The sequence below is a fragment of the Notolabrus celidotus genome, chromosome 8, assembly GCF_009762535.1.
Source record: "Notolabrus celidotus isolate fNotCel1 chromosome 8, fNotCel1.pri, whole genome shotgun sequence".
Classification (NCBI taxonomy): domain Eukaryota; kingdom Metazoa; phylum Chordata; class Actinopteri; order Labriformes; family Labridae; genus Notolabrus; species Notolabrus celidotus.
In genome coordinates, this window is record NC_048279.1 from 35153363 (window position 1) to 35212154 (window position 58792).

Genomic DNA, 58792 nt, shown 5'->3' on the forward strand with positions numbered 1-58792 from the left:
GTTAGTGAACAGTTAATTATCTAAAGCATCAGTAGCAGCAGGTTAATTCATAAAGGCACAGGAAACACAGACACATGCTCACATAGGTAGGGTCATTTTCTGCAGACCAGCTAAATGAAGCCACATTAAATCACTTTGAGGGACAGTGGGGGTCACGAGTCTTTGGCACCTATATTTTGGGGGTCATGGGCTGAAAAGTTTGGGAGCCCCTGATTTAATAGAAGGTACTAAACTTAGGCAACGGTTCAGATTGTGAGGTTAAACGTGTGGTGGAATAAACCCAGGAGGAGACCGCAGGCAGCTTGTTCAAAGTCACGTGAGAGTTACGTGAGAGGGACCCAGATTGGTGAATCTCCTCAGAAGAGCATCCCTCTCTGTTCTTTGTTACTGAGGATTGTTTTGGTCTCTTTCCAACTCTCTGGGTCAGATTTGGGGTCCAGAACATTTGGCCTAATTTCATGATTAATCAGGACTGTAGCATTGCAACAGTGGAGGAAGCTTCCAGAGAGCTGGGAGGGGCTTAAAGAGACAGTAGCTGAAATGAGAGTTTTCAAAGACATCAATCTGAGATAAGTGAAGAATATCACGCTAATATAAAGCTATCAGAAGGACAATGTAAGCCTGAAATCAGGTCCCTGAACTGTTCAGTAAGTTACTAAAATCGGGGTTTTCATCCTCATCCAATCTATCAACAGGCTGCCATCAATTAACCAATCAATCAACAGGCTGCTGTTGCTTGTGTGTCTAAGACTTTTGAAGGATAAGTTTATCCGTCTCAATCCACGAGGAAGAACAAACCAGAGATTTCAGACTGGCATGATTAATCTAATTGATTCTCCTGAGGCAGGAGGAGATATAATTCTCTTGGGCATCATTTATTATTCCTCTAATCTATCCGTTTGATCAGTTAACATGTTAACGTGTCTTTCACTCACTACAACTATCTGCTATGGGACTAATGTCGAGTGCTTCAGCCTTGTGAAACAGTGCTGGCACCTCAACAGTTCTGGTAAATATGGTTGGTTGGTTTGTTGGTCCAGCAAATGGCTGGTCTACATCATCATAGTCATCTTGAACTTGGTCTTCTTCTTGTACTTCATGTCTGTTCAGTCTCTCAAGGTCCTCCTGGATCTTCTCATCTTCCTTTTCTGTCTCTTCTTCTGGATCAATGTTCACAAAGTCCTCCTCATCATTATTACGATGGTACTCAACCCTGGCAGTCACTGAAACAGAAGTGTTGTAGCTGCATGTAAGAACTTGTGATTTTTAGAGAAAGTGAGTATTTAAAATTGTGAAACTGTGCTGTGATGAGTAGGATGAGTTTGTACCAAGGTGCTTGGCTTGTCGTCTTGTCTTGCAGGCTACACAGAGCACCACCAACACCAGTATCAGGAACAGCAGGATCCGGGCTACAGGTGCTAGAAGGGCTACAAACATACTCAGACTCAGCCGTGTGTCTTTTGGCCCAGCAGGTTTTCATACAGACAATTAAAAACAAATTTAATAAAAGCATAGATTATATAAGAAGCTCAAAACATTTCTTACCTGAACAGATCACACCAGCATCCTCTCTGTGGTCACAGTTATTTATCCCAAACCCTCTGTGCTCACACGCAGTTAAAGACCTTTCACTTCCTGAACAGGCCACATCACTCAGCCAGATTGGACCCTGTCCTTGACCAAAATAGGATCTTCCTGGAGCATGCAGTGCCTCCCCACAGCTCAACTGTCTGCACACCACCCCAGCATCCTGCAAGTCCCATCCATCATCACAGACTGTTCCCCAGGCACCCCTGTAGAGGATTTCAACTCTTCCAGAGCAACTAGCCTCAGATCCAGTCAGTCTGACCTCATAACCTGAACAAAGAAAACAGCAGAAGGAGACTTGCTTGATAGAACATACTTAATCTAAAGGTTCAACCCTGAGTTGGGGGGCCGACCATACATGACACAGAGTTCTTGAAAAAGGAACAGAGGCCGATCTGGTGGCTCAGAACCTGGATGGCAGGACTTTTCAGGAGAGCTGCCAAGGGGCCGTGGAACTGGTGTCGGCAGGGCCTCCCAGCAAGGAATTAGTTGCAGATGGTGCTCTACTGGGAATGGTGGCAGATATAGTTCAGGGGGACGGCCAGTCGGCTGGGTAACTGCCTTCTGGGTGAAGGCACGGACCTGGCAGACAAGACCTCTTGTAGGTCTTGAGAGCACTGCACAGATGAAGGTCTAGGAGCCGACTGTGGATCTGGGGGAGGTGTGGGCCTCAGAGATGACCGTGGAGACGGGACGGGGGCAGAGGCAGGGGCAGAGGCAGGGGCAGGGGCAGGGGCAGGGGCAGGGGCAGGGGCAGGGGCAGGGGCAGGGGCAGGGGCAGGGGCAGGGGCAGGGGCAGCAGAGAGAGCTGACATTTTCGGGTGCCTGGATTACAATGTCTCCTTCTGTGTCCAATTGCTCCCATCTTCAACAAAAGGCATTCACCAAGACGTCTTGTATAAACCTCATTTTCAATGAAAGTCTAATCTCTTAAACTGGATTAGACTCTAAACTGCTGGGTCCATGTTTGGTCAGTTCATTCCATCATGAATTAGACTTCAACAAAAGGAGAAGGACCCAAAATGTAGACAACAACATTTAACATTCAATTAACCCCCAAAAAACTAGAGACAAACAAATCCTACTTTCTTTAAAGTCCAGGGGTACCACTGAAAAAATCAACAAAAACCCACAAGACAAAAGAACAAGAATGACTGGAAGAACAAGTAATGAAAACTACAATACAACAGGAAATGACTAGAAACATAAAACTAAGAAATACAAATCTAAACAGAGAATTCAAAATATCATTGTAATTTAGGAATCACACGAGATCATGGACTGACCTGCAACAGGCGAAGAAAAGGTCAAGAGCAGACAGGCTAGAGGAGAGAAGAACGAGATGAGTCTCATTAGAGTCACCACTTTGAAAAATGCAGAAATAGAATTTGACCTGTTTGTTCTGTTATTTTTTACGTTTAAATGAACTTTCTCTCTGTAGAGAGTGATAAAACAGCTGAACTTCTCTATAAAACTGCAAAAATATTACATTTTTGAATATCTGCCTTACCCAGAATTAAGACACGGTCTTTCTCTTGTATGCTCTTCATGGCTGACTGCTCGTATGATCATCAGTTAAGGCAATCAACGCGGAAAACCAACTTAAAGAACCCTCAGAAACACCACCAGCTGATCTAAACCACTTCTTCTTAACACCTCTTGTACTTTCTCCCTAAACGAACAGAGGGGAAGAACTCAGAAGTTTAAAATACAACAGCTGAATTTGTCTTAAACATTTTTTACACTCTGGTGAGGAAACTTGAGCAGCTTAACGATAAAATGAGACATAAAGTTAAAGTGACATATGTTGTCCTGTTTGTGATCCACATCATTGTTTGTGTTGAGAAGCCAAACATCCTCTGCAGTATAATAGTCTTATTTTATTCCTTTCTGTAATGAAGTCACAAATTCTTCAGTGTTCAAGTCCAAGCAGAGTCCAAGTTGAGTCCCCATTACCTGAGTCAGAGCCTGAATTGAATCCTCATTAACATCCTCTTAAGCACTTGGGTACAACCCAGTCTGAGTCTGAGAACGTCTTTAACCTGAGGTCAAAAGACAAAACCACATGGTGTGCAAACATGCAAAGTTTTCTCCCTTCTTCTTTATCCTTCCTCTTTACTACCTCAGTGCCTACACTCAATAAGAGTCCTTTCACTTCCTGAACAGGCCACATCATCCAGCCAGATTGGACCCTGTCCTCGGCCATAAAGGGATCCTACTGTAAGAGCCTGCAGTGCCTCCCCACAGTTCAACTGTCTGCACACCACCTCAGCATCCTGCAAGTCCCATCCATCACCACAGACTGTTCCCCAGGTACCATTTGAGAGGATTTCAACTCTTCCAGAGCAACTAGACTCAGATCCATTCAGTCTGACCTCAACACCTGAACAAAGAACACAGTTTGTCTTTCTGTAATAGGTACTATAAGTGTTTTTCTTTTAGATAAAAACAGTTTCAAAACAGCTGTTAACTGATTACAGTGACTTTACATACTTCATGGATATCTAATCAGACTCAGACGTGTGTGTTTTGACCGAGCAGGTTCCCATACAGACAATTAAAAACAAATGATCCACAAACATAGATTATAAAAGAAGTTCAAAACATTTCTTACCTGAACAGATCACACCAGCATCCTTTCCGTGGTTACAGTTATGTATTCCAAACCCTCTGTGCTCACACTCAGTTAAAGACCGTTCACTTCCTGAACAAGTCACATTATCCAGCCAGATTGGACCCTGTCCTGGACCAAAAAAGGATTCTCCTGTAGCATTCACTGCCTCCCCACAATTCAACTGTCTGCACACCACCTCAGCATCCTTCAAGTCCCATCAATCATCACAGACTGTTCCCCAGGCACCCCTGTAGAGGATTTCAACTCTTCCAGAGCAACTAGACTCAGATCCAGTCAGTCTGACCTCATAACCTGAACAAAGAAAACAGCAGAAGGACACTTGCTTGATAGAACATACTTAATCTAAAGGTTCAACCCTGAGTTGGGGGGCCGACCATACATGACATAGAGTTCTTGAAAAAGGAACAGAGGCAGATCTTGCGGCTCAGAACTTTTTGGGAGCGTGGCCAGGGGGCCGGGGAACTTGTGTCAGCAGGGCCTCCCAGCAAGGAATTAGTTGCAGATGGTGCTCTACTGGGACTGGTGGCAGATATAGTTCAGGGAGACGGCCAGTCGGCTGGATAACTGCCTTCTGGGTGAAGGCACAGACCTGGCAGACAAGACCTCTTGTAGGTCTTGAGAGCCCTGCACAGGTGAAGGTCTAGGAGCCGACTGTGGATCTGGGGGAGGTGTCGGCCTCTGAGATGACCGTGGAGACGGGACGGGGGCAGGGGCGGGGGCGGGGGCGGGGCAGGGGCAGGGGCAGGGGCAGGGGCAGGGGCAGGGGCAGGGGCAGGGGCAGGGGCAGGGCCTCAGAGTGAGGAAATGGAGCTGGTGTCAGACGGCTCTCTGTGGTACTGGGCAGCAGAGAGCTGACATTTTTAGGGGCCTGGATTACAACGTCTCCTTCTGTGTCCAATTGCTCCCATCTTCAACAAAAAGCATTCACCAAGATGTCTTGTATATACCTAATTTTCAAAAAAGTGTAATCTCTTAAACTGGATTAGACTTTAAACTGCTTGGTCCATGTTTGGTCAGTTCATTCTGTCATGAATTAGACTTCGACAAAAGGAGAAGGACCCAAAATGTAGACAAAAACATTTAACATTCAATTAACCCCCAAAAAACTAGAGACAAACAAATCCTACTTTCTTTTAAGTCCAGGGGTACCACTGAAAAAATCAACAAAAACCCACAAGACAAAAGAACAAGAATGACTGGAAGGAACAAGTAATGAAAACTTAAACAAATCAGGAAATGACTAGAAACACAAAACTAAGAAATACAAATCTAAACACATTAGGGAATTTAAAATATCATTGTAATTTAGGAATCACACGAGATCATGGACTGACCTGCAACAGGCGAAGAAAAGGTCAAGAGCAGACAGGCTAGAGGAGAGAAGAACGAGATGAGTCTCATTAGAGTCACCACTTTGAAAAATGCAGAAATAGAATTTGACCTGTTTGTTCTGTTGTTACTTTTTACATTTAAATGAACTTTCTCTCTGTAGAGAGTGATAAAACAGCTGAACTTCTATAAAACTGCAAAAATATTACATTTTGGAATATCTGCCTTACCCAGAATTAAGACACGGTCTTTCCGTTGCATGCTCTTCATGGCTGACTGCTCGTATGATCATCAGTTAAGGCAATCAACGTGGAAAACCAACTTAAAGCACCCTCAGAAACACCACCAGCTGATCTAAACCACTTCTTCTTAACACCTCTTGTACTTCTCACTAAACGAACAGAGGGGAAGAACTCAGAAGTTTAAAATACAACAGCTGAATTTGTCTTAAATATTTTTTACACTCTGGTGAGGAAACTTGAGCAGCTTAAGGATTAAAATGAGACATAAAGTTAAAGTGACATATGTTGTCCTGTTTGTGATCCACATCATTGTTTGTGTTGAGAAGCCAAACATCCTCTGCAGTATAATAGTCTTATTTTATTCCATTCTTAGTTTTGTAATAAAGTCACAAATTCTTCAGTGTTCAAGTCCAAGCAGAGTCCAAGTTGAGTCCCCATTACCTGAGTCAGAGCCTGAATTGAATCCTCATTAACATCCTCTTAAGCACTTGGGTACAACCCAGTCTGAGTCTGAGAACGTCTTTAACCTGAGGTCAAAAGACAAAACCACATGGTGTGCAAACATGCAAAGTTTTCTCCCTTCTTCTTTATCCTTCCTCTTTACTACCTCAGTGTGAAAAAAGATGTGAAGTTCTCATGGGAGATTTATTTTGTGTATTTTTTATGTATTCTATTTTATTACCACATCATTATCTTTATGTACAGCACTTTGTGTTACAGAATTATTGTATGAAAAGTGCTTCACAAAAAAGTCTGACCTCCATAAAATAATATTATTGTGATGGTAAATAAAAAACCTACAGGACGTCAGCCATTTTTAATGGATTTTCTAGTTCTGGTGTATTTTTTAAAATGTAGTGGCTTTAAACTTCAACTCCTTCTCAGGATTTCATCCAATCAACTTCAAAGTTGGTCAGTGTATTGAAGACATATTGACAATTAAAATATATTAAAGGTGACATATCACGCTTTTTTCATCAACATATATTGGTCTAAGAGGTCCCCAAAACATGTCTTTAAAGTTTATGCTCAAAAAAACACTTTGAAATCAGATTTTGGTCTGCCTGTAAACCCCTCTTCTTCAGTCCTCCTCAGAACACTCTGTTTTCTCTCTGACCACGCCCCCTCAGGAAGTGGATGTGCGTCGGCTCTCCAGCACGTTGATCTAATGTTTACATGTTGGCTGAATATACACGGCTGCTCAGAGATCACGTTACTTCAACCCTCTGAATCTGATCCAGAATCTGATCCTGACGGAGAGGCGCCTGTAGCAGGACCTTTCTGAACCATTGGTCACAGATTTAGTGTTTCTTGTTGTTTTATTTGTCAGTATGTCGACGTGTGTCTTGGTACACAGCTACGAACATGTAGCTATGTGGCTATGCTAACTAGCGCTAGCACTTATCCATGATAAATAAAAATCATCCACTAGATCTTCAAATCTGCAGACGTGGGGAGTAAAACCGACCTCTGCCAGAAAGGCAGCGTGACCTTTTCTGAAGGATTGGTCACAGATTTAGTGTTTCTTGTTGTTTTATTTATCAGTATGTAGACGTGTGTCTTGGTACACAGCTACAGCTCCGACATGTAGCTATGTAGCTATGCTAACTAGCGCTAGCACTTACCCATGATAAATAAAAATCATCCACTAGATCTTCAAATCTGCAGACGTGGGGAGTAAAACCGACCTTTGTGTTTATTAAGACAGCCTACGACTAGCATGCCTCCCTCCTAAGCTCCTTGTTAGCACACATGTGTGCAGGTAATGAAAAACGGAGGAGGGGTTGAGTTGTATTTTATACAGTCTATGGGCTGAACAAGCTCCGAGCTCTGACTCTGTTACAGACCGGATATTGTTGTGACGTATGAAAAACACCGAAAACTGAAACGGCTGGTAGACAGGGACACATATTTCAGGTAGAGAACCATTAAAAAGTCCATTTTGCATGATATGTCACCTTTAAAAGCTTGAATTAACATGGAAGAGCTTGGCTGTAGCTGGGGGTTAAAGATTGTTTTTTTTTTAGCAATTTGACAAGATTTGACACAACAGGTTGATAGAACAGAAAACACTGGGATGATACATTTCCTCATTACGTGAATTATTAGTGAATGTGTGGACGTATTTCCGCCCCCTACAGGACGATGAAGTTTCACCAAACAGAGAAGAAGTCCACAGCAAAGACTCCCAGAGAGACGTGAAGCTGCATTGATAAATAGTGTGACTAGTGCAGGGTGGTAGGATAAGTCGAATCGCTGTGGAGAGTCTGGTAAGAACTCTGGCTTTGCTTTGTCAGAGGTAAATCCACTGACCAGGCCTAGCTGTGGTTAAGTGTCCTTCATTGAAATCTTGAGTGTGGTTTCTGGAAAAAACAAACAAAACATGTCAAACTTACTATTCTATCTTTAAATAACTGTAACATCTCACAGTATGGTATCTCACAGTATCAAGGCACTCTCATGAGCACGTTTTCTCACTGCATTTTTGCTACTCTGCTTTCTTTACCTCCACACTTCAGCGCCTGCACCACCGTTTGAAAAGCTCTGTTTTAAAGACCCCTCTTCAGTCACCTTGTGTTTTTTGTAGTAAGTCCCCTTTACCACCTTCAGCCTGTCTGTGTCTTGCTCTTGGATCCACATGAGCATTAAAGCTTTTAAACTGCCGGGTCATCCCCCTCCTTTTTCAGAGTCCATGTTTTCAAAAAAGGATGTCAAAGTCAGACCACTTGACAGTTTTCCACTTTGACTCAGACAATTAAATAATACATGCAGGAGTCCAGTCAACCCATATAGTCCTCTTTCCACCACATGCTTAACTCTTGGCATGCTTCCTCTCTCGATGCAAATTAGAGGCATGAAACAGAACGTGTTGCATTATAACTCAACCCTTCAACCACCAGGAGGCACTGTCAGATCAAGCAGTCTGCTTCTTGAGAGTTCTCATGTGCCTCCTTGAGTAGATATGTGTGTCCTGAAGACCTCAAAAAGCAGGTATTAAGTGGGACATAAGTGAAGGAAGTGAATCAGCTGATAGGAGTCGTGAAAATAATTAATGTTTCCGGTCAAATCAGGCAGGCAGGTGTCTCTCTCCTGAGACAGGTGTGCAACAAATGGCCTTAGTATTTCCTGAAGAGGGTGTTTCAGGTGTATTTTACGACATGCAAGGACAAATTGAAAGATAGTTCATTGATTTAGTGTTACAGTAGAACGACCAAAATACCAGAAAGGTAAAAAAGGTTGAGATCCATGTGCAATAACTTATTTTACCTCACTATCCATTCATAAGATAGAAGTGTACACAGTGTGTATATATCTGTAATATGTGCTTTATTTAATTTGATTCTATTTTATTTTATTTCAGTTTTACCTATATTATTATTCTTCTCCTTCTTCTCCTTCTTCTTCTTCTTCTTCTTCTTCTTCTCCTTCTTCTTCTTCTTATTTTTTAATATGTAAGTATAATTGTTGTATTCCCCTGTCCCGTGTTGTAAGCTGCTGGAACAAAATAATTTCCCCCAATTTGGGATCAATAAAGTATATCTTATCTTTTCTTATCTTTTCTTATTGTTAGCAGTTTCCTCATATTCCTTTCAAATGAAAACATAAGGCATGTTCCTGAATCTGAATCTGAATCTGAGTCTGTGATTTGGGAAAGAAGGAAACAGGGATTTTGTTCACTTAAGGTTGTTTTTTATTAAAAGGCAGGTTAATATACAGTATAGCACATTTCAGCATCAAGGCAATTCAAAGTGCCTCACAGAAAACACCAAAAGCATCATGACTAAGGAGGGAAACTGTGGTTAACCAGGTGTAAGACAGGCTGGTAAGAGTCTGAGAGGATCACAGTTAGCTGTCAGTCTTTAAAAACCCAAATAATCAACCTTCTGACAAATACAAAAAAAAAAAAAATTAAACACCAATTTTCATATGAGTATTAATTTGTATCATATTTGATACATTGGGTATTTTGGTGCAATTTATGGCTCAAAGTTTCTTCTTTTTTAAACAACCAAAAACATATTAAATCAACATTTTAAACCGATTAAACTTTGAGTTTTCTTAAATTTTTCCCCAGGTAATTTCAAACACAAATTACAATTTTTTCCCTTTTGCACAACATCATACAAATTCTGTATCTGCTACAATTAAGCTATCAAAAAAACACGTTAATTTAATATTTCCTCCCTGAATTGTTCAGTTTTCAGTGGAATTCAATAAACAAAATATAATTATTAACTAGGGAGTCATTGTAACATTCAACCAGTCATCAATCATCATGATACAGCAGGTTGCATATATAAAAATACAATATAGGCTAAGAATATTTCAATTTCTACTCTAAATATACATCATTTAATGTCATTCAAACATTTTCTTGAATAATAAAAAGACTGCATGTTGCTTTTTGAATGCATAATGTACGAAAAGTAAAAAAATGATGATTGACACATTTGTGAATGAATGACCTTAAATACCTCCTGTATGTATTCTGACACAGATTTTCAACACAATCTGACTGTGAATAAAGTTATGAAATATTAATTAGTTTCACATTGCATCAATCCAGTAACTATTCCTCTTGAAGTTTCAGGAACAATTTGAATGTTTTTTTTCCCCCAAACTTTTTCTAAATTTGCAAAACTATGCCTGAAAAACCTCGAGTGGGTCTCTGATCCACAGCTGACATTCTGGATGTCTCAAGTGACGTCCTTCTGGTGCATGAATTACTCACACCTGGTGGATTATCCATGCACTGCATGTATCTGAGAGGTAGAGGTCTCAAAAACTGAGGTATCAAATATGATACGCTTGGCGTTACAGAGGTGGTATTAAAGGTATGTAAAGGTAAATGTTGGATGTCAATACTATAATGATATAATGATACAGTTTATTTATATAGCACTTATCAAAACAGACGTTACAAAGTGCTTTACATCAGAAAAAAAACACAATAATAAACAAAGCATGGAGGGGGGGGGGGCATATAGAGGAAGCCAATATAAGAGGAACAGCTGAATAAAAGAGTAAGAGAGAAACTACTAAAAGCAATTAAAACTGTAAAATGTATGGGGTGCTGGTGGCCTAGCGGTCTAAGCACCCCACATACAGAGGCTACAGTCCTTGTCGCAGGGGTCCCCGGTCCAATTCCCGGTCGGTTGACCATTTCCTGCATGTCTCCCCCCGCTCTCTACTCCCCATATTTCATGCCTCTCTTCAGCTGTCCTAACAAATAAAGGCAAAAAGGCCCAAAAAATATATATACATTAAAAAAAACAACAACTGTAAAATGTAAATCTCTTTTAACCCCTATGCACTACTGTACATATATAGTCTAGTCCAGGGGTGTCAAACATGCGGCCCGCGGGCTAAAACCGGCCCGCCAATGGTTCAAATCCGGCCCGTGGAACCACTTTGCAAAGAAGAAGAACTTACAGAGAACACATTAACTGGAATCTTTCAATGAAAGTAACTACTATTTCAGATTTGTCCTCTGGGGGGTCACATAAAATCATAGGAGTAAACCAAAACCTGAACAATGTTTTTTTTCTTAAAGTGAGAAGATAGATTACTTGCTATTTGCAAAAGTCAGTTGAGATCAGGCGGCAACCTCTGGTCTATAAAATATGAGTCCAATGTGGAAGTGCTAAAAACTGCAGTTCATTGAGGATCCGCTTGAGGCTGGCTCAAGACGATCTTTACAGTAGAAATAAACATGTTTACAGCCTGGTACAAAAGACCAGTGTAGTCTGGATAGCTCATTTCTCTATCGGCACACACTGTAGGGGTTGAGTTTTTTTCTAATGCAGCAATTTGGAAGATATTGAGATTATGAGTCTTCCAATGAGAGGCACAGCTGACTTGACTGACAGGCGGGAACACTGTAGTTGTTGACTAGTCAGCCAGCCTCTTTACATCACAATAGCTCGACAGCAGTCCAGCAGCATATTGTATACAGTCTATGGTGCTGACTGAGTGAACCAGAAGCTGAAAAGCGTTTTTTTTTTTCAGGACTTTTTTTCTCAAAGTGATAAAATAAATGACTTGCTGTTTGCATAATCCGATTGAGATTCATAAAGATTTTTTTGGGCACTATAAGATGATCCACTAACTACTAACACTAGCACTACACCGCTGCATACAACACTGTCCAGCAAGCAAACTGTTCATGCTGGAACTGAGGAGTCCAAAATAGTCCACTTTACCTTCTTCATTATTATAATCTATCTGTTCTTTTGCAGTAAACATTAAACTCTGTGTCAGGTGAATGGATAACTTGTGTGTTTGGTGTGTTCGCAGCAGGTCTCAGTGCTTAAAGAGCAAAAGCCCACTGTGAGACTCATCATGGCAAAAAAGACCATACAAACATATTATGTTAGGATTTTGCTGGTCCGGCCCACTTCAGATCAGTTTGGGCTGTGTGTGGCCCCTGAACTGAAATGAGTTTGACACCCCTGGTCTAGTCATTCATGTAGATACATATTATATCATATTTCTTTATCAGTCATATTTGTATATTCTGTATTAATCATGTTATTTAACTTACTGCTAAGCACTTCTGGTTAGATGCTATCTATATTTCATTGCTTGTTTGTACCTGTTACATGCTCAATGACAATAAATTGAATCTAATCTAATCTGATCTAAAACAATGAAACATTTAAAATCAGTAAAACAAATCAAAACAATGAGTGAATGAAAGAAAAACATTAAAACAAGTATATTAAAAATAGATGTGGATGAAACAATATTACAAGAAGGCTTTTCGATTCGCTCTCATTTAAAACAGGGGTTCCCAAAGCGTGGGTTGAGACCCCTTAGGGGGTCACGAGACACAAATGGGGGGGTCATGAGATGCCTTCAAGAATGTTTTTCTTTTTAAAGTTATCTAAAAATAGTACATTTTACCCATTATAGTTTAAAAAAAAGACACAAATAGAAGCTAAACTTGAAATAAACCCCTGAAAATATAAAATCTAATGAGTTTTCTGCCTTTCTTTGTTGCCAGATGACTCCTAAGTTTAGGGTTAGTGAACAGTTAATTATCTAAAGCATCAGTAGCAGCAGGTTCATTCATAAAGGCACAGGAAACACAGACACATGCTCACATAGGTAGGGTCATTTTCTGCAGACCAGCTAAATGAAGACACATTAAATCACTTTGAGGGACAGTGGGGGTCACGAGTCTTTGGCATCTATATTTTGGGGGTCATGGGCTGAAAAGTTTGGGAGCCCCTGATTTAATAGAAGGTACTAAACTTAGGCAACGGTTCAGATTGTGAGGTTAAACGTGTGGTGGAATAAACCCAGGAGGAGACCGCAGGCAGCTACTTCAACAAACCAGAGATTTCAGACTGGCATGATTAATCTAATTGATTCTCCTGAGGCAGGAGGAGATATAATTCTCTTGGGCATCATTTATTATTCCTCTAATCTATCCGTTTGATCAGTTAACACGTTAACGTGTCTTTCACTCACTACAACTATCTGCTATGGGACTAATGTCGAGTGCTTCAGCCTTGTGAAACAGTGCTGGCACCTCAACAGTTCTGGTTAATATGGTTGGTTGGTTTGTTGGTTCAGCAAATGGCTGGTCTACATCATCATTCTCATCTTGAACTTGGTCTTCTTCTTGTACTTCACGTCTGTTCAGTCTCTCAGGGTCCTCCTGGATCTTCTCATCTTCCTTTTCTGTCTCTTCTTCTTCATCAATGTTCACAAAGTCCTCCGCATCATTATTACGACAGTACTTCACCCTGGCAGACACTGAAACAGAAGTGTTGTAGCTGCATGTAAGAACTTGTGATTTTTAGAGAAAGTGAGTATTTAAAATTGTGAAACTGTGCTGTGATGAGTAGGTTGAGTTTGTACCAAGGTGCTTGGCTTGTCGTCTTGTCTTGCAGACTACACAGAGCACCACCAACACCAGTATCAGGAACAGCAGGATCCAGGCTACAGCATGTACCAGCAGTGACGGAGGTCCTAGAAGGGCAACAAACATACTCAGACTCAGCCGTGTGTCTTTTGGCCCAGCAGGTTTTCATACAGACAATTAAAAACAAGTTTAATAAAAGCATAGATTATATAAGAAGTTCAAAACATTTCTTACCTGAACAGATCACACCAGCATCCTGTCTGTGGTTACAGTTATGTATCCCAAACCCTCTGTGCCTACACTCAGTTAAAGACCTTTCACCTCCTGAACAGGTCACTTCATCCAGCCAGATTGGACCCTGTCCTCGACCAAAAAAGGAATCTCCTGTAGCATTCAGTGCCTCCCCACAGCTCACCTGTCTGCACACCACCTCAGCATCCTGCAAGTTCCATCGATCATCACAGACTGTTCCCCAGGTACCCCTGTAGAGGAACTCAACTCTTCCAGAGCAACTAGACTGAGATCCATTCAGTCTGACCTCTAAACCTGAACAAAGAACATAGTTTGTCTTTCCTTTATAACCACTATAAGTGTTTTTTTTTTAAGATGAAAATTGTGTAAAAACAGCCGCACACTGATTCTACAGACTTCACATCTAATCAGACTCAGCCGTGTGTCTTTTGGCCCAGCAGTTTGTCAAACAGGCTCTTATAATCCTGCATTTTATAAAAGCATAGATGATATAAGGAGTTCAAAACATTTCTTACCTGAACAGATCACACCAGCATCCTGTCTGTGGTCACAGTCATGTATCCCAAACCCTCTGTGCTTACACTCAGTTAAGATCCTTTCATCTCCTGAACAGGCCACATCACTCAGCCAGATTGGACCCTGTCCTGGACCAAAAAAGGATCCTCCGGGAGCATTCAGTGCCTCCCCACAGTTCAACTGTCTGCACACCACCTCAGCATCCTGCAAGTCCCACCCATCATCACAGACTGTTCCCCAGGTACCATTTGAGAGGATTTCAACTCTTCCAGAGCAACTAGACTCAGATCCGTTCAGTCTGACTGCAACACCTGAACAAAGAACACAGTTTGTCTTTCCTTTATAATCAGCACAAGTATTTATTTTAAGATGAAAATTGTGTAAAAACAGCTGCACACTGATTCTACAGACTTCACATCTAATCAGACTCAGCCATGTCTCTTTTGGCCCAGCACTTTGTCAAACAGGCTCTTATAATCCTGAATTTAATAAAAGCATAGATTATATAAGAAGTTCAAAACATGTCTTACCTGAACAGATCACACCAGCATCCTCTCCGTGGTCACACTTGTGTATCCCCAATCCACTGTGCCAACACTCAGTTAAAGACCTTTCACCTCCTGAACAGGCCAAATTATCCAGCCAGATTGGACCCTGTCCTGGACCAAAAAATGAATCTCCTGTAGCATTCAGTGCCTCCCCACAGTTCAACTGTCTGCAGACCACCTCAGCATCCAGCAAGTCCCATCGATCATCACAGACTGTTCCCCAGGTACCCCTGGAGAGGATTTCAACTCTTCCAGAGCAGCTAGACTCTGATCCAGTCAGTCTGACCTCAACACCTGAACAAAGAACACAGTTTGTCTTTCCTTTATAACCACTAAAGCTTGGTTTTCTTTTTAAGATGGAAACATTGTCTTAACAGCCGCTCACTGCTAACACTGACTTTACAGACTTCATGGATATCTAATCAGACTCAGCTATTTGTCTTTTGGCCCAGCAGTTTGTCAAACAGGCTGTTATGATCCTGAATTTAATAAAAGCATATATTATATAGGAAGTTCAGAACATTTCTTACCTGAACAGATCACACCAGCATCCTCTCTGTGGTTACAGTCATTTATCCCAAACCCTCTGTGCTCACACTCAGTTAAAGACCTTTCATCTCCTGAACAGGTTACATCACTGAGCCAGATTGGACCCTGTCCTGGACCAAAAAAGGATCCCTCTGGAGCATTCAGTGCCTTACCACAGTTCAACTGTCTGCACACCACCTCAGCATCCTGCAAGTCCCATCCATTATCACAGATTGTTCCCCAGGTACCATTCGAGAGGATCTCAACTCTTCCAGAGCAACTAGACTCAGATCCATTCAGTCTGACCTCAACACCTGAACAAAGAACACAGTTTGTCTTTCCTTTACAGACTTCATGGATATCTAATTAGACTCAGCAGTTTGTCAAACAGTCTTTTATAATCCAGAATTTTTATGAAAGCATTGATTATATAAGAAGTTCAGAACATGTCTTACCTGAACAGATCACACCAGCATCCTCTTTGCGTCCACAGTCATGTATCCCAAACCCTCTGTGCTTACACTCAGTTAAAGACCTTTCACTTCCTGAACAGGCCAAATCATCCAGCCAGAATTGACCCTGTCCTAGACCAAAAAAGGATCCTATAAGAGCATTCAGTGCCTCCCCACAGTTCAACTGTCTGCACACCACCTCAGCATCCTGCAAGTCCCATCCATCATCACAGACTTTTCCCCAGGTACCATTGTAGAGGATTTCAACTCTTCCAGAGCAACTAGACTCAGATCCAGTCAGTCTGACCTCAACACCTGAACAAAGACAAAAAGCACTCACCAAGACGTCTTGTATAAACCTCATTTTCAATGAAAGTCTAATCTCTTAAACTGGATTGGACTTTAAACTGCTGGGTCCATGTTTGGTCAGTTCATTCTGTCATGAATTAGACTTCAACAAAAGGAGAAGGACCCAAAATGTAGACAAAAACATTTTTACGTTCAATTAACCCCCAAAAAACTAGAGACAAACAAATCCTACTTTCTTTAAAGTCCAGGGGTACCACTGAAATAATCAACAAAAACCCACAAGACAAAAGAACAAGACTGACTGGAGGGAACAAGTAATGAAAACTTAAACAAATCAGGAAATTACTATAAACATAAAACTAAGAAATACAAATCTAAACAGATTAGGGAATTTAAAATATATGGAATTTAGGAATCACACGAGATCATGGACTGACCTGCAACAGGTGAAGAAAAGGTCAAGAGCAGACAGGCTAGAGGAGAGAAGAACGAGATGAGTCTCATTAGAGTCACCACTTTGAAAAATGCAGAAATAGAATTTGACCTGTTTGTTCTGTTGTTACTTTTTACGTTTAAATGAACTTTCTCTCTGTAGAGAGTGATAAAACAGCTGAACTTCTATAAAACTGCAAAAATATTACATTTTTTGGAATATCTGCCTTACCCAGAATTAAGACACGGTCTTTCTCTTGTATGCTCTTCATGGCTGACTGCTCGTATGATCATCAGTTAAGGCAATCAACGCGGAAAATCAACTTAAAGCACCCACAGAAACAGCTCAGCCTGCTGGGCTTAACCACTTCCTCTTAACACCTCTTGTACTTTCTCCCTAAACCAACAGAGGGGAAGAACTCAGAAGTTTAAAATACAACAGCTGAATTTGTCTTAAATATTTTTTACACTCTGGTGAGGAAACTTGAGCAGCTTAACGATAAAATGAGACATAAAGTTAAAGTGACATATGTTGTCCTGTTTGTGATCCACATCATTGTGTTTGTGTTGAGAAGCCAAACATCCTCTGCAGTATAATAGTCTTATTTTATTCCTTTCTGTAATGAAGTCACAAATTCTTCAGTGTTCAAGTCCAAGCAGAGTCCAAGTTGAGTCCCCATTACCTGAGTCAGAGCCTGAATTGAATCCTCATTAACATCCTCTTAAGCACTTGGGTACAACCCAGTCTGAGTCTGAGAACATCTTTAACCTGAGGTCAAAAGACAAAACCACATGGTGTGCAAACATGCAAAGTTTTCTCCCTTCTTCTTTATCCTTCCTCTTTACTACCTCAGTGCCTACACTCAATAAGAGTCCTTTCACTTCCTGAACAGGCCACATCATCCAGCCAGATTGGACCCTGTCCTCGGCCATAAAGGGATCCTACTGTAAGAGCCTGCAGTGCCTCCCCACAGTTCAACTGTCTGCACACCACCTCAGCATCCTGCAAGTCCCATCCATCACCACAGACTGTTCCCCAGGTACCATTTGAGAGGATTTCAACTCTTCCAGAGCAACTAGACTCAGATCCATTCAGTCTGACCTCAACACCTGAACAAAGAACACAGTTTGTCTTTCTGTAATAGGTACTATAAGTGTTTTTCTTTTAGATGAAAACAGTTTCAAAACAGCTGTTAACTGATTACAGTGACTTTACATACTTCATGGATATCTAATCAGACTCAGACGTGTGTGTTTTGACCGAGCAGGTTCCCATACAGACAATTAAAAACAAATGATCTACAAACATAGATTATAAAAGAAGTTCAAAACATTTCTTACCTGAACAGATCACACCAGCATCCTCTCCGTGGTTACAGTCATGTATCCCAAACCCTCTGTGCCTGCACTCAGTTAAAAACCTTTCACTTCCTGAACAAGTCACATCACTTAGCCAGATTGGACCCTGTCCTGGACCAAAAAAGGATTCTCCTGTAGCATTCACTGCCTCCCCACAATTCAACTGTCTGCACACCACCTCAGCATCCTTCAAGTCCCATCCATCATCACAGACTGTCCCCCAGGTACCACTGTAGAGGTTTTCAACTCTTCCAGAGCATCTAGACTCAGATCCATTCAGTCTGACCTCAACACCTGAACAAAGAAACAGCAGAAGGACACTTGCTTGATAGAACATACTTTGTTTAAAGGTTAAACCCTAAGTTGGGGGACTGACCATACATGACATAGAGTTCTTGAAAAAGGAACAGAGACCGATCTTGCGGCTCAGAACTTTTTGGGAGCGTGGCCAGGGGGCCGGGGAACTTGTGTCAGCAGGGCCTCCCAGCAAGGAATTAGTTGCAGATGGTGCTCTACTGGGACTGGTGGCAGATATAGTTCAGGGAGATGGCCAGTCGGCTGGGTAACTACCTTCTGGGTGAAGGCACAGACCTGGCAGACAAGACCTCTTGTAGGTCTTGAGAGCCCTGCACAGGTGAAGGTCTAGGAGCCGACTGTGGATCTGGGGGAGGTGTCGGCCTCTGAGATGACCGTGGAGACGGGACGGGGGCGGGGGCAGGGGCAGGGGCAGGGGCAGGGGCAGGGGCAGGGGCAGGGGCAGGGGCAGGGGCAGGGGCAGGGGCAGGGGCAGGGGCTCAGAGTGAGGAAATGGAGCTGGTGTCAGACGGCTCTCTGTGGTACTGGGCAGCAGAGAGCTGACATTTATAGGGGCCTGGATTACAACGTCTCCTTCTGTGTCCAATTGCTCCCATCTTCAACAAAAAGCATTCACCAAGACGTCTTGTATAAACCTCATTTTCAATGAAAGTCTAATCTCTTAAACTGGATTAGACTTTAAACTGCTGGGTTCTTGTTTGGTCAGCTCATTCTGTCATGAATTAGACTTCGACAAAAGGAGAAGGACCCAAAATGTAGACAAAAACATTTAACATTCAATTAACCCCCAAAAAACTAGAGACAAACAAATCCTACTTTCTTTAAAGTCCAGGGGTACCACTGAAATAATCAACAAAAAACCCACAAGGCAAAAGAACAAGAATGACTGGAAGAACAATTAATGAAAACTTAAACAAAGCAGGAAATAACTAGAAACATAAAACTAAGAAATACAAATCTAAACAGATTAGGGAATTTAAAATATCATTGTAATTTAGGAATCACACGAGATCATGGACTGACCTGCAACAGGCGAAGAAAAGGTCAAGAGCAGACAGGCTAGAGGAGAGAAGAACAAGATGAGTCTCATTAGAGTCACCACTTTGAAAAATGCAGAAATAGAATTTGACCTGTTTGTTCTGTTGTTACTTTTTACGTTTAAATGAACTTTCTCTCTGTAGAGAGTGATAAAACAGCTGAACTTCTCTATAAAACTGCAAAAATATTACATTTTTTGGAATATCTGCCTTACCCAGAATTAAGACACGGTCTTTCCGTTGCATGCTCTTCATGGCTGACTGCTCGTATGATCATCAGTTAAGGCAATCAACGTGGAAAACCAACTTAAAGCACCCTCAGAAACACCACCAGCTGATCTAAACCACTTCTTCTTAACACCTCTTGTACTTCTCACTAAACGAACAGAGGGGAAGAACTCAGAAGTTTAAAATACAACAGCTGAATTTGTCTTAAATATTTTTTACACTCTGGTGAGGAAACTTGAGCAGCTTAACGATAAAATGAGACATAAAGTTAAAGTGACATATGTTGTCCTGTTTGTGATCCACATCATTGTGTTTGTGTTGAGAAGCCAAACATCCTCTGCAGTATAATAGTCTTATTTTATTCCTTTCTGTAATAAAGTCACAAATTCTTCAGTGTTCAAGTCCAAGCAGAGTCCGAGTTGAGTCCCCATTACCTGAGTCAGAGCCTGAATTGAATCCTCATTAACATCCTCTTAAGCACTTGGGTACAACCCAGTCTGAGTCTGAGAACGTCTTTAACCTGAGGTCAAAAGACAAAACCACATGGTGTGCAAACATGCAAAGTTTTCTCCCTTCTTCTTTATCCTTCCTCTTTACTACCTCAGTGTGAAAAAAGATGTGAAGTTCTCATGAGAGATGTATTTTGTGTATTTTTTATGTATTCTATTTTATTACCACATCATTATCTTTATGTACAGCACTTTGTGTTACAGAATTATTGTATGAAAAGTGCTTCACAAAAAAGTCTGACCTCCATAAAATAATATTATTGTGATGGTAAATAAAAACCCTACAGGACGTCAGCCATTTTTAATGGATTTTCTAGTTCTGGTGTATTTTTTAAAATGTAGTGGCTTTAAACTTCAACTCCTTCTCAGGATTTCATCCAATCAACTTCAAAGTTGGTCAGTGTATTGAAGACATATTGACAATTAAAATATATATACAGTCATGGCCAAAAGTTTTGAGAATGACACAAATATTACATTTTCACAAAGTCTGCTGCTTCAGGGTTTTTAGGTGTTTTTGTCAGATGTTTCTATGGTATAATGAAATACAATTAGAAGCATTTCATAAGTATCAAAAGCTTTTATTGAGAATTACACAGAATTCATGCAATAAGTCAATATTTGCAGTGTTGACCCTTCTTTTTCAAGACCTCTGCAATTCTCCCTGGCATGCTGTCAATCAACTTCTGGACCAAATCCTGACTGATGGCAGTCCATTCTTGCATAATCAATGCTTGGAGTTTGTCAGAATTTGTGGGTTTTTGATTGTCCACCGGCCTCTTGAGGAGTGACCACAAGTTCTCAATGGGACTAAGATCTGGGGAGTTTCCTGGCCAAGGGCCCAAAATCTTAATGTTTTGTTCCCCGAGCCATTTTGTTCTGACTTTTGCTTTATGGCAAGGTGCTCCATCATGCTGGAAAAGGCATTCTTCATCACCAAACTGCCCTTGGATGGTTGGGAGAAGTTGCTCTCGGAGGACGTTCTGGTACCATTCTTTATTCCTGGCTGTGTTTTTAGGCAAGATTGTGAGAGAGCCCACTCCCTTGACCGAAAAGCAACCCCACTCATGAATGGTCTCAGGATGCTTCACTGTTGGCAAGAGACAGGACTGATGGTAGCGCTCACCTCGTCGTCTCCGAACAAGCCTTCCTCCAGATGCCCCAAACAATCGGAAAGGGGATTCATCAGAGAAAATGACTTTACCCCAGTCCTCAGCAGTCCAGTCCCTGTACCTTCTGCAGAATATCAGTCTGTCCCTGATGTTTTTACTGGAGAGAAGTGGCTTCTTTGCTGCCCTCCTTGACACTAGGCCTTCCTCCAAAAGTCTTCGCCTCACTGTGCGTGCAGATGCACTCACACCTGCCTGCTGCCATTCCTGAGCAAGCTCTGCACTGGTGGTGACCCGATCCCGCAGCTGTAACACCTTCCGGAGACGGTCCTGGCGCTTGCTGGACTTTCTTGGGTGCCCTGGAGCCTGTTTGGCAACAATTGAACCTCTCTCCTTGAAGTTCTTGATAATTGGATAGACGGTTGACTGAGGTGCAATCTTACTCGCTGCTATAAACTTCCCTGTTAGGCCCTTTTTGTGCAATGCAATGATGGCTGCACGTGTTTCCTTGCAGGTAACCATGGCTAACAGATGAGGAACAATGGTGTCATGCACCATCTTCCTTTTAAAGTGTCCAGTCACTCAATCATGACAGATTGATCGCCAGCCTTGTCCTCATCAACACCCACACCTGTGTTAATGTGTGTGACACCTGTGTGTCATTGAAATTATGTTAGCTGGTCCTTTTGTGGCAGGGCTGAAATGCAGTGGAAATGTGTTTTTGGTGATAAAGTTCATTTTCAAGGCAAAGAGGGACTTTGCAATTAATTGCAGTTGAGCTGATCACTCCTCATAACATTCTGGAGTATATGCAAATTACCATTATAAAAACTGAAACAGCAGACTTTGTGAAAATTAATAGGTGTGTCATTCTCAAAACTTTTGGCCATGACTGTATATATATATATATATATATATTTTTTTTTTAGCAATTTGACAAGATTTGACACAACAGGTTGATGGAACAGAAAACACTGGGATGATACATTTCCTCATTATGTGAATTATTAGTGAATGTGTGGACGTATTTCCGCCCCCTACAGGACGATGAAGTTTCACCGAACAGAAAAGAAGTACACAGCAAAGACTCCCAGAGAGACGTGAAGCTGCATTGAAAAATAGTGTGACTAGTGCAGGGTGGTAGGATAAGTCGAATCGCTGTGGAGAGTCTGGTAAGAACTCTGGCTTTGCTTTGTCAGAGGTAAATCCACTGACCAGGCCTAGCTGTGGTTAAGTGTCCTTCATTGAAATCTTGAGTGTGGTTTCTGGAAAAAACAAACAAAACATGTCAAACTTACTATTCTATCTTTAAATAACTGTAACATCTCACAGTATGGTATCTCACAGTATCAAGGCACTCTCATGAGCACGTTTTCTCACTGCATTTTTGCTACTCTGCTTTCTTTACCTCCACACTTCAGCGCCTGCACCACCGTTTGAAAAGCTCTGTTTTAAAGACCCCTCTTCAGTCACCTTGTGTTTTTTGTAGTAAGTCCCCTTTACCACCTTCAGCCTGTCTGTGTCTTGCTCTTGGATCCACATGAGCATTAAAGCTTTTAAACTGCCGGGTCATCCCCCTCCTTTTTCAGAGCCCATGATTTCAAAAAAGAATGTCAAAGTCAGACCACTTGACAGTTTTCCACTTTGACTCAGACAATTAAATAATACATGCAGGAGTCCAGTCAACCCATATAGTCCTCTTTCCACCACATGCTTAACTCTTGGCATGCTTCCTCTCTCGATGCAAATTAGAGGCATGAAACAGGACGTGTTGCATTACAACTCAATCCTTCAACCACCAGGAGGCACTGTCAGATCAAGCAGTCTGCTTCTTGAGAGTTCTCATGTGCCTCCTTGAGTAGATATGTGTGTCCTGAAGACCTCAAACAGCAGGTATTAAGTGGGACATAAGTGAAGGAAGTGAATCAGCTGATAGGAGTCGTGAAATTAATATAACTGAAGTGTTTCTGGTCAAATCAGGCAGGCAGGTGTCTCTCTCCTGAGACAGGTGTGCAACAAATGGCCTTAGTATTTCCTGAAGAGGGTGTTTCAGGTGTATTTTAAGACATGCACGGACAAATTGAAAGATATTTCATTGATTTAGTGTTACAGTAGAACGACCAACAGACCAGAAAGGTAAAAAAGGTTGAGATCCATGTGCAATAACTTATTTTACCTCACTGTCCATTCATAAGATAGAAGTGTACACAGTGTGTATATATCTGTAATATGTGCTTTATTTAATTTGATTCTATTTTATTTTATTTCAGTTGAACCTATATTCTTCTTCTTCTTCTTCTTCTTCTTCTTCTTCTTCTTCTTCTCCTTCTTCTTCTTCTTCTCCGTCTTCTTCTTCTTCTTCTTCTTCTATTTTTAATATGTAAGTATAATTGTTGTATTCCCCTGTCCCGTGTTGTAAGCTGCTGGAACAAAATAATTTCCCCCAATTTGGGATCAATAAAGAATATCTTATCTTTTCTTATCTTTTCTTATTGTTAGCAGTTTCCTCAAATTCCTTTCAAATGAAAACATAAGGCATGTTCCTGAATCTGAATCTGAATCTGAGTCTGTGATTTGGGAAAGAAGGAAACAGGGATTTTGTTCACTTAAGGTTGTTTTTTATTAAAAGGCAGGTTAATATACAGTATAGCACATTTCAGCATCAAGGCAATTCAAAGTGCCTCACAGAAAACACCAAAAGCATCATGACTAAGGAGGGAAACTGTGGTTAACCAGGTGTAAGACAGGCTGGTAAGAGTCTGAGAGGATCACAGTTAGCTGTCGGTCTTTAAAAACCCAAATAATCAACCTTCTGACAAATACAAAAAAAACCAACATTAAATACCAATTTTCATATGAGCATTAATTTGTATCATATTTGATACATTGGGTATTTTGGTGCAATTTATGGCTCAAAGTTTCTTCTTTTTTAAACAACCAAAAACATATTAAATCAACATTTTAAACCGATTAAACTTTGAGTTTTCTTAAATTTTTCCCCAGGTAATTTCAAACAGAAATTACAATTTTTTCCCTTTTGCACAACATCATACATATTCTGTATCTGCTACAATTAAGCTATCAAAAAACCCACATTAATTTAACATTTCCTCCCTGAATTGTTCAGTTTTCAGTGGAACTCAATAAACAAAATACAATTATTAACTAGGGAGTCATTGTAACATTCAACCAGTCATCAATCATCATGATACAGCAGGTTGCATATATAAAAATACAATATAGGCTATGAATATTTCAATTTCTACTCTAAATATACATCATTTAATGTCATTCAAACATTTTCTTGAATAATAAAAAGACTGCATGTTGCTTTTTGAATGCATAATGTATGAAAAGTAAAAAAATGACACAGATTTTCAACACAATCTGACTGTGAATAAAGTTATGAAATATTAATTAGTTTCACATTGCATCAATCCAGTAACTATTCCTCTTGAAGTTTCAGGAACAATTTGAATGTTTTTTTTCCCCCAAACTTTTTCTAAATTTGCAAAACTATGCCTGAAAAACCTGGAGTGGGTCTCTGATCCACAGCTGACATTCTGGATGTCTCAAGTGACGTCCTTCTGGTGCATGAATTACTCACACCTGGTGGATTATCCGTGCACTGCATGTATCTGAGAGGTAGAGGTCTCAAAAACTGAGGTATCAAATATGATACGCTTGGCGTTACAGAGGTGGTATTAAAGGTATGTAAAGGTAAATGTTGGATGTCAATACTATAATGATATAATGATACAGTTTATTTATATAGCACTTATCAAAACAGACGTTACAAAGTGCTTTACATCAGAAAAAAAACACAATAATAAACAAAGCATGGAGGGGGGGCATATAGAGGAAGCAAGAATATATAAGAGGAACAGCTGAATAAAAGAGTAAAAGAGAAACTACTTAAAGCAATTAAAACTGTAAAATGTATGGGGTGCTGGTGGCCTAGCGGTCTAAGCGCCCCACATACAGAGGCTACAGTCCTTGTCGCAGGGTCGCTGGTCCGATTCCCGGCTGGTTGACCATTTCCTGCATGTCTCCCCCCGCTCTCTACTCCCCATATTTCAAGCCTCTCTTCAGCTGTCCTAACAAATAAAGGCAAAAAGGCCAAAAAAATATATATATATTAAAAAAAACAACAACTGTAAAATGTAAATCTCTTTTAACCCCTATGCACTACTGTACATATATAGTCTAGTCCAGGGGTGTCAAACATGCGGCCAAAACCGGCCCGCCAAAGGTTCAAATCCGGCCCGTGGAACCACTTTGCAAAGAAGAAGAACTTACAGAGAACACATTAACTGGAATCTTTCAATGAAAGTAACTACTATTTCAGATTTGTCCTCTGGGGGGCTCACATAAAATCATAGGAGTAAACCAAAACCTGAACAATGCTTTTTTTCTTAAAGTGAGAAGATAGATTACTTGCTATTTGCAAAATTCAGTTGAGATCAGGCGGCAACCTCTGGTCTATAAAATATGAGTCCAATGTGGAAGTGCTAAAAACTGCAGTTCATTGAGGATCCGCTTGAGGCTGGCTCAAGACGATCTTTACAGTAGAAATAAACATGTTTACAGCCTGGTACAAAAGACCAGTGTAGTCTGGATAGCTCATTTCTCTATCGGCACACACTGTAGGGGTTGAGTTTTTTTCTAATGCAGCAATTTGGAAGATATTGAGATTATGAGTCTTCCAATGAGAGGCACAGCTGACTTGACTGACAGGCGGGAACACTGTAGTTGTTGGCTAGTCAGCCAGCCTCTTTACATCACAATAGCTCGACAGCAGTCCAGCAGCATATTGTATACAGTCTATGGTGCTGACTGAGTGAACCAGAAGCTGAAAAGCGTTTTTTTTTTTTCAGGACTTTTTTTCTCAAAGTGATAAAATAAATGACTTGCTGTTTGCATAATCCGATTGAGATTCATAAAGATTTTTTTGGGCACTATAAGATGATCCACTAACTACTAACACTAGCACTACACCGCTGCATACAACACTGTCCAGCAAGCAAACTGTTCATGCTGGAACTGAGGAGTCCAAAATAGTCCACTTTCCCTTCTTCATTATTATAATCTATCTGTTCTTTTGCAGTAAACATTCAATTCGGTGTCAGGTGAATGGATAACTTGTGTGTTTGGTGTGTTTGCAGCAGGTCTCAGTGCTTAAAGAGCAAAAGCCCACTGTGAGACTCATCATGGCAAAAAAGACCATACAAACATATTATGTTAGGATTTTGCTGGTCCGGCCCACTTCAGATCAGTTTGGGCTGTGTGTGGCCCCTGAACTGAAATGAGTTTGACACCCCTGGTCTAGTCATTCATGTAGATACATATTATATCATATTTCTTCATCAGTCATATTTGTATATTCTGTATTATTCATGTTATTTAACTTACTGCTAAGCACTCCTGGTTAGATGCTATCTATATTTCATTGCTTGTTTGTACCTGTTACATGCTCAATGACAATAAATTGAATCTAATCTAATCTGATCTAAAACAATGAAACATTTAAAATCACTAAAACAAATCAAAACAATGAGTGAATGAAAGAAAAAACATTAAAACAAGTATATTGAAAATAGATGTGGATGAAACAATATTACAAGAAGGCTTTTCGATTTGCTCTGATTTAAAACAGGGGTTACCAAAGTGTGGGTTGAGACCCCTTAGGGGGTCACGAGACACAAATGGGGGGGTCGTGAGATGCCTTCAAGAATGTTTTTCTTTTTAAAGTTATCTAAAAATAGTACATTTTACCCATTATAGTTTAAAAAAAAGACACAAATAGTAGCTAAACTTGAAATAAACCCCTGAAAATATAAAATGTAATGAGTTTTCTGCCTTTCTTTGTTGCCAGATGACTCCTAAGTTTAGGGTTAGTTAACAGTTAATTATCTAAAGCATCAGTAGCAGTAGGTTCATTCATAAAGGCACAGGAAACACAGACACATGCTCATATAGGTAGGGTCATTTTCTGCAGACCAGCTAAATGAAGACACATTAAATCACTTTGAGGGACAGTGGGGGTCACGAGTCTTTGGCACCTATAGTTTGGGGGTCATGGGCTGAAAAGTTTGGGAGCCCCTGATTTAATAGAAGGTACTAAACTTAGGCAACGGTTCAGATTGTGAGGTTAAACGTGTGGTGGAATAAACCCAGGAGAAGACCGCAGGCAGCTTGTTCAAAGTCACGTGAGAGTTACGTGAGAGGGACCCAGATTGGTGAATCTCCTCAGAAGAGCATCCCTCTCTGTTCTTTGTTACTGAGGATTGTTTTGGTCTCTTTCCAACTTTCTGGGTCAGATTTGGGGTCCAGAACATTTGGCCGAATTTCATGATTAATCAGGACTGTAGCATCGCAACAGTGGAGGAAGCTTCCAGAGAGCTGGGAGGGGCTTAAAGAGACAGTAGCTGAAATGAGAGTTTGCAAAGACATCAATCTGAGATAAGTAAAGAATATCACGCTAATATAAAGCTATCAGAAGGACAATGTAAGCCTGAAATCAGGTCCCTGAACTGTTCAGTAAGTTACTAAAATCGTGGTTTTCATCCTCATCCAATCTATCAACAGGCTGCCATCAATTAACCAATCAATCAACAGGCTGCCGTTGATTGTGTGTCTAAGACTTTTGAAGGATGAGTTTATCCGTCTCAATCCACGAGGAAGAACAAACCAGAGATTTCAGACTGGCATGATTAATCTAATTGATTCTCCTGAGGCAGGAGGAGATATAATTCTCTTGGGCATCATTTATTATTCCTCTAATCTATCCGTTTGATCAGTTAACACGTTAACGTGTCTTTCACTCACTACAACTATCTGCTATGGGACTAATGTCGAGTGCTTCAGCCTTGTGAAACAGTGCTGGCACCTCAACAGTTCTGGTTAATATGGTTGGTTGGTTTGTTGGTTCAGCAAATGGCTGGTCTACATCATCATCGTCATCTTGAACTTGGTCTTCTTCTTGTACTTCACGTCTGTTCAGTCTCTCAGGGTCCTCCTGGATCTTCTCATCTTCCTTTTCTGTCTCTTCTTCTGGATCAATGTTCACAAAGTCCTCCTCATCATTATTACGACAGTACTTCACCCTGGCAGACACTGAAACAGAAGTGTTGTAGCTGCATGTAAGAACTTGTGATTTTTAGAGAAAGTGAGTATTTAAAATTGTGAAACTGTGCTGTGATGAGTAGGTTGAGTTTGTACCAAGGTGCTTGGCTTGTCGTCTTGTCTTGCAGGCTACACAGAGCACCACCAACACCATTACCAGGAACAGCAGGATCCGGGCTACAGCATGAACCAGCAGTGGTGGAGGTGCTAGAAGGGCAACAAACATACTCAGACTCAGCCGTGTGTCTTTTGGCCCAGCAGGTTTTCATACAGACAATTAAAAACAAATTTAATAAAAGCATGGATTATATAAGGAGTTCAAAACATTTCTTACCTGAACAGATCACACCAGCATCCTCTCTGTTTCCACAGTTATGTATCCCAAACCTATTGTGCTTACATTCAGTTAAAGACCTTTCACCTCCTGTACAGGCCACTTCATCCAGCCAGATTGGACCCTGTCCTGGACCAAAAAAGGATTCTCCTGTAGCATTCAGTGCCTTCCCACAGCTCAACTGTCTGCACACCACTTCAGCATCCCGCAAGTCCCATCCATCATCACAGACTGTTCCCCAGGTACCGCTGGAGAGGATCTCAACTCTTCCAGAGCAAGGAGACACAGATCCAGTCAGTCTGACCTCAAAACCTAGACAAAGAACAGTTTATTTTTCCTTTTAATGCACTATAAGTGGTTTTTTTTAGATGAGAAAGTGTCAAAAAAAAAAAGCTGCTCACTGATAACATGTACTATACAGACTTCATTGATATCTAATCAGACTCAGCCATGTGTCTTTTGGCCCAGCAGTTGGTCAAACAGGCTGTTATGATCTGGAATTTAATAAAAGCATAGATTATATTAGAAGTTCAAAACATTTCTTACCTGAACAGATCACACTAGCATCCTCACTGTGGTCACAGTTATGAATTGGAAACCCACTGTGCTCACACTCAGTTAAAGACTTTTCATCTCCTGAACAGGCCACATCATCCAGCCAGATTGGACCTTCTCCAGGACCAAAAGAGGATCCTCCTGGAGCGTTCAGTGCCTTCCCACAGCTCAACTGTCTGCACACCACCTCAGCATCCTGCAAGTTCCATCCATTACTACAAACTGTTCCCCAGGTACCCCTGTAGAGGAACTCAACTCTTCCAGAACAATTAGACTCAGATCCATTCAGTCTGACCTCAACACCTGAACAAAGAACACAGTTTGTCTTTCCTTTAAAGACTTCATGTATATCTAATTAGACTCAGCCATGTGTCTTTTGGCCCAGCAGTTTGTCAAACAGGCTGTTATAATCCTGAATTACATAAAAAGCATGGATTATATAAGAAGTTCAAAACATTTCTTACCTGAACAGATCACACCAGCATCCTCTCTGTGGTCACAGTCATGTATCCCAAACCCTCTGTGCTCACACTCAGTTAAAGACCTTTCACGTCCTGAACAGGCCACATCACTCAGCCAGATTGGACCTTCTCCTGGACCAAAAGAGGATCCTCTTGGAGCGTCCAGTGCCTCCCCACAGTTCAACTGCCTGCACACCACCTCAGCATCCAGCAAGCCCCATTGATCATCACAGACTGTTCCCCAGATACCAGTTGAGAGGATCTCAACTCTTCCGGAGCAACTAGACTGAGATCCATTCAGTCTGACCTCAACACCTGAACAAAGAACACAGTTTGTCTTTCTGTAATATGCACTATAAGTGTTTTTTTTGTTGTAGATGGAAAATGTTTCCAGGCAGGTGCTCACTGATTATATAGACTTTACAGACTTCATGGATATCTAATCAGACTCAACCGTGTGTTTTTTGGCCCAGCAGTTTGTCAAACAGGCTGTTATGATCCTGCATTTTTATAAAAGCATTGATTATATAAGAAGTTCAAAACATTTCTTACCGGAACAGATCACACCAGCATCCTCTCTGTGGTCACAGTTATGTATCCCAAACCCTCTGTGCTCACACTCAGTTAAAGACCTTTCACTTCCTGAACAGGTCACATTACTGAGCCAGATTGGACCCTCTCCTGGACCAAAAAAGGAATGTCTTGTAGCATTCAGTGCCTCCCCACAGTACAACTGTCTGCAGACCACCTCAGCATCCTGTAAGTCCCATCCATCATCACAGACTGTTCCCCAGGTATCAATTGAGAGGATCTCAACTCTTCCAGAGCAACTAGACTCAGATCCAGTCAGTATGACCTCAACACCTGAACAAAGAACACAGCAGAAGGACACTTGCTCGACAGTACATACTTTGTTTAAAGCTTAAACCCTGAGTTGGGGGGTTGACCATACATGACATACAGTTCTGGGAGAAGACACAGAGGCTGATCTGGTGGCCCAGAAATTTTAGGAGCGCGGCCAGTGGCATGGGAACTGGTTTCAGCAGGGCCTCCCAGCAAGGAACTGGTTGCAGATGGCACTCTGTGGGGACTGGTGGCAGATACAGTGTGTTGAGAAGGTAAGGAGGCTGACCTTGTGGCCTAGACATCTTGGGAAGTCGGTCAAGGGGCTGCTCTTGTGGGCAGGACTTTTCAGGAGAGCTGCCAGGGGGCAAGGGAACTGTTGTAGGCAGGGCCTCCCAGCAAGATACTGGTTGCAGATGGCGCTCTGTCGGGACTAGTGGCAGATACAGTTCTGGGGAATGGCCCGGAGTCCAACCATGAGGGCGGTACTTTTCAGGAAAGCGGCCAGTGGGCAGAGCTGGCAGACAAGACCTCTTGTAGGTCTTGAGAGCGCTGCACAGGTGACGGTCTAGGAGCCAACTGTGGAGCCGGGGCAGGTGTCGGCCTCAGAGATGACAGTGGGGCAGGGGCAGGGGCAGGGGCTCAGAGCGAGGAAATGGAACTGGTGTCAGACGGCTCTCTGTGGTGCTGGGCAGCAGAGAGCTGACGTTTTTGTGGGCCTGGATTACAACGTCTCCTTCTGTGTCCAATTGCTCCCAACTTCAACAAAAAGCATTCACCAAGACGTCTTGTGTATACCTCATTTTCAAAAAAGTCTAATCTCTTAAACTGGATTGGACTTTAAACTGCTGGGTCCATGTTTGGTCAGCTCATTCTGTCATGAATTAGACTTCAACAAAAGGAGAAGGACCCAAAATGTAGACAAAAACATTTTTACGTTCAATTAACCCCCAAAAAACTAGAGACAAACAAATCATACTTTCTTTAAAGTCCAGGGGTACCACTGAAATAATCAACAAAAACCCACAAGACAAAAGAACAAGACTGACTGGAAGAACAATTAATGAAAACTTAAACAAATCAGGAAATGACTAGAAACACAAAACTACAAAATACAAATCTAAACAGATTAGGGAATTTAAAAGAGAAGGATTTTAGGAATCACACGAGATCATGGACTGACCTGTAACAGGCGAAGAAAAGGTCAAGAGCAGACAGGCTAGAGGAGAGAAGAACGAGATGAGTCTCATTAGAGTCACCACTTTGAAAAATGCAGAAATAGAATTTGACCTGTTTGTTCTGTTGTTACTTTTTACGTTTAATTTAACTTTCTCTCTGTAGAGAGTGATAAAACAGCTGAACTTCTCTATAAAACTGCAAAAATATTACATTTTTGAATATCTGCCTTACCCAGAATTAAGACACGGTCTTTCCGTTGCATGCTCTTCATGGCTGACTGCTCGTATGATCATCAGTTAAGGCAATCAACGTGGAAAATCAACTTAAAGCACACAGAAGCAGCTCATCCTGCTGGTCTTAACCACTTCCTGTTAACATGTCTTGTACTTTCTCCCTAAACAAACAGAGGGGAAGAACTCAGAAGTTTAAAATACAACAGCTGAATTTGTCTTAAATATTTTTTACACTTGGTGAGGAAACTTGTACAGCTTAACGATAAAATGAGACATAAAGTTTAAGTGACATATGTTGTCCTGTTTGTGATCCACATCATTGTTTGTGTTGAGAAGCCAAACTTTGAATTTTTACACATTATATACAGAAGATCAATGTAACAATTTTAAAAAGTGATGTTTTTCTTTTATAAGAAAACAAAATGTGTGAATGAAATAAAAATAAATTATAATAATTTAAAATAAAAGATAAATAAATAAGAAAATAAATAGTAGTGAAAAGACAATAAAATAAATAGGTTAATATTTAAAAGATAAATACATGAAAAAGGTAAACAAAAAAACAAGAAACAATATATAACAATAAAAGTAAACAATGATAATAATAATATCAAAAATACACTATGAAATAAAAAGAGTAAACACCACACATGATAATCTACAGAACATGTTGTTCTTTGAATATAGGTGTTGTGCTACAGAACGGATCTAAAGCCTCAAAAGGATGAAGATAACAGAAAAATAATCGATGGTGAAAAAAAAAATAAAGAAAAATTCTCAAAATCTGCAACAAGCTTTATTGAGGTGGATCTTCGACCTGCAGGGTTTTTATAAGTTCAAAGAAAGGCCGCCATATTTTAAAAAAATAAAGTTTTTAGGATCTGCACAGAGTATGTCTAACCCTTTCTAGTCTACTAGAATAAAGAGCATCCCTGACCTAACCCTCATAGGATGGAGGAGAGGCAGACTTCAAGCAAAATAAAATGTGGCAATAACCTTGGTATTTCCTGAAATGAGTGTTTCAGGTGTACTTTACGATGTGCACGGACAAATTGAAAGATATTTCATTTATTTAGTATTACAGTAAAACGACTAATAGACCAGAAAGGTAAAAAAGATTGAGAGCCATGCATTGTTAGCAGTTTCCTCATAATCCTTTTAAATGAAAACATGATGTTTATACAAGGAACGTACCTGAATCTGAATCTGTGATTTGGGAAAGAAGGAAACAGGGATTATTTTTTTAACTTAAAGTTGCTTTTTATTAAAAGGCAGGTTAATATACAGTATAGCACATTTCAGCAGCAAGGCAATTCAAAGTGCCTCACAGAAAACACCAAAAGCATCATGACTAAGGAGGAACACCTGTGTTATCATGTCCACAACTTTGTGCCAGGTGTAAGACAGGTTGGTAAGAGTCTGAGAGCACCACAGTTAGCTGTCAGTCTGCTTAAAGAGCTGGTATTATGGCTTTTTCATATTTTACACACAAATATTAAGGTCAAATGGTGGAGGTCAAAACTAAACTAAACATAACAGTATTTTTTTGCAGTACAGACACAGAGCAACAGTAATGTATAAAGTGATGGTTGAGTCTAGCCTACATTTTCACATTTCCTACATTTTTACATTTCATTAAGCAACCAGCTTCCAAAGTGTAAAAATAAAACAAAACAGGTAAAGCATGAACACTCAAAGCCTTTAAGATAAGATAAGATAAGATAAGATAAGATAGTCCTTTACTTAAACTGCTTGGTAAACCATTCTTTTGAAAACCAAAACTGAATCACAAGTTTTTAAATGTATACTGGCATCATTCCACAATTTAACCTCAACAACAGAAACACTTCTCCTTTTTGTACAGAAATTTTACAAACACTTCTCAGATTATAGAGACTCTTCCAAATTGTAAACATTTTTTGTACAGTATATGGAAGTGATTTAGATTTTGATCTCAACATTATTGCATTATTTTGTAAAAGAATAAGTCATTGAATATGTAGATGAGTTCAGGCTGGGATCGCAATGAAACATGTACAATTTGGAAGAGATTGGAGTGGTGAGCAGTGATGCTTCATGAAGGTGTGAAGAGCTTTACTGAGCACATTAGACGAGAACATGTTCAAAAGAGGAGGAGCTATACGATAGATATGATAGATATGGGGGGGAAAAACGTCATGCATGTAGGTTTAACCGTATTGAGGGGCTGACCTTTTGAAATGTGAAAAATTGAAGGGGGCGCTATTGAGCCATTTTTGGGACTTTTTGCACGGGACCAAAAGAATATCAAATGTTTCACCAGGCCTGATGAGTGTGTCAAGTTTGGTGTTTTTTTGGGCATGGTGAAGGTTCCAAAAAGTCAAATCATTCTGGGGGTAGAAAGAGGGAAACTAAATCAAGAGGGTTTCAAGAGGGACTTCACCAACCTTGTCGGTGCTTGGGCCCTAATAAGTAAAGAATATCACAAAAAGCTACTATAAAGCTATCAGAAGGACAATGTAAGCCTGAAATCAGGTCCCTGAACTGGTGGGTAAGTTACTAAAATCGTAGTTTTCATCCTCATCCAATCTATCAATAGGCTGCCATCAATTAACCAATCAATCAACAGGCTGCCGTTGCTTGTGTGTCTAAGATTTTTGAAGGATAAGTTTATCCGTCTCAATCCACGAGGAAGAACAAACCAGAGATTTCAGACTGGCATGATTAATCTAATTGATTCTCCTGAGGCAGGAGGAGATATAATTCTCTTGGGCATCATTTATTATTCCTCTAGTCTATCCGTTTGATCAGTTAACACGTTAACGTGTCTTTCACTCACTACAACTATCTGCTATGGGAGTAATGTCGAGTGCTTAAGCCTTGTGAAACAGTGCTGGCACCTCAACAGTTCTGGTTAATCTGGTTGGTTGGTTTGTTGGTTCAGCAAATGGCTGGTCTACATCATCATAGTCATATTGAACTTGGTCTTCTTCTTGTTCTGCACGTCTGTTCAGTCTCTCTGGGTCCACCTTGGTCTTCTCGTCTTCTTCCTTTCCTGTTTCGTCTTCTGCATCAATGTTCACAAAGTCCTCCTCATCATTTTTACGACAGTACTTCACCCTGGCAGACACTGAAACAGAAGTGTTGTAGCTGCACGTAAGAACTTGTGATTTTTAGAGAAAGTGTGTATTTAAAATTGTGAAACTGCGTTGTGATGAGTACGATGAGTTTGTACCAAGGTGCTTGGCTTGTCGTCTTGTCTTGCAGGCTACACAGAGCACCACCAACACCATTACCAGGAACAGCAGGATCCGGGCTACAGTATATGGCTGTGGCAGAGGCTCTGGAAGGGAAAAGCAAGTTAAAAACATTTTAATTCCCCCCTCACCTCATGTACTACTAGTGTGTGCTCATTTAAACTGGTGTGGTTTTACTCTATTAAAACTGCATGGCTGTCAGTGATCGTTTATCAGTTATCTTGCTTCATGTTTAAGCAGCCTATGATGCCTTAAACCACTTGATCTGCCTATCTTCCATATCCTAATTAGAAACCGTTGCTATAAGTAGTCCCCAATAGGCCATAACCTTGGCATCATACTCGACCCCACTCCCTCCTTCAAATCACAAATCAAAAACATAACCAAAACATCCTTCTTCCAGATCCGCAATATATGATGACTCAGATCCTCTCTCTCCTCCTATGCTGCAGAAACCCTCATCCCGCCTTCATAACCTCACCCACTCCCACTCCAGAGCTCACATCCCACCCATCCTTCAGCACCTCCACTGGCTCCCCATACAACACCGAATCCACCTCAAGATCCTGCTTAAAGCCCTCATATGTGTATTTATATTGTACAACTCCTATTCCAAAAATGAAGGAACGTTGTGTAAAATGTCAAAAAGAACAGAATTGCATGATTTTATTTTATAGATTATATAAGAAGTTCAAAACATTTCTTACCTGAACAGATCACACCAGCATCCTCTCCGTGGTTACACTTATTTTTCCCAAACCCTCTGTGCTCACACTCAGTTAAAGACCTTTCACTTCCTGAACAGACCACTTCATCCAGCCAGATTGGACCCTGTCCTGGACCAAAGAAGGATCCTCCTGGAGCATCCAGTGCCTTCCCACAGTTCAACTGTCTGCACACCACCTCAGCATCCTGCAAGTCCCATCCATCATGGCAGACTGTTCCCCAGGTACCCCTGTAGAGGAACTCAACTCTTCCAGAGCATCTAGACACAGATCCAGTCAGTCTGACCTCAACACCTAAACAAAGAACACAGATCGTCTTTCCTTTATAAGCACTATAAGTGTTGGGGGGTTTTTAAAATGATTTTTTTTTTTAAAACAGCCGCTCACTTATAACACTGACTTAACAGACTTCATGGATATCTAATCAGACTCAGCCGTGTGTCTTTTGGCCCAGCAGTTTGTCAAACAGGCTGTTATAATCCAGAATTTTATAAAAGCATAGATTATATAAGGAGTTCAAAACATTTCTTACCTGAACAGATCACACCAGCATCCTGTCTGTTTTCACACTTATGTTTCCGAAACCCACTGCGCTCACACTCAGTTAAAGATCTTTCACTTCCTGAACAGGCAAAATTAATCTGCCACATTGGACCCTGTCCTGGACCAAAATAGGATCTTCCTGGAGCATCCAGAGCCTTCCCACAGTTCAACTCTCTGCACACCACCTGAGCATCCTGCAAGTCCCATCCATCATCACAAACATTTCCCCAGATACCACTGGAGAGGAACTCAACTCTTCCAGAGCAACTAGACTCAGATCCAGTCAGTCTAATCCGAACACCTAGACAAAGAACACAGTTTGTCTTTTCTTTGCAAACTTCATGGATATCTAATTAAACTCAGCCGTGTGTCTTTTGGCCCAGCAGTTTGTCAGACAGGCTGTTATGATCCTACATTTTATAGAGGCATAGATTATAAAAGAAGTTCAAAACATTTCTTACCTGAACAGATCACACCAGCATCCTCACTGTGGTCACAGTCATGGCTCCCAACCCCTCTGTGCTCACACTCAGTTAAAGACATTTCACTTCCTGAACAGGCGAAATGAACCGGCCAGATTAGACCCTGTCCCGGACCAAAAAAGGATCCTCCTGGAGCTTCCAGTGCCTCCCCACAGTTCAACTGTCTGCACACCACGTCAGAATCCTGCAAGTCCCATCCATCATCACAGACTGTTACCCAGGTACCCCTGTAGAGGAACTCAACTCTTCCAGAGCAAGGAGACTCAGATCCAGTCAGTCTGACCTCAACACCTGAACAAAGAACACACTTTCTATAATATGCTTTACAAGTGTTTGTTTTTATTAGGTGAAATAAAGCGCCCAATAGCCACTCACTGATAACACTGACTGATATCTAATCACATGATGAGACTCAGCTGTGTGTCTTTTGGCCCAGCAGTTCGTCAAACAGGCTGTTACAATCCTGCATTTTTATAAAATAAAAGGTTATAAAATGAGTTCAAAACATGTCTTACCTGAACAGATCACACCAGCATCATCTCTGTGTCCACAGTTATTTATCTGAAACTCGCTTTGCTCACACTCAGCTATGGTCCTCTCACTTCCTGAACAGGCGAAATGATACCGCATGATTGGGCCCTGTCCTGGACCAAAAGAGGATCCGCTTGGAGCCTCCAGTGCCTCCCCACAGTTCAACTGTCTGCAAACTACCTCAGCATCCTGCAAGTCCCATCCATCATCACAGACTGTTCCCCAGGCACCATTGGAAAGGATCTCAACTCTTCCAGAGCAACTAGACTCCGATCCAGCCAGTCTGACCTCAAAACCTGAACAAAGAACACTGTTTGCCTTCTATATGCAGAATTCATGGATACCTTTGTAAGACTCAGTCATGTGTCTTTTGACCCAGCAGTTTGTCAAACAGGCTGTTATAATCCTGAATTTTATAAAGCATAGATTATATAAGAAGTTCAAAACATTTCTTACCTGAACAGATCACACCAGCATCCTGTCTATGGTTACTCTTATGGCTTCCAACCCCACTGAGCTCACACTCAGTTAAAGACCTTTCGTTTCCTGTACAGGCAAAATTAGCCAGCCAGATTGTACCCTGTCCTAGACCAAAAAAGGATCCTTTAGGAGCATCCAGTGCCTCCCCACAGCCCAACTGCCTGCACACCACCTCAGCATCCTGCAAGTCCCATCCATTATCACAGACTGTTCCCCAGGTACCATCGTAGAGGATCTCAACTCTTCCAGAGCAACTAGACTCAGATCCAGTCAGTCTGACCTCATCACCTGAACAAAGAACACAGTTTGTCAAACAGGCTGTTATAATCCCGAATCATATAAAAACATAGATTATAAAAGAAGTTCAAAACATTTCTTACCTGAACAGATCACACCAGCATCCTCACTGTGGTTATACTTTTGTATCCCAAACCCACTGTGCTCACACTCAGTTAAAAACCTTTCACCTCCTGTACAGGCCAAACTTGCCAGCCAGATTGGACCCTGTCCTGGACCAAAAAAGGATCCTCCTGTAGCATTCAGTGCCTCCCCACAGTTCAACTGTTGGCACACCACCTCAGCATCCTGCAAGTCCCATCCATCATCCCAGACTGTTCCCCAGATACCCCTGGAGAGGAACTCAACTCTTCCAGAGCATCTAAACTCAGATCCAGTCAGTCTGACCTCAACACCTGAACAAAGATCACAGTTTGTTTTTCCTTTATATGCGCTAATTGGTTTTTTTTCTTAGTTGAAATAAAGTGTCATTACAACCACTCACTGACTGTACAAACTTCATATCTAATTAAACTCAGCCATGTGTCTTTTGGCCCAGCAGTTTGTCAAACAGGCTGTTATGATCCTGAATTTTATAAAAGCATAGATTATAAAAGGAGTTCAAAACATTTCTTACCTGAACAGATCACACCAGCATCCTGTCTGTGGTCACAGTCATGGCTCCCCAACCCTCTGCGTTACACTCCGTTAAAGACCTTTCACTTCCTGAACAGGCCAAATTAGCCAGCCAGATTGGACCCTGTCCTGGACCAAAAAAGGATCCTGTAGGAGCTTCCAGTGCCTCCCCACAGCTCAACTGTCTGCACACCACCTCAGCATCCAGCAAGTCCCATTCATCATCACAGACTGTTCCCCACTTACCCCTGTAGAGGATCTCAACTCTTCCAGAGCAACTAGACACAGATCCAGTCAGTCTGACCTCAACACCTGAACAAAGAACACAGCAGAAACTTTCTTTATCTGAAGGTTAGACCCAGAGTTTGGGGGTCGACCATACATGACATACAGTTCTGGGAGAAGACACAGAGGCCGACCTGGTGGCCCAGACTTTTTAGAAGGGCAGCCAGGGGGCCGAGGAACTGGTTGCAGATGGCGCTCTGGGGGACTGGTGGCAGGTACAGTTTGTAGAGAAGGTATGGGGCCGACCTGGTGACCTTGACATCTTAGGTGGTCGGCCAGGGGGCCGACCTGGTAAATGGTAAATGGTAAATGGACTTGTACTTATATAGCCCTTTTCTAGTCTTTCTGACCACTCAAAGCGCTTTTACACTACTCGTCACATTCACCCATTCATACCCATTCACTGACTGATGGTAGAGGCTGCTACAGTAAGGGACCATCAGTGTTAACTAATCTCATTCGTACACATTCACACACCTCTGAACAACAGAGGGAGCAATTCGGGGTTCAGTGTCTTGCTTAAGGACACTTCGGCATGTTACTGCCGGAGCTGGGATCGAACCGCCAACCTTCCGATTGATAGACGACCGACTCTACCCCCTAGTGACCTTGACATCTTAGGTGGTCGGCCAGGGGCCGACCTGGCAGGCAAAAATTCTTTCAGGTCTCAAGAGTGCTGGGACAGGTGTAGGTCAAGGAGCCAATTGTGTAGCTGTGGCAGGTGTCGGCCTCTGAGATGACTGTGGAGCCGGGGCAGGGGTTGTCCTTCTGAACTTGTGTCAGCAGTGCTTCAGAGCAAGGAAATGGAACTGGTGGCAGACTGCACTCTGCCGGAAGTAGTGGCAGATGGTGCTCTCCCAGACAGCTCTCTGTGCTGCTGGGCATTGGCTGACAATTTTTGGGGCCAGGGGCCTTAAACTGGACTGCTTGGTCCATGTTTGGTCAGTTCATTCTGTCATGAATTAGACTTCAACAAAAGGAGAAGGACCCAAAATATAGACAAAAACATTTTACGTTCAATTAACCCCCAAAAAACTGGAGACAAACATATCATACTTTCTTTAAAGTCCAGGGGTACCACTGAAAAAATACAACAAAACCCCACAAGACAAAAGCACAAGAATGACTGGAAGAACAATTAATTAAAACTTGAACAAATCAGGAAATGACTATAAACACAAAACTAAGAAATAAAAAATCTAAACAGATTAGGACATTTAAAAGAGAAGGAATTTAGGAATCACACGAGATCATGGACTGACCTGCAACAGGCGAAGAAAAGGTCAAGAGCAGACAGGCTAGAGGAGAGAAGAACGAGATGAGTCTCATTAGAGTCACCACTTTGAAAAATGCAGAAATAGAATTTGACCTGTTTGTTCTGTTGTTACTTTTTACATTCAAATGAACTTTCTCTCTGTAGAGAGTGATAAAACAGCTGAACTTCTATAAAACTGCAAAAATATTACATTTTGGAATATCTGCCTTACCCAGAATTAAGACATGGTCTTTCCGTTGCATGCTCTTCATGGCTGACTGCTCGTATGATCATCAGTTAAGGCAAACAACCCTGAAAACCAACCTTAACCAAACCCACAGAAACAGACCAGCCTGCTTGTCTAAACCACTTCCTGTTAACACCTCTTGTATTTTATCACTAAAAGAACAGAGGAGGGGTATCAACATTAGATCCTGACAATAATATAAAAGTAATAATATTACATTTTATTTCTAGGCGCCTTTCAAAACACCGAAGGTCACCTTCAAAGGCAAATGTGTAAAAAGGAACATAGTAAAGGTTAGATTGATGTAATTAACAGGACAATGCATACAGATCCTGTATCTGGAGATTCAAATTACAAAGTGTCATGCATCTCCTAATGGGGAGACGCTTTCATTCACTCTGCTGCGATGGGGTAATGAAGAAGAATCCTTTGTAGCACTTGATAACAACAAAGTGTCTGAGTTTACTGGCTCTTAAAACCTTTTAATGATTACATGAACAGCTCAAAATAGAGCATCTTTCACCAAACGTCAAAAGCCAAAACCACATGGCATGCAAACCTGCAGGTTTCTTTTTCCTCTGCCTTCTTCTGTATTCTTCCTCTTTACCACCTCAGTGTGAATAAAGGTGTGAAGTTCTCATTGAAGGTGCTCTGTCATTGCTTTTGCACAGTAAGGATTAACAATTCTATCCAACAAGATATGAAGGTGTAAGATGTAAGCTTTGAATAGCCTATTCAAAGGTTGATATACAGTGAATATCAAAAGTCTACACACCCCTGTTAGAGTGCCAGGTTTTGTGCTGTAAAAAAAGTCAGACCAAGATAAATCATGTCAGAACTTTTTCCACCTTTAAAGGTGACATATTATGCAAAATTGATTTTTTAATGGTTCTCTACCTGAAATATGTGTCCCTGTCTACAAACCCCCTGAAAAAGTAAAAGAATCCATTCTGCCCCTGTTCTGATTTCTACACCTTTCTGTAAATGTGTGCTGAAACCAGCCATTTCAGTTTTCACTGTTTTTCATACGTCACAACGACATCCGGTCTGTAACAGGAAGTCAGAGCTCGGAGCTTGTTCAGCCCATAGACTGTATAAAATACAACTCAACCCCTCCTCCGTTTTTCATTCCCTGCACACGTCTGCACACTTTTGGGAAACCATATCTCTGCTCTTTATCCGTATGATTACAGAACTCACAACTTCAGCCATAATTCCTTCAACTATGAACACAGCAATGATAACTGTACTTTTAAAACCAGACAAAGACCCAACTAGCCCATCCAGCTACCGCCCTTTATCACTCATTAACACAGACATTAAAATTTTTAGTAAAGTACTCGCATCCAGAATTGAAGGTGTTATCCCATCCCTCATCCACCCCGACCAAACTGGTTTTATTAAAGGACGTCAATCATCTGACAACACCAGGAAGCTATTTAACCTAATGCAATTATCACAACAAAAAGACACAGGAAGTGTAATATTATCATTAGATGCTGAGAAAGCTTTTGACAAAGTCAACTGGACATTCTTATTCCTAACTCTAAAAAAATTTGGATTCAAAGAGACATTTATAGGATGGATTAGAGCACTTTACACTTCACCAATGGCCACTGTTTCCACTAATGGGTTCATTTAAAAAAACTTCCCCCTGCACAATGGTACTAGACAAGGATGCCCACTCTCTCCTTCCCTCTTTGCACTATTCATCGAACCACTTGCAGCTTCAATTAGAGAAAATAGAAATATAAGAGGTTTCCAAACATCTACAACAGAACATAAAATAATTCTTTACGCAGATGACATACTACTCCTATTAAAAGACCCCCAATCCTCCCTCCCAAAATGCTTTCATATAATCGCATCATTTTCAAAAAAATCCGGATACTCTGTTAACTGGTCTAAGTCCACAATCTTACCAAACAAATTAGAAGAAAAAAAAGTATCAGCACTAGCTTCCAATCACCAACTCAGAACAGGGAATATCAAATACTTGGGCATTAATATCTCCCCCAAACTGTCTGATTTGTTTAATCTAAACTTCTCACCTCTCCTACTAACAGTCGAACAGGACCTACGCCGTTGGTCTAACCTCCCTTTATCACTATTAGAAAGAATATCATCAGTAAAAATGTCTATCCTTCCTAAAATCAATTATTTATTCACAATGATTCCAGTCACACCAAATAACTCCTGGTTCAAAGCAATTAACTCTGCAATAACCAAATTCTACTGGAAAAATAAAACACCAAGAATAAAACTTACTACTCTCCAAAAACCCAAAGCCCAAGGCGGACTTGAATCTCCGGACTTTGAGCTTTACCATCTATCAAGCCAATTGAAATATTTGATACAATGGCACAGAAAATGTAATTCCTCCTGGCTTGATACAAAACAAGCACTCTGTGGGGACCTTCAACTAGCCGACCTTCCATTTATCACACAAAATATAAAACAACACCAGTGTTTCAAAAGTATAACAATAGCAACGACCCTCAAAGCTTGGTGGAAAGCTGTTAAAATCACAAAGTCTCAACAAATTGCCCCATCCCTCCGCTCTCCCATCTGGAAAAACCCTGATGTCTCTATTAAAAAGAAACCACTCCACTTCCCCAACTGGGTGAAAAAGGGCATCACGCACCTTCAGCACATTACAGAGGAAAACACTCTCATCAGCCTCACCAAACTAGTCCAGAAATTTAGTATCACCCCCAACTTTTTAGAATACATACAACTACAATCTATAGTGACCCCAATCCTAAATAGCATTGTTAACTCGCCGGATGACCCCATTCCAATTGAGAGAATCTTAAATATCTTAAGCAAAAAAAAAGAGCATGTCAAAAATATATGCAATCTTAAACCTGTCCGACACCTCGGTGTCATTACCGATATCAAAATGGGAGTCAGATCTCTCAATAACAACTAACTGTGACTTCTGGAATCGAATCTGTATATACAACTTCAATAAAAGCATTAGCAAAAACTTACAACTTATCCAGTATAAAACCATCCATAGGACACACTACACTGTGGCAAAACTACACAAAATGGGATTATCAGAAACAGACAAATGCACCAACTGTATTCAAGATACAACAGACACATATCTCCATGGAGTGGAAGGGTCCATTCATTGGCCTGCCTTTCCCTTCTGGTCTCCCCGGTTGGTTTTGGCCCTCCTCTTGCCGGCTGCGCCTACTCTGCCCATGCGGCCTGCGGCGGGGGTTGGATTGGGGCATCACGTGGTGCCGGGTTCCCCTCCCTGGCTTTGGGCTCCCTGCCTCCCTGTGGGATACTGGGGGGGATCTCGGGTCGGGTGCCACGCCCTGCCGGGCGGCTGTGGGCCTTGTCCATCGCGGGTAGGAGGGGCTGGTGGGTGGGGCTGGTGGGTGGGGCTGGGGGGGTCGGGGACTGCTGGAGTGCCACCGCCCTAGGGCCCCCTGAAGTGGGCTTGCCGCAGACGGGCCCTGCCTCTTTTAACGCACTACACTAGATCAGTTGGACAAAAAATAAAAAAAAAATAAAAAAAGAAAAGACAATAGGGTTGGGGGTGCTGATGGGTGGGCGGGTTTTATACAGGGGGGAGGGGCAGATGATGGGGCATTAGTGCACCGAGGCTCCCCCCCCCCCCTCTCCTGCCTCCCTTCCACCCCCCTATTTTAATGCACCTCACGAGATACTGATATAGGTAAAGATATAGGGTTGGGGGGGGCTGGTTTTATACGGGGGGGGGGGGGGGGACGGGCGGCGGATTGTGATGCAGTAGTGCACTACGGCTCTCCCCCCTCTCTCCCGCCTCCCTTCCTGCCCCCCCTATTTTAATCCACCTCACAAAATTCAAATCATATGACACATACACAGTTCAGGTTTGGCGGGGCCTTAGTGTTTGGCTCGGCCCTACTCGTTGGGGGTCCATCGGGGCTGGGTGGGTGGCTGGTGTCCCTGTCACCCTTCATCCCCCTGCTGCCCCCTCCCCTGTGGGGGCCTGGTCCGCGTCGCCCTCGGGGCCAGGTTTCCCGGGGGTTCCCTCGCGGTCCTCTTTGGGGGAGGGGTGGCGCGCAGCTGGGGGGGTGTTACTACGGCGGCCATTGGGGTGTCCCTCCATGCCCCGCGGCCTGGTCCATCAGTCGCGGGGCGTGAGTGGTCGGCCCGTCTGGGGGGATTGGCCCTGCCGCCTCCGCCCTTCCCCCCGCTCCGGCACGCCGGCTGGCGGGCTCTGGTCCTGGTCCTGCCCGTCTGCCAGGCTGTCTGCTCCTGGTGCTGGGCCCCCTCCTTTGGCTCTGTCTTGGGGGGCTGTGGGGGCGGTATTGTGGGGTGGTCCCTTGGGGGGGCTTAGGGATCTCTCCCCCCTCGCCCCCCTTTCCTCCTGCTGGGTGACCTGGGGGTCGCCTTGGGTGCTCCGGCGGTACCTGTTTGCTTCCGGTCTGGGTCCCCGGCTTGTCCCCTGGCCTGGGTCTCCCGCAGCAGGTTGGGTCCTTCGGTCTGACTGCTCTCGCGGCCCGGGTGCTGGGTAACTGGTGTCAGCAGGGTCTCCCATAAAGGATCTGGCTGTAGATGGTGCTCTGCGTGGACTGGTGGCAGATACAGTTTGTTGAGAAGGTAAGGAGGCTGACCTTGTGGCCTAACCATCTTTGGAGGTCTGCCAGGGGGCTGACCTTGATGGCAGGACTTTCCAGGAGGGCTGCTGAGGGAGCTGACCTGGCGGGTAGGACTTTTCAGGAGAGCTATCAGGGGGACATGGAACTGGTGTCAGCAGGGCCTACCTGCAAGGAACTGGTTGCAGATGGTGCTCTACTGGGACTGGTGGCAGATACAGTTCTGGGGGACGGCCAGGGGGCTGGGGAACTGCCTTCTGGGTGAAGGCACAGAAGCCGATCTGGAGGGCAGTACTTCTCAGGAGGGCGGCCATAATCTACAGAACATGTTGTTCTTTGAATATAGGTGTTGTGCTACAGAACGGATTTAAAGCCTCAAAAGGATGAAGATAAAGGAAAAATATAGAAAAAATGCAAAATCTGCAACAAGCTTTATTGAGGTGGATCTTTGAACTACAGGTTTTTTATGAATTCAAAGAAAGGCTGCCATATTTAAAGGTGACATATTCTGCTCTTTTTCATCAATATATATTGGTCTAAGAGGTCACCAAAACATGTCTTTAAAGTTTATTGCTCATAAAAACACTTTGAAATCAGATTTTGGTCTGCCTGTAAACCCCTCTTTTTCAGCCCTGCTCAGAACAGGCTGTTTTCTGTGTCTGTGCCTTTAAATGAGAATGAGCTCTCTGACCACGCCCCCTCAGGAAGTGGGTGTGGCCTCGGCTGTCCAGCACGTTAATCTAATGTTTACATGTTGGCTGCTCACAGACCTGCGTTACTTCAACCCTCTGAATCTGATCCAGAATCTGATCCTGATGGAGAGGCGCCTGCAGCCAGACCTTTCTGAACCATTGGTCACAGATTTAGTGTTTCTTGTTGTTTTATTTGTCAGTATGTCGACGTGTGTCTTGGTACACAGCTACCAACATATAGCTATGTGGCTATGCTAACTAGCGCTAGCATTTTTCCATGATAAATAAAAATCATCCACTAGATCTTCAAATCTGCAGACGTGGGGAGTCAAAGCGACCTTTGTGTTTATTAAGACAGCCTACAACTAGCATGCCTCCCTCCTAAGCTCCTTGTTAGCACACGTGTGTGCAGGGAATGAAAAACGGAGGAGGGGTTGAGTTGTATTTTATACAGTCTATGGGCTGAACAAGCTCCGAGCTCTGACTTCCTGTTACAGACCGGATGGCGTTGTGACGTAACAAAAACATGGAAAACTGAAACGGCTGGTTTCAGCACACATTTACAGAAAGGTGGAGAAATCAGAACAGGGACAGAATGGATTTTTTTCATTTTCAGGGGGTTTGTAGACAGGGACACACATTTCAGGTAAAGAACCATTAAAAAGTCAATTTTGCATGATATGTCACCTTTAAAAAATAATGTTTTTAGGATCTGCACAGAGTATGTCTAATCCTTTCTAGTCTACTAGAATAAAGAGCATCCCTGACCTAACCCTCATAGGATGGAGGAGAGGCAGACTTCCATTAAAATAAAATCCGGCAATGGCCTTGGTATTTCCTGAAATGGGTGTTTCAGGTGTACTTTACGATGTGCCCGGACAAATTGAAAGATATTTCCTTTATTTAGTATTACAGTAAAACGACTAATAGACCAGAAAGGTAAAAAAGATTGAGAGCCATGCATTGTTAGCAGTTTCCTCATAATCCTTTTAAATGAAAACATGATGTTTATACAAGGAACGTACCTGAATCTGTGATTTGGGAAAGAAGGAAAAAGGGATTATTTTTTTAACTTAAAGTTGCTTTTTATTAAAAGGCAAGTCAATATACAGTATAGCACGTTTCAGCAGCAAGGCAATTCAAAGTGCCTCACAGAAAACACCAAAAGCATCATGACTAAGGAGGAACACCTGTGTTATCATGTCCACAACTTTGTGCCAGGTGTAAGACAGGTTGGTAAGAGTCTGAGAGCACCACAGTTAGCTGTCAGTCTGCTTAAAGAGCTGGTATTATGGCTTTTTCATATTTTACACACAAATATTAAGGTCCAATGTTGGAGGTCAAAACTAAACTAAACAAAACCCAGTATTTTTTGCAGTAAAGACACAAAGCAACAGTAATGTATTGAGTGATGATTGAGCCTAGCCTACATTTTCACATTTCCTACATTTTTACATTTCATTAAGCAACCAGCTTCCAAAGTGTAAAAACAAAACAAAACAGGTGAAGCATGAACACTCATAGCCTTTAAGATAAGATAAGATAGGATAAGATAAGATAGACCTTTACTTAAACTGCTTGGTAAACCATTCTTTTGAAAACCAAAACTGAATCACAAGTTTTTAAATGTATACTGGCATCATTCCACAATTTAACCTCAACAACAGAAACACTTCTCCGTTTTGTACAGAAACACTTCTCAGATTATAGAGACTCTTCCAAATTGAAAATAACTTTTGTACAGTATATGGAAGTGATTTTGGTTTTGATCTCTTTTTGTAAAAGAATAAGTCATTGAATATGTAGATGAGTTCAGGCTGGGATCGCAATGAAACATGTACAATTTGGAAGAGATTGGAGATTGTATGTTAAAGTCAGTACCATTTATTTCCAGAAGGTGGTGCTGTGACTGTATTAGAGAAATTGACCCATAGATGTGTTAAGGGGTGGACCCTCATCATGAATGTGAAATTTGAATGAGATTGAATGTTGTATGATGGAGCTATAAATGTTTCCGTTTCATGACGAGACATCAAATTTTGATGCGACACGCCCCTTAACGACAGGTCACAGTGTGAGCAGTGATGCTTCATGAAAGTGTGAAGAGTTTAACTGAGCACATTAGACGAGAACATGTTCAAAAGAGGAGGAGCTATACGTCACAAAGTAACCCATGAGTTCCTGTTGCGAATAGGGGGTGCTATAAGATATAGGTGAATATTAGTATATAGATATGTTCAGAACAGCACACTTGTCATGCAAGAGCGATTTGGTCCTGCTCTGACACTGCACAAGAGAGTTATTGAGGTTTAAACTTTTTGGCAAATTGCCAAGAAAAGCTCCAACTTTGACCCTCTGTCACGCCCACACCCATTGACATCCCAATTTTCTTTTTATAACTTGTATTAGTCAATGTGTTTACGACAGAATGTGCCTGGTGAGGACCTGATCGGAAAAAAAAGGCTATGGCAAGTTCTCTTAAATACGGACCCGTGCGAATTCGGGTGTCAGAATTTCAAATAAAAGATGGCCGACTTCCTGTTGGGATTTCACCACAACGTTAAGAGACTTTTTTTGTAGGTCTTGGTCTGATAGATATGGGGGGAAAAAATGTCATGCATGTAGGTTTAACCGTGTTGAGGGGCTGACCTTTTGAAATGTGAAAAATTGAAGGGGGCGCTATTGAGCCATTTTTGGGACTTTTTGCACGGGACCAAAAGAATATCAAATGTTTCACCAGGCCTGATGAGTGTTTCAAGTTTGGTGTGTTTTGGGGAATGTTGAAGGTTCCAAAAAGTCAAATCATTGTGGGGGTAGAAAGACGGAAACTAAATCAAGAGGGTTTCAAGAGGGACTTCACCAACCTTGTCGGTGCTTAAGCCTGAAATCAGGTCCCTGAACTGTTCAATAAGTTACTAAAATCGTGGTTTTCATCCTCATCCAATCTATCGACAGGCTGCCATCGATTAACCAATCAATCAACAGGCTGCCGTTGCTTGTGTGTCTAAGACTTTTGAAGGATAAGTTTATCGGTCTCAATCCACGAGGAAGAACAAACCAGAGATTTCAGACTGGCATGATTAATCTAATTGATTCTCCTGAGGCAGGAGGAGATATAATTCTCTTGGGCATCATTTATTATTCCTCTAGTCTATCCGTTTGATCAGTTAACACGTTAACGTGTCTTTCACTCACTACAACTATCTGCTATGGGAGTAATGTCGAGTGCTTCAGCCTTGTGAAACAGTGCTGGCACCTCAACAGTTCTGGTTAATATGGTTGGTTGGTTTGTTGGTTCAGCAAATGGCTGGTCTACATCATCATAATCATCCTGAGGTTTTCTTCTTGTACTTCACGTCTGTTCAGTCTCTCTGGGTCCTCCTGGATCTTCTCATCTTCCTTTTCTGTCTCTTCTTCTGGATCAATGTTCACAAAGTCCTCCTCATCATTATTACGACAGTACTTCACCCTGGCAGTCACTGAAACAGAAGTGTTGTAGCTGCATGTAAGAACTTGTGATTTTTAGAGAAAGTGTGTATTTAAAATTGTGAAACTATTTATGATTAGTACGATGAGTTTGTACCAAGGTGCTTGGCTTGTCGTCTTGTCTTGCAGGCTACACAGAGCACCACCAACACCATTACCAGGAACAGCAGGATCCAGGCTACAGCATATACTGGCAGTGACGGAGGTGCTAGAAGGGCTACAAACATACTCAGACTCAGCCGTGTGTCTTTTGGCCCTGCAGGTTTTCATACAGACAATTAAAAACAAGTTTAATAAAGCATAGATTATATAAGGAGTTCAAAACATTTCTTACCTGAACAGATCACACCAGCATCCTCACTGTGGTCACAGTCATGTATCCCAAATCCTCCGTGCTCACACTCAGTTAAAGACCTTTCAATTCCTGAACAGGCCAAATTATCCAGCCAGATTGGACCCTGTCCTGGACCAAAAAAGGATCCTCCTGGAGCATTCAGTGCCTCCCCACAGCTCAACTGTCTGCACACCACCTCAGCATCCTGCAAGTCCCATCCATCATCACAGACTGTTCCCCAGATACTATTCGAGAGGATCTCAACTCTTCCAAAGCAACTAGACTCAGATCCAGTCAGTCTGACCTCAACACCTGAACAAAGAACACAGCAGAAGGACACTTGCTTGACAGAACATACTTTATCTAAAGGTTAAACCCTGAGTTGGGGGCCGACCATACATGACATACTATTCTGGGAGAAGGCATAGAGGCCGACCTGACGGCCCAGACTTTTTAGAAGGGCAGCCAGGGGGCCGAGGAACTGGTTGCAGATGGCGCTCTGGGCGACTGGTGGCAGGTACAGTTCGTAGAGAAGGTAGGGGTCCGACCTGGTGACCTTGACATCTTAGGTGGTTGGCCAGGGGGCCGACCTGGCAGGCACACATCTTTCAGGTCTCAAGAGTGCTGGGACAGGTGTAGGTCAATGAGCCAATTGTGTAGCTGTGGCAGGTGTCGGCCTCTGAGGTGACTGTGGAGCCGGGGCAGGGGTTGTCCTTCTGAACTGGTGTCAGCAGTGCTTCAGAGCAAGGAAATGGAACTGGTGGCAGACTGAACTCTGCCGGAAGTAGGGGCAGATGGTGCTCTCCCAGACAGCTCTCTGTGGTGCTGGGCATTGGCTGATAAATTTTTGGGGCCAGGGGCCTTAAACTGGACTGCTTGGTCCATGTTTGGTCAGTTAATTCTGTCATGAATTAGACTTCAACAAAAGGAGAAGGACCCAAAATGTAGACAAAAACATATTTACGTTCAATTAACCCCCAAAAAACTAGAGACAAACATATCATACTTTCTTTAAAGTCCAGGGGTACCACTGAAAAAATCAACTAAAACCCCACAAGACAAAAGCACAAGAATGACTGGAAGAACAATTAATTAAAACTTGAACAAATCAGGAAATTACTATAAACACAAAACTAAGAAATAAAAAATCTAAACAGATAAGGACATTTAAAAGAGAAGGAATTTAGGAATCACACGAGATCATGGACTGACCTGCAACAGGCGAAGAAAAGGTCAAGAGCAGACAGGCTAGAGGAGAGAAGAACGAGATGAGTCTCATTAGAGTCACCACTTTGAAAAATGCAGAAATAGAATTTGACCTGTTTGTTCTGTTGTTACTTTTTACATTTAAATGAACTTTCTCTCTGTAGAGAGTGATAAAACAGCTGAACTTCTATAAAACTGCAAAAATATAAAATTTTGGAATATCTGCCTTACCCAGAATTAAGACACGGTCTTTCCATTGCATGCTCTTCATGGCTGACTGCTCGTATCATCATCAGTTAAGGCAAACAATGCGGAAAACCACCATAAAGAACCCACAGAAACAGCTCAGCCTTCTTGTCTAAACCACTTCCTGTTAACACCTCTAGTATTCTATCACTAAACGAACAGAGGAGGGGTATCAACATTAGATCCTGACAATAATATAATAGTAATAATAGTACATTTTATTTCTAGGCGCCTTTCAAAACACTGAAGGTCACCTTCAAAGGCAAAGGTGTAAAAAGGAACATAGTAAAGGTTAGATTGATGGAATTAACAGGACAATGCATACAGATCCTGTATCTGGAGATTCAAATTATAAAGTGTCATGCATCTCCTAATGGGGAGACGCTTTCATTCACTCTGCTGCGATGGGGTAATGAAGAAGAATCCTTTGTAGCACTTGATAACAACAAAGTGTCTGAGTTTACTGGCTCTTGAAACCTTTTAATGATTACATGAACAGCTCAAAATAGAGCATCTTTCACCAAACGTCAAAAGCCAAAACCCCACGGCATGCAAACCTGCAGGTTTCTTTTTCCTCTTCCAACTTCTGTATTCTTCCTCTTTACCACCTCAGTGTGAATAAAGGTGTGAAGTTCTCATTGAAGGTGCTCTGTCATTGCTTTTGCACAGTAAGGATTAACAATTCTATCCAACAAGATATGAAGGTGTAAGATGTAAGCTTTGAATAGCCTATTCAAAGGTTGATATACAGTGGATATCAAAAGTCTACACACCCCTGTTAAAGTGCCAGGTTTTGTGATGTAAAAAATTCAGACCAAGATAAATCATGTCAGAACTTTTTCCACCTTTAAAGGTGACATATCATGCAAAATGGACTTTTTAATGGTTCTCTACCTGAAATATGTGTCCCTGTCTACAAACCCCCTGAAAAAGTAAAAGAATCCATTCTGCCCCTGTTCTGATTTCTCCACCTTTCTGTAAATGTGTGCTGAAACCAGCCGTTTCAGTTTTCAGTGTTTTTCATACGTCACAACGCCATCCAGTCTGTAACAGGAAGTCAGAGCTCGGAGCTTGTTCAGCCCATAGACTGTATAAAATACAACTCAACCCCTCCTCCGTTTTTCAATTCCTGCACACATGTGTGCTAACAAGGAGCTTAGGAGGGAGGCATGCTAGTTGTAGGCTGTCTTAATAAACACAAAGGTCGGTTTTACTCCCCACGTCGGCAGATTTGAAGATCTAGTGGTGCTAGCGCTAGTTAGCATAGCCACATAGCTACATGTTGGTAGCTGTGTACCAAGACACACGTCGACATACTGACAAATAAAACAACAAGAAACACTAAATCTGTGACCAATGGTTCAGAAAGGTCCCGCTGCAGGCGACTCTCAGTCAGGATCAGATTCTGGATCAGATTCAGAGGGTTGAAGTAACGCGGGTCTGTGAGCAGCCGTGTATATTCAGCCAACATGTAAACATTAGATCAACGTGCTGGACAGCAGAGACCACATCCACTTCCTGAGGGGGCGTGGTCAGAGAGCTCATTCTCATTTAAAGGCACAGACACAGCTAAAGACCCAGCTCTTTAGGAAGCACTATGCACTTAGCTAGACTGTTCTCCACTGTTGTCTCTGGTGGCAGATCATGTCTTCCTGCTACAATTGACTCTCACTGTCCTGCTCTACTCTGGGACTCTGTGTTCAGCTCTTGAGTGACCCAGCACTTGGTACTTTGGTCATTATTGTGGTGATGTTAATTGTTGATGATGATAATGGAAGGTCTTAAATTGGTTGGTTGCTTCATTGTAGATGTTCCTTATTTCGGAAAAAATAAAAAAATTCCTTACTTATTTTTGTGCATTGCCTTTACACTGCTTGGCAGTACCTGCACCCAAATTGACTTGAAGCTCTTTGTTACTCTTACTGATCTTATTTCCTCTTGTCTAGATCTTTGCTTGTGTTGTTCTTGTTCTCGTATGTACGTCGCTTTGGATAAAAGCGTCTGCTAAATGACATTGTAACATTGTAGACGCAGAAAACAGCCTGTTCTGAGCAGGGCTGAAAAAGAGGGGTTTACAGGCAGACCAAAATCTGATTTCAAAGTGTTTTTTGAGCATAAACTTTAAAGACATGTTGTGGGGACCTCTTAGACCAAGATATGTTGATGAAAAAGAGCAGAATATGTCACCTTTAATGTGACCTATAACGTGCACAATTCAATTGAAATTTAAGAAAATAATCTTTTAGGGGGAATAATAAAAACTAAAAAACTTAAATAATGTGGTTGCATAAGTGTACACACCCTTTAACTAATAATTGTTTGAAGCACCTTTTGATTTTATTACAGCACTCTGTGTTTTTTGTAGAAGTCTATTAGCATGGCACATCTTGACGTGGTGATATTTGCCCATTCCCTCAGATAGTGAGGGCATCTCCTGTGCACAGCCCTCTTCAGACCACCCCACGGATATTCAACTGGATTCAGGTCTGGACTCTGGCTGGGCCATTCCAAAACTTGAATCTTCTCCTGGTGAAGCCATGCTTTTGTTGATTTGGATGTATGCTTTGGTTCGTTGTCGTGTTGAAAGGTTGAAATTCCTCTTCATCTTCATCTGTCTAATGGAGGTCTGGAGGTTTTGTGTTAAACTGACTGGTGTTTGTAACTGTTCATACTTCCCTCCACTTTGACTAAGGTAAGAAAAATAGGCCCAAAGCATGATGCTGCCCCCACCATGCTTCTCTGTGGGTCTGGTGTTCTTTATGTGATGTGCAGTGTTGTTTTTATGACAAACATCCCTTTTGGAATTATGGCCAAAAAGTTCACCCTTGGTTTCATCAGACCATAAAAACATTTGATGCTTTTGGGAGACTTCATGTATGTTTTTGAAACAAGTTGCCGTGCTTGGATGTTTTTCTTCATAAGAAACAGCTTCCACCTTGCCCCCCTACCCATAGGAGAAACATATGAAGAATATGTTGCCTAAACCACCCCTCCCAATCACCTGACAAGCCTATTTAAACATAGCCAGGCTACTCAACTGTTCGTCTGTTACTCTTCAACCCACCCTCCCTCACCTTGCCCTGCTTCAATTACCCTTTTTCTTATCCCTTACTACTCAACTGGTCTTCGCTCTTCTGTGCCCTTGTATAATTCCAGGTACTGCCTGGGATCAAGATCAGCTCTGGCAGGATAACGCCGAGACGTAACCCCCATCCTGAGTCTCCATCTGCTGGGCTACACGACGCACAATAAATCATTACATGTTCAAACTCATACCCTTGTGTGGCGTGGTCCTTGCTAGTGAATGTCCAGTTCTCTGAATGTCACTGTTGTAGGGGAGAGTGGGGTAAAGTGAGACATTTTTAACATTTTTTCCCCTTTAAGTGAGCTAAAATGATATTTAAATTTACACATTTCCCATTAATTCAGGCTGTTTCCTAGCAATGGAAATTATCAGAATGTATTCAGGACGAAGGGCAGTGAAAATATGATTGTTTTTAAAAAAGTGGTCTCGTGTCTCACTTTACCCCAGCTTAGGGGTAAACTGAGAAATCAAGGGGGTAAAGTGAACCACTTCCTTTTTCCACTCTGAAACAACCATAACAACACATGTTGTAACAGTTAGAATCCTGACAGCTAGCTTGACAACCACACATTCAAGAACTAATGTCTTCACCTAAAGAAGACAATGCATTATTATAAGATTTAGGTTTGTGGCAAGATCAGTTGGCCTTAGTTAACCTACAGAATCATGTGATCTCTTGCAAACCACAGCCTACTTGCACATTGTGTCTTTGTCCAATTGGCAGGGACAGGGATATTCTCTACGTATTCAAATGCCAGATGACGGCACTTAACTGGAGGAAGGCCATGGAACTGTTCAGCTAGCTGTTTCAAGTGTTTGGCAAGCTCCTCCTCCATCTCATCTGTAAATATTCTCTTTGCCTCAGCTACTGCACCCCAGGCTACTAATTTTACTTCCCCTTTCTCTTTTTTCTTTATGAATCTTAGGAGGCTTGACTTGTCAATATTTCTATCCCTTGCAGCTGCTCTTATAAACTTCTTTCCTTCCTTGACCTCAGCGGCTGCACTCTCCATCTCCTCAAGGGGTGTTTTGCCCCAGGTTGTCTTCCTGGTGTATTGCCCTGGCATGACATATGTAATGTAATATTACATTCAAATATGTTTAAGATTAAACATAACTCATTTGTCTCACTTTACCCCACTGCCACAATTTTAGAAAAAACAACCTCTCTTAGCAATTCAGGCTAATCTTCAGCTAGCATCATCACATGGTTTTAAATGTCGGTAGTTCATCAACATGTATGATATAAGTTTTTCTACCTGAATCAATTTGCTTTGGCACAACAGTTGATTAAGTTGACAGCAAGAAAATTTACTTTTACATGCAAAAAATATATTTTTGTGAAAAAAACATGCTTAGCACAGCACCATGAGGTCCTCTCCTTCATGGCCAAGGGGAAATGGGAGGGGCTTGAAAACATAATGGTCACATGACCACAAATGTGTTCCGTTGCCTAGATACAGGGGGTGTCTCACATTACCCAATGTCTCACATTACCCCACTCTCCCCTACCCTATTTTCTCCACTTGATTATGACGGTCTTCACTGTGGTCCATGGTATATCTAAGGCCTTGGAACATTATTTGTACCCTTCTCCTGACTGATACCTTTCAACAATGAGATCCCTCTGATGCTTTGGAAGCTCCCTGTGGATGATGGATTTTGCTGTAAGATGAAACTGAGGGAATGTCAGGAAAATCCTCCTTGAACAGCTGATCTTTATTGAAATTAATCAAAGTCACTTTAAATTATGACAGGTGTATACTGACCACTATATGTCATGAGTTTGAATGTGATTGGTTAATTCTGAACACAGCCACACCCCAGTTAAAAGAGGGTGTGTTCACTTATGCAACCACATTATTTTAGTTGTTCACTTTTTATTCTTCCCCCTAAAAGATTTCAAAAAAGTTCTGACATGATTTATCTTGCTCTCATTTTTTTACATCACAAAACCCGGCACTTTAACAGGGGTGTGTAGACTCCTGCTATGGACTGTATTTCAGTTGACAGAAAACACTGACATGACACATTTCTCATTATGTGAATTATGAGTGAATGTCTGCACGTATTTCCGCCCCGGTACAGGCCGATGAAGTTTCACCAAACAGAAAAGAAGCATACAGGAAAGACTCCCAGAGAGACGTGAAGCCGCATGGCCGGCTGACTGTTTGCTCTCGTCAGTCAAACTGCACTTTCCCCTGACTGCTAACCTCCTGGTGAGGGGTGTGTTTGTTTTGGCACGCCGGGACAGGATCTAACAACCTTAACTGAACCCCCATCCCAACCTTCCCAACAGCCCATGGGACACACATACACACACACAGTCATTGCTTGTTACTGGTCAGCTGAGGACAGGGTGTGTGTGTGTGTGTGCATGTGTGTGTTAGAGATTTGTATGCATGTTAATATGCTAATATGCTAACAGTAGCACAGCCAAGCCCAATAAATCTGAGCCAGGCTGAGTCTGAGAGATGTTAAAATGACTGCAGCCAATTAGGATCGTCTTTACATGGTCAGATATGTTGACCGTCATGGTTTGGACCTTTGTGTTTACGTCTTAGTATGAGTACTGTTTCTAGTGTTTCCTTAATTCGTATTTTTTAAAGGGTTGGGGGTCGACTGTTGGGACGTGTTTTGTTTTGTTTCTGTCCTGCAGTGGCTGGAGGTGTCACTCTAATTCCATGCAGCTGTCCCACATCAGAGGCTGCTCTTAAGCTCCAGAGCTGACTCCTGCAAGCCGCCAGCCCATAGAAAAAGACATTTAGAGAGGAGATCTCAAAAGTGTTTCATTTATGTCTCCTAGACAACAATGAGATCTGTTTGAAAGCAAAATGAGACTCTGGGTGCATCTCAAAGCTCTAAACTGCAGTCTCCTCGCTCCTCGCTCCTCGGTCGAACCGGAAGTAGTTACTGACGCGCCATTTTAACTTGCGTCCCAAAGCTCTAAACGCTGCTGGAGGAGAGAGGAGCGAGGAGAGAGGAGAGAGGAGACTGATCAGAGGAGGGATAATCGAGGAAACACGAGAGCAGACTTTGCGGAAGTCTTTTCTCTGACAGACACGCCCCCTTATCGAATATCACTCACCGATTGGACGCTGCAGCGGCTCGGACTTAACCGAAACTTAACATCAGCTGAGTTTAATAACAGAGAAAAGAGGGACCTTAAAACAGTCATTAAGGGTGCCCTGAAACAGATCATAAACATCCGTCGGTTTCTAAACAGTCTGTGTGTGATGAGCTGAGATTAAAAAGTGTTTGATGGGAATTTTAAAAACAAAATACTGATCGCAAAATCATCAATTCAATATAACAGAGGATGGATTATGTTATATCTGATTGTTTTTGTCAGATTCACTGTCTAATGAAATAGAGTAATAGAGTCTAACATCATTGATAGAATATATATCAATGATCAGTTATTCCTCCTGTTAGTTTCCCTGTTTGTTCTGGTTTTCTTCATGAAGAGAAGTCTGACAGTAAAGTTTGTCTGTTAGTAAAAACACTTCTTGTATTTCCAGTCAGGTTAATAAAGTTTCATATGAGGCTGATCATTAATGAGCACAGGGTTTGAAAAGAGTTGCATGGTTTCTATTTTCCCTTAAAGTAATAAATCATTTAATAATGAGGCATTTTACCGGTGAATCGATCCGCTGATGCTTAGGACAGAATAAACAGAGAGCTGATTCTCTTCATGTGCAGGTGTGTGTTAAACATGTAAACACAGAGACAGAGCTCTGTTACTGTTTATATTGATCAGAGTTATTACAGTGAACATGTGTGCAGACACAAACAGCTGTCAAAGCCGTCATCACAAACCGACGTCGCTTCACGTGACGCTCCGGAGGACAGGACGTCTCATTTCTCTAAATACAAATCTCCTCTCTCCTCTGGTTTCATTTCCTCGCATCTCTGGTGGGCGGGACTAAGACGCGAGGAAGAGACGCGAGGAAGAGACGCGAGGATGGATGTTTAGAGCTTTGAGATGCACCCTATAGCTTATGGCTTAAGGAGGCCAAACGGGGGAGTGCGCAGTGCCCACGTTGACCATGATGTCACCTTTTGTTGATGCAGATTTCAATTTATTCATTTGTCTTTCAAAAGCCGGAAACTGTCGGCACGCATGTGGACAATTTAATCTCAAACTCTGGATTCACAAACGTTTCAAATGACTTTGCAGAAACAGTCAGTCTGGTTTGCTTTTGTGTGTATCAACAAGTTTCTGCAGTTTCCTCTCTAACCACTAGGCCAACCCCTCCCCATAAGTCAGAGCTGAGTTCACTAAACTCCCTGACCTGATCCACATGATAAGTGTGAAATCTCCCATCCAAACAGATGCAATTAAAATAACAAACATGAAGAGCAGGCCGTTAAAAAACAGGCTCACGGAAGCTCTGATAAGACAAACCAGGATCAAACATCAACTGAATGGTTGCACCGTGGTTTTGCAAAGACC

General features: G+C 41.9%; 1 protein-coding gene across 1 annotated transcript; it reads right to left on the reverse strand.

The window, feature by feature from the left end:
* Positions 1–2090: 2090 nt before the first annotated feature.
* LOC117817675 (deleted in malignant brain tumors 1 protein-like) lies at positions 2091–40120 on the reverse strand. The gene is given in 29 exon segments (XM_034690427.1): positions 2091–2239; positions 4202–4544; positions 13430–13557; positions 13663–13773; positions 13901–14212; positions 14434–14745; positions 14965–15276; positions 15513–15851; positions 15966–16277; positions 18045–18356; positions 28254–28376; positions 28482–28592; positions 28720–29031; positions 29266–29577; positions 29615–29647; positions 29739–30050; positions 30288–30599; positions 30697–31182; positions 34974–35099; positions 35205–35312; positions 35934–36245; positions 36484–36822; positions 36956–37267; positions 37492–37803; positions 37964–38314; positions 38353–38679; positions 38901–38948; positions 38951–39211; positions 39868–40120. Coding segments are annotated over 29 exon segments (7380 nt in total).
* Positions 40121–58792: the final 18672 nt, after the last annotated feature.